At 45.5% G+C, this 60996-nt stretch overlaps 1 pseudogene; it reads left to right on the top strand.

Annotated features, from left to right (window-relative positions):
• The first annotated feature begins 12997 nt into the window (after nucleotides 1-12997).
• On the top strand, nucleotides 12998-60389 carry LOC115896145 (annotated as a pseudogene).
• The last annotated feature ends 607 nt before the right edge of the window (nucleotides 60390-60996 follow it).

Raw genomic sequence — 60996 nt, forward strand, 5'->3', positions numbered from 1 at the left:
GCAAGGCCATCCTGGCTCAAAAACCAACCAGCCACCTCTGCAAGGGTGCGCCTGGAGCAATTGCACCAGCCACCAACCTCACCCACTAAGGAAGTAGGGATGGCCAGGTCTCCAAGAGCCGGACTGGCTACCACCTGATGGCTGACGGAGCAGAGGCCTGAGGAAAAGCAGATGACACTGAGGCCTTACCTCTAGGGTAGAAGAAATGAGGTACACTGATCGTCAATGAGTGAGGTTGGAGGCTGGTCCATTGGCTCCTGGCACACCCTTGCAGAGTTGGCTGGTTGCAAGCCAGCTTGGCCTTGCCCAGCATGCACAAACCTCAGTGCAACAACTGTCTTACAAATGGAGTCGTATAGAGGAAATGAGCAGCAGGCTCAGGAGCAGGGTGTGTGCTGCCTTTAGGACTCCAGTCAATTCCTCGGGGCTCAGATGGCACTGTGGGATTCTTGGTTGCAAATAGGGACACCACAGGCCATCTTGAGGAGGACTTCATGTTCAAGTGCAGAAAGCAGCCAGGATTTCCACCCAGGGGCCTAGGCCTTCTGTGGCCCTGGCCAGAATTAGAATTTGACCCCAGGCAGGACAAGCTCACATGAAGCAGTGTTGGTTTCTGTGGTCTGTGCATGCCAGGCAAATCCAGGCTGGCGCAAAGAGCAACGAGTCACTTCTGCAAGGGTGCACCTGGAGCAGGTGGAGCAGCCACCAATTTCACCCTCTCAAGAAAGCAGGGATGGCCGGGTTCCGAGAGCCTGAGTGACTGTCACCTGATGGCTGATGGAGCAGAGGACTGAGGAAAAGCAGTTGGCACTGTGTCCCTACTTTTAGGATAGAAGAAAGGATTTACCATGTCCGGCAGCGAGTGAGGTTGGTGGCTGGCCCACCTGCTCCTGGCATAGCCTTACAGAGGTGGCTGGTTGCACTTTGAGCCAGGTTGGCCTTGCCTGGCATGAACAAGTCTCAGTGCAACAATTGTCTTACAAATGGAGCCATATAGAGGAAAGGAGTAGCAGGCTCAGGAGCAGCATGTGCGCTGCCTTTAGGGCTCCAGTCAATTCCTCAGGGCTCAGATGGCACTGTGGCCTTCTTTGTTGCCAAGAGGCAGACCACAGGCCGTCTTGAGTAGGACTTTATGTTCAAATAAAGTAAGTAGCCAGGATTTCACCCCCACAGGCCTAGGCCTTCTGTGGCCCTGGCCAGAATTAGAATTTGGCCCCAGGCAGGATAAATCTCACTCAGAGCAGCATGTGGGTAGTTGTGGTATGTGCATGCCAGGCAAGACCAAGCTGGCTGAAAGGGCAACCAGCCACCTCTGCAAGGATGCGCCTGGAGCACTTGGAACAGCCACCAGCCTCACCCTGTGAAGGAAGCAGGGATGGCCAGGTTCCCGCAGCCTGAGTGACTGCCTCCTGATGGCTGATGTAGCATAGGCTTGAGGAAAAGCAGATGGCACTGAGGCCTTACCTCTAGGGTAGAAGAAATGATATACTCTGACCTGCAGTGAGTGAGAATGGTGGCTCGTCCACTGGCTCCTGGCACACCCTTGCAGAGGTGGCTGGTTGCTCTTTGAGCCAGCTTGGCCTTGCCTGGCATGCACAAGCCTCAGTGCAACAATTGTCTTATGAATGGAGCCATATTGAGGAAAAGAGGAGTAGGCTCAGGAGCAGGGTGTGCACTGCCTTTAGGGCTCCAGTCAATTCCTCAGGGCTCAGATGGCACTGCGGGCTTCATTGGGAAGAGGTAGACCACAGGCTATCTTGAGGAGGACTTTATATTCAAGTGCAGAAAGCAGCCAGGATTTCCACCCAGGGGCCTAGGCCTTCTGAGGCCCTGGCCAGACTTAGAATTTGGCCTCAAGCAGCACAAGCTCACTCAGAACAGCACTTTGGTACCTGCGATCTGTGCATGCCAGGTAAGACCAAGCTGGCTCAAAGAGCAACCAGCCACCTCTGCAAGGGTGCTCCTGGAGCAGGTGGAGCAGCCACCAACCTCACCCACTCAAGGAAGCAGGGATGGCCAGGTTCCAACAGACTGTGTGGCTGCCACCTGATGGCTGATTTAGCAGAGGCTTGAGGAAAAACAGGTGGCACTGAGGCCCTACCTCTAGGGTAGAAGAAATGATGTATGCTGACCGGCAGTGAGTGAGGTTGGTTGCTGGTCCACCGGCTCCTGTCACAGCCTTGCAGAGGTGGTTGGTTGCTCTTTGAGCTGGCTTGGTCTTGCCTGGCATGCACAAGCTTCAGTGCAGCAATTGTCTTACAAATGGAGCCATTTAGAGGAAAGGAGCTTCAGGCTCAGGAGCAGGGTGTGCTCTGCCTTTAGGGCTCCAATCAATTCCTCAGGGCTCAGATGGCCCTGCGGGCTTCTTTGTTGCTAAGAAGCAGACTACAGGCCTTCTGCAGGAGGGCTTTACATTCAAGTGCAGAAAGCAGCCAGGATTGCAATCCAGGGGTCTAGGCTTTCTGTGGCCCTTTCCAGACTTAGAATTTGGCCTCAGGCAGGACAAGCTCACTCAGAGCAGTACGTGGGTAGCTGGGGCCTGTGCATGACAGGCAAGGCCAAACTGGCTCAAAGAGCAACCTGCCACCTTGGCAAGGGTGTACGTGTAGCAGTTGGACCAGTCACCAACCTCACCCACTGAAGGAAGCAGGGATGGTCAGATTCCCACAGCCTGAGGGCTTGCCACCTGATGGCTGCTGGAGCAGAGGCCTGAGGAAAAGCAGATGGCATTGAGGCCCTACCTTTAGGATAGAAGAAATGATGTACCCTGAACGGCAGGCAGCAAGTGAGGTTGGTGGCTGGTCCACCGGGTCCTGGCACACCCTTGCAGAGTTGGCTCATTGTTCTTTGATCCAGCTTGGCCTTGCCAGGTATGCACAAGCCTCAGTGCAACAACCGTGCTGCAAACGGAGCCACACAGAGGACATGAGCAGCAGGCTCAGTGGCAGGGTGTGTGCTTGCTTTAGGGCTCCAGTCCATGCCTCAGGGCTTGTATGGCACAGCGGGCTTCTTGGTTACCTCCACAAGCCATCTTGAGGAGGACTTTATGTTTTAAAATGCAATTCCAATTAGCATAAAACATTTACAGCCTAGGGAAAGGCTTATGGCATTAGAATCCTTATTTATATGATTATTTTGTGGTTTTTTGAGATAGGGTCTTTGTCTCTCATCCAGGCAGAAGTGCCGTGATTTTGTCATAATTCACCACCGCCATGAACTCTGAGTCCCATCCATCCTTTTGCCTTGGTCTCCCAACTAGTTGGAGCTACAAGCATGAGGCACCATGCCTGGCTAGTTTTCTGAATGTGGTTTTGTTGTTGTTGTTGCTGTTGAGAGTATGGTATCACTGTGTTGCTCTGGCTGGTCTCAAATTCCCATCCTCAAGTGATGTTTCTGCCACAGCCTCCTAAAGTGCTGGGATTACAGCCATGAGCCACCATGCCTAGCATAGAGTATTACATTATTTTCAAAGTCTTATTCTAAGGTCCATTTGTTGAATTTGGCCTCAATAACTCAATATAATATCTCTGAAACTTTTTTTTTGACAAATTTTGGGGCATGATGATGAGAGAAGGGGGTTTGAGACTTTCTAATAAGGATTAACTTGGAGCCATTTAAGGAGGAACAAACACAAATTATCAGAAAAATAAAAGAAAGATCAAGTGCAGAAGTTCTGTGGCAAAGACGATAGTAAAGAATATATGATTGTGACTCATGGTGGCTTTTACTTTATTCTTGAATTTCTGAGTAACTTAAGGGTTAACATTTAAAGAATGTGTATTATACATAACATTTTATTGCTATTATTAAATGTATTTCAAAATTTGTTATTGGTTTTGTATGAGATTATTCTCAGCCTCCATTATCAAGGTGAATTATTTTATTAATGTAGTTTGATGATCTTACAACACAGCTGGGAGCTGTATCTTCAAAATATGTCTATTTAACTAAATAAAATCAAGTTATTCAATGGGAGTTATTATCTATGAAAAAAGTACCACAGGAATGTAAAAAACTTGAGGAGGATAAAAATATGTTGGAAGAAGAAGTATTAAATCTTAAGAAGCATATGGAAACAACACACTGGTGAAGACAAATTGGTGATGATGTACAAAATTATACATTGAATCTAGAAGAAAGGGCAATGCAGGCAATAGAAAAATGAGTAGAAATCCCTTTACAGGTTAGTTTGTAAAATCAGGTAAGTTTATTTATAATGTGCTTTCATTTATTTCACTGCAAATTATATTTTGGAGATATATATATATATTTCCTCTGCCTCTCTTATAGCAATTTGCCTTGTAGAATTCTAGCAAAAAGGTGGCATCTCTTTTTACTTTCAAATATTTATATTTCCATCATTATAACAAGATTAATTTTTCAGAGTAATGAGTCTCACTGTGGAGTCATTTGATTGATAAGACCCATTGGCATAAGACTACCTCCTCTGACTATAAAAATCCTGGAAGAAAAACTAGGAAATATTCTTCTGGACATTGCACTTGGCAATGAATTTGTGGGTAAGTACTCAAAAAACAATTGCCAGCAAAATGAATACTGACAAGTGTGATTTAATTAAACTAAAGAGCTTCTTCTGCACAGCATGAGAAGCTATCAAGGGATCAAACAGACAGCCTACAGAATGGAAGAAAATATCCACACACTATGCACCTGTAATCCCAGCTACTCAGGAGGCTGAGGCAGGAAAATCATTGGAATCTGGGAGGCGAAGGTTGTAGTGAGCTGAGATCATGCCATTGTACTCCAGGTCAAGACTGCGTCTCTAAAATAAATAAATAAAATAAAATAAAATAAATAAAAACAAATAAATAAAGGTAGAAGTTCTATGAAAACATTAATGCACATATAATCTTTTTAAAATGTTCATTGTTTCTCTAGAGATTTCAATACCTATTCTACCTTATTACAGTAACCTATAATTTGTATTATATTGACTATGGTATAAAAACCTTAAAATGTATGTTTCTCTTTCCTCCCTCGTTTACACTATATATGTCATGCATTATAGTCTCAAATATTATGAATTCCATGATGTGAAGTTACTCTTTTTTTAAAAAAAAATGTAGAGAATCCATGATCTTTAGAGCAATGTAAAATAATTGGGCTACATATCTTTATATCTTCCCTGGCACTCTTTATTTCTTTGTGTAGTTTCAACTTTCATCTGCTTCCATATTCCTTTTGCCTCAAGAAATCATTTTGACATTTATTTTAGTGCAGACCTGTTAGCAAGGGAATCTTCCAGTGTTAATCTGAAAATGTCTTCATTTAATTGTTATTTTAGTTATATAGTTAATTAATATAAGATTGGGGACTGACTTTTTTCAGTTATTTAAAGATTTGTATCATTGGTTTCTGACTTGTAGAGTTGCTGACTAGCAGTTCACTGTAATGTTTGTTTCTGTTTATCTCTGTACACAATGTTCCTATTTTTCTGTGACTGAATTCAAGATTTATGCTAATCTTTGGTTTTCAGCAGTTAGACTAGTGTGATTATTCTAGCGTTCTTTAAGTTTTGTATTAATCTTTCTTGGAGCTTTTTGAGGTTACTTGGTGTCCTCAGTCATCTTTTTCAAATTTTTCTTCTCTCACACTCTGTTGTTAATCTCCTTCTGGAATTCCAATTAATTGCATTTTAGTTAATTTCATATTAACTAATTCCAGAGAATTCTTGGACGCACTATAGTATTTTATTTGCTTGGTTCATTGGATTATTTTGTTTTTCTCTTTCCTCCCTTTGTGCTGCCATTCGAGTAACTTGTGTTGACCTATTATAAAATTTACTGCTTCTTTCTTAACTCTGATGACCAGTCTGCTAATCAGCTTGAGGATGTAATTCTTCATCTCTGTTCTCAAGCTTTCACTTATTTCTAGCTTTTGCCTTTTACTGTTCCCATCTCTGCTGAAATTCCTCATTTTTCCATGCATGTCTTTTTTTTAACTAGATCCTTTAACATTTTGATCATTATTATTTTAAATTACTTGCATTTAGTTCCAACATCTGAATTATCTCTGAATTTGATTCTGTTGACTTTTTATCTTTTGAAAATATTATAACTCATAATTCAAATTTCTAACTTTTATGTGTCTCCCAATTTCTAAAAAATGCAAATCATCAGATGTACAAAAACAGTAGCTCATGAAATAATTATTTATGTCAAGATTGTTTTATGTTTCTGTTTCATTTTGGTTTGTGTCCTGCTGTTAGTGTGGGCAGGAACAAAGGTTGGTTTTTGCTGTGGTGTCTGAAACATTCAGTGAACCATGTAACTTAAATTTCTGCAGCAGTAGGCTGCCATACCATGTGTCTTGTGTGGGGCCTTACGCTCTGGAGGGCATATGCCAATGCTCCTGTTCCACAGTTACCTTCCGGTAGTCCTTACCACCTATGTCACAGAGAGGGTCTCTCTCCACTTTCTTGTTCCTCTCTAACTGTAGAACATCATTTCTTGTGTGTGTGTGTGACTAGGCAGAAAATTCAGGTTGGGGGCAGAGGGATGATTCATGTTATTTTGGAGCCAGTTTCATCATCGGACTCTCAGAGAAGGGATATTTTTAGCACTTCGTGACTCTTATTCCAGTGGGAGTCAAACTGTCACTTATCTGTGTTGGTTTTTGAGGAAGAAATAATACCTTGCCTCTTGCCACCTCAGTGGTAGAAAACCTTTGATTTATATCATTGAAGGTTTTCAAACCCACAATAAGGACAAACTCTTTTCTTTCTCCTTCCATAGGAACAATGCACCTTTGTCTGTGGTCACTGGATGGAGATTTTCCAACCCTTTACCACAGTAGCACGACTCTGCATTAGTGCAAAATCCTGGACCCCGAAACAATCCTTGTTCCTCTCCTGATGGAGAAGTATTTTTCCTCCATCCATCCCCCAGAAGCAGTGATCCTTTGCCTGGTCTCAGGTGGGGTGGAGTAGGGTGTGAGAGGTTTCTTAACCGTCTCTGAAAGCTGATGTGTTTTGCTTCTTCTCATCTCCCAGAAACAGTAGACTTTTGCATGGCTTGTGGACCCTAGATGCTTTTATGCCTCAGCAAATTAAGCGTTTTGATTCTTAGGAGAGAAGCAAATGTTCATGTAGTCAATTTTTTTCTTACTTATTTTTTGCTTTGTTTTCTTATTTCAGTCATGATGAGTTGAGTATGATCATGATTTTCCACTTAAGCTGCTTGCAACTCTAAAATTTTATCAGTCCCCCTTTGGCCTTTTAGCACTAAATCAAATGCAGATAATCATCAGTTGTGTGAATAAAGTGTTTTTATTGAGAACAGAATTATTCATATAGACAGGAATTTGGATATTATCCTACTTAGAACAATATGTCATTGTTTCAAAATGTAAAATCTGCTTTAGGCTGAACAAAGAATGGTTCTTGAAACTAATTTCCCTTTGTGATCAATTAAAAAAACTCAGTGCTTTCTATCTCATGGGTAGATTATTAAAATAATTACATACCTGATCTTCATTTTAGGTTCTCTCTCTTCAAGATGTTCCCTTCAAAACTACTTTGACTGATTAGTCTCTTTTGAATTACATTACACTCTGTATTTTCTTCACAAGCTCATCAGGGTAAATCCTGCCTTTATATTTGTTATAAAAATTCCCTCTTTTTTTTTTCAAGTCTTATTTGAGCTGAAAGCTTTCCACAAAATGTCTCCTATGCCACAAAGCCTTATTTTACTGATCTCTCCTGTCCTCCTTGCTCAAGCTCATTTAGGAATGCTTTTTTATGAAAATATTCAAGCAATACTTTTTTTTAAAAAAAAGTATGAACATATAGTATTTTCAATTTGAACACAAAATACTGCTCTACTTGAAAACAGGTTTTAGAAACAATTAAATATTTCTAGAAGGAGAATCAATGTGTCATAAATATCATAATCCAATTTTCCTGTTTGTACTAAAACATTAGCAAATATTTACTGAGAAATTGCTATCTGCCTGAAAGTATAATGCTTTTGATAGACGTTATATCATAAAAACTAGGTACTATTATTAGTAGTATTTTAAGAGTAAAAATATTGAGTCTTAGAGATGTTAAGCAATGTGCACAAATAGCATAGGGAAAGTTGGAGTTGTGAAATTCTGACTATGCTGTATGTATGACAGGAGAATCAATTCTTGTCAAATGTAACTGTCAAGTCATTGTGGGGATTCGGAGGCCTCTGATTGCTAGGATCAGTACACTTAAATCATGTCACTACTTAGTTAAATCTATTTCATTAAAGCAAAATTCCACGTATAATTTCACAAAGATTATTGGCACCAAAAACATTATTTTTCCTTCCTTCCTCCCTCCCTCCTCCTCCCTCCCTCCCTCCCTCCCTCCCTCCCTTCCTTCCTTCCTTCCTTCCTTCCTTCCTTCCTTCCTTTCTTCCTGCTTTCTTGCTTTCTTTCTCTTGTTCTTTTGTTCTCTTTCTCTTTCTTTCTTTGAGACAGGGTCTCAGTCTGTTGCCTAAGCTGGAGTGCAGTGGCACAATCATGGTACACTGCAGCCCCAGCTTCCCCAGGCTCACGTTATCCTCCCACCTCATCCTCCTGAGTATCTGGGACTACAGGCAAGCCACCATACCTGGCTTTTTTTTTTTTTTCAAGATTGGGTTTCACCATACTGCCGAACCTGGTCTGCAACTCCTCAGCTCAAACAATCCACCTGCCTTTGCCTCCCAAAGTATTGGGATTCCAGATGTAAGCCACATGCCTAGCAAATAATATTATTCAATAAGTTCATTTTAACTATTAGATTTTGGACAATGAGAGATAGAATTTTCTATATCATAATTCATCTTGTGTTCTTATTTGAAGTAATATATAAGGATTTCAATTCAACTCAAACATATTTATTAGCAAATTAAATTTCTTTTTCAGGATTCCAAACTTTTGTTCAAGACATAAATGCTAAACAATGTCACAAATTTTAATTAGATTAACAGAAAAGTATTCTGGTGTTTAATAACAGTGACAGAATGGGCTATTGATTTTATTTTCTTTCCCTTTGTCTCTTTCCCCTTTTTAAAATATTTTACTTTTTAGGCTCTTTAGAATCCTGTAGATAGAGTTTTGAGAATTAAACAAAACACTCACAGAAACTGCCGACACTAGGATGAAATATATTGTTACTGTGCTTTGGGATTAAAATAAGGAACTACAGTTTACAGAACTTTTATACTGATACACAGACACTAAAAAGGGAAAGGGTTGGGATGAGAAGTTCTGCTATGCAATCAAGAATCTCAGCCACTCATTTCTGTAGGAGCTGCAGGAGCTCCCTGTAAAGAGAGTTAGGGAGAGTGTAGCTTCAGAGTTTCTCGATTTTTCCCAGAGGTTCCCCCAAAAGGTCATGACACTTTGTAAGAATGCTTCACTTGTGAAAAACAAATATCAAAGTCTTCTTGTAAATTATATTTAAGGACAAATCTTCATTCCATGTTTAATTTATTTAGCTTACTCTGTAGCTAATATTTCATGCTGAACACATTTTAAATGCTGTAAATGTAGATAATATAATTTATGGATCATTAATGCTTCTTTAGTAGTTCAGAGAAAACTTCAAAAGAAATGGCCCCAGAATAAGCTTCTTGATTTGTAAAATTCCATGTCATTGACTCAAGTTTGTACAGCATCTCAAAATATAAATATAGACATCTCAGATAATATATCTGAAATACCAAATTCCTCTTAGAAAAGAATAGTACTTAACTAGACAGGAATAACAGGTCGCCATTATTTGAATTGTCTCCTATTAACTTTTGTTTTGTTGTGTCTCCTCACGTTTTCCTTACGGGGGAGAAATATGACGTCCGCTGTTTTCAGAACTATTGTGCGCAGTCAGTGTGAGAAAGCAATTTACGTTTCCTTGGCGCTTCTTCACACTTCTGTTACTACAAATAAGAATACAGCAATATTGGCAAAGAGAATTGACCATTCAATACAATTTCTCCAGTAAATCTGATTGAAAATAAACATTGCCTATGGCTTTCTTACATCAATATTGTTATGTCCTAGACTACCTTATCTGAAATTAAGGCTTTGAAATTCTAATTATGTGCAAATGTGTAAAATATCATCACCTAAAGCTATATAACATGTTCTATTTCTAATACTGTGATTGCAGATTTATAATTCTGGAAAGATACACAGAACATAAGATTTACCTTTTTAATCACTTTAAGTGCACGGTTTTGTGGCATTAAGTATATTTGCACTGTTGTGCAACAGTCACCACCATAGACCTCCAAAACTTGTCTTCTTCTCCAACTAAAACTCTGTACTCATTGAACACCAACTTCCCATTCCTCTCCCTCCCCCTCCCCATAGCAATCACCATTCTACTTTCTGTCTCTACAAATTTCACTAAGTAACTCACAGAAATGACATGATACAGAATGTTTGAATTTCTCGGACTGGCTTATTTCACTTGGCATATCTTCAAGTTTCATCTATTTCATAGCATGTTCAGAATATATTTTAAGGCTGAATATTATGATGTTGCCGTATATACCACATTTTGTTGAACCACTCATCCGTCAATATTCACATGGGCTGCTCCCTCCCTTTGATTATTGTGGATAATATTGCTCATGGACACGCTGCGCAAACATCTGTTTGGTCCCTGTGCTCATTTATTTTGCATATGGATTTGCATTTTAATACAAAGGAGAAATTACACAGCTTTTTACAAGTGTCCAAATGAAAAGGAGCAGAACATCAGTAAAATATTCGAAAGTAGATTAGGGGAAAAAGTAGGGAGAGAATTGAACCAAAATTTAATAAGCAGAGTAAGAGAGTTTCAAGAGGAGGGAAAAAATTGACAATATAAACCTAGAATTAAATAGCGAAAGGTCGATATTTAGAAAATTGTCACATGTACCCATATGTCGCCTGTGAGCTGATATTTACATTATTATTTTATTCCAGGTTTCCAAAAGTAAGTGCAATGTGAGAGTTTCATGATGCTAAATAAACTGAAACATGATACATATTTTGATGTATTGTCCTTGAGAGCAGGCTGGCGGTAATTAGTGCAATTTTAAATTATGATATGATAGTGGAGTCAATCTGCCAAACTGAAAAAAATATATATATACAATATGTATACGTTTCTCAAAACCTAGTTGTATCATACAATTAAATTATGATTTAAAGCTACCTGACAATTACTGGAGGAAAAAATAAAATATTTACATTAATATTACCATAATTTTGATATTATTGCAAATATCAATGCGTGTAGTACTTAGGGATAAACCTGCAAAAAAGAGAAATGTTTGAAAACTACGAAACTACAAAATATTGTTAAAATAAATAAGAGACCTCAATCAATGGAATGTATGAGTCATAAATCTCAATACTGTTAAAATGTCTACTCTTCCCACATTGATCTATAAGAATTCCAATCAAATCACAGCTGTATTCCTTATTTTAGAAATTGAGAAACTAAAATTCTGAAATGTACATCGATGGGTAGACGACCTATAAAGGCAAATTACTTTGAAAGGAAACAATTACTTTGAAACCAGGTGCTGTGGGAGAATTAATAGCATCTGGTTTCAAGACTTATCAAGTTACAGTACTTAAGATGATGTAGTACAAATATAGATATACACATGTATATCAACTTTCAGCTAGTTTTTAATAAAGTTCTTAGAGCATTCATGGACATAACATTTTCAACAAATGCTTCTAAAACAATTAGATATACCAGTGTGTGTGTGTGTGTGTGTGTGTGTGTGTGCGCGCGCGCGTGTGTGGCTCAGTACTTCACACCTGAGAGGTATGAGCGTGCATTACCAAGGGGAACTGGGAAGCTTTGAGAGTATTGGATATGCTCACTGACCCCTTCATGGTGATTGTTTAATAGGCACATGTATACATCAAATTCATCTCATTACACTTTAAATATTGGTAGTGTGTTTTATGTTCATTAGACATGAATAAAGCTGTAAATGTTATCAAAATATTCACTTACTATGCTTTTATTCATTTTACTCTCTCTCTCCACAGACCTTCAGATAGAAAATGCAGTTCAAAGATATTTCATAAAGGAAGAAAAGAAGTATGAATACAGGTGAGAGATAGTACTCAGATTTTTTTTTTTCAGTGCAATCCTGGTCTTTTGTGACTAGCAATATTTTTATGTGCAGAAGTAGCAGAAAAGATAAATATTTTATACAGTAGAGAAACGCATAATTTCTGTGCCATGGAAGAGATAACTCACAAAGATGACAGATTCTGACTATGTTGGATACTATCTAGTATTGTAACTAACCCACGATCTGACCTTAACATTGGCTGTAAAGCTACTTTAATGTTCCTTGTAATGATTTGAACCTATTACTGGAAACTTCATTGCTTACTGAGTTGAATAACACTGTTGATACGTGTTTATCTTATATTAGCACTAGAGTCATAATTTTACTTCTTAGAAAATTAAAATTAAATACTTGAAATTATATATTTTTAATGTTTCAACTGTGATATCACTCCACATGCATCTTTCAATTCTTATTTGATAAAGGCTAGCAAATACAGAAAGAATTCTTGTGATAATGGAGAACACAGAACTGTTGAACGGTGTTGAAGCTGAGCTGGAGAGAGTCACCAAAGCTGGCGGGAAAGCTGGCAAGGTCGGAGAGTTTCCTGCCTGGGCACAGCTTGAGCTCGCCCCTGCGCCTCCGCCAGTGGCGGAAACTGCAGACCCAGCTGGGACCTGAGGCCTCCGCCCCATCCTCTCACCAGCCAGGAGCTGTGCTGAGGTCGCAGGTAGGCGACCCTGGAGGGGCGCGCCTGAGGGAAGGCGGCCCATGTTCCGGATAGCAGCAGGATACCAGGGTCCAGGGACCCACCTACCGCCGCGGGAACCCCAAACCTTGCCTGGGCTCCTCGCTTGCTCCGCCTGGCCTCCAGAGGCCGGTGTGTGTCCTGGTCTCGAGGATGCACAGCAGGTGCCCGGGAGTCCCCCTCCGCCATGGCCTACGGCTCTGCCAGCCATCACGCCTGGTTCGAGGACCGCAGCCTCGCTGCCTCTGATCCCGCCAGGCCAGGACCTGTCCTCCTCCTGGGCGACCAGCAGGGGGCATACACACTGCCCGGCGCACTGCACAGCCCCTGGCCGCCCATCCCCTCTCGCCCCTCCGCCCCAGGCCAGGACCTTCCTGTGGCACAGAACCCACCTTCCTTCCCGCTGCAGAGCTGCTCCGCTTCCGCCACCCACAGGGAAAGACGCAGATCTCCAACCAAACAGAAATCCGCGTGTGACTCCTCTGGTTGGATACTGCCAGTCCCCACATTTACTTCCAGGAGTTTTCTCCGCAGAAGGTGTCCGATGTTTGATGTTTCACCAGCAGTGAGGGTGAAAGTGACAGCAATAGAGAAACACATCAGGCTTTCCGCAACAAAGATGACCTTCCCTTCTTCAAATCTCAGCACTCTCCAAGGCCCAGGAAGGACTCAGGACAAGATGACTGAGCTGGAGTACTCGGCCCAGGAAATGCAGGCCCAGAGCGGGTCACCTCCTTAGGGCAGGCCCAGGCTTGTCCTGGCTGCCCGGGTGCCTTTCTCCTCACTCCCACCCAATGCAGGGGACCCCACAAACTCGGCTGTCGGGGCTCCCTGCACCTCCCTCCACAGGAGCCACCTCCTGCCCACCAAGCTGGGGCCTTCTGGGGCATCCTGGGCTGAGAGGGCAAGGTGCCAGCACTACACACTGGGGAAGGAACACTGCCATACTGTCACACTGACACACCACCACAGGAAGACACCACCACACGGGCACACCGCCACATGGCCACATGGACAGACACACAGACACATGGAGATATCACCATACAGACACACGGACACACCACCACACTGTCACATGTACAGACACACGGAGACATTACAGCACGGACACACTGCCACACTGTGACATGGATGGACAGACAGACATACGGAGAAGTCACCACACAGGCACAGCACCAGACTGTCACACGGACACAGACACACGGAGACATCACCATAAGGACACACGACCACACTACCACAGGGACACACAGACACACAGAGACATCACCACACTGTCACAGGGACACACCATCACTCTCACACGAACAGACACACTGCCACATGGACACTGCCACACACACAGACACACCGCCACACTGTGACACGGACACACCTCCGCACTGTCAGACACCACCACACAGACACTGCCACATGGACACTGCCACACACATAGACACACCGCCACACTGTGACACGGACACACCTCCACACTGTCAGATACCACCACACAGACACTGCCACATGGACACTGCCACACACACAGACACACCGCCACACTGTGACACGGACACACCTCCGCACTGTCAGATACCACCACACAGACACTGCCACATGGACACAAGGACACACAGGCACATTGTCACACAGATGCACAAACCTGGGAAGCCACATCTGAAGGAACTGCCAGGTGACTAGGGCCATTAAGTCAATCAAAGTAGACTTTCCCTGGCTTGCATACAAGTCATTTAAACTGTGGTGAGATGATATCTTATTGTAGTTTTAATTTGCATTTCTCTGATGATCAGTGATATTGAGCACCGTTTCTTATACCTGTTTGCCATTTGTAGGTCTTCTTTTGAGAAATATCTATTCAAATCTTTTACCCCCTTTTTTAAAACAGGTTATTAGATTGTTTCTTAAAAGAGTTGTTCGAGCTTTTTATATATTCTGATTATTAATCCCTTGTTGGAGGAGTAGTTTGCAAGTATTTTTTCCCATTCTTGTGGATTGTCTCTTATTTTTGTTGATTGTATCATTTTCTGGGCAGAAGCTTTTTAACTTAGTGTGATCCATTTGTCCATTTGCGTTTTGGTTGCCTGTGCTTGTGGGTATTGCTCAAAATATTTTTGCCCAGACCAATGTCCTGGAGATTTTCCTCAAACTTTTTTTTTTTTTTTTGAGACGGAGTCTCGCTCTGTCACCCAGGCTGGAGTGCAGTGGCCGGATCTCAGCTCACGGCAAGCTCCGCCTCCCGGGTTCACGCCATTCTCCTGCCTCAGCCTCCCGAGTAGCTGGGACTACAAGCGCCCGCCACCTCGCCTGGCTAGTTTTTTGTATTTTTTAGTAGAGACGGGGTTTCACCGTGTTAGCCAGGATGGTCTCGATCTCCTGACCTCGTGATCCGCCCAGTCTCGGCCTCCCAAAGTGCTGGGATTACAGGCTTGAGCCACCGTGCCCGGCCAAACTTTTTTTGTACTAGTTTTATTGTTGGAGTTTTAATCAACTTTGATTTTACTTTCATATATTATGAGAGATACTAGTCTGTTTTCATTCCTCTGCATATGGATATCCAGTTTTTTCAACACCATTTACCACCAGTGTATGTTCTTGGCACCTTTGTCAAAAATGAGTCCACTGTAGCTATGTAGATTTGTTGCTGCGTTCTCTATTCTGTTCCATTGATCTATGGGTCTGTTTTTATGCCAGTACCATATTCTTTTGGTTACTATAATTCTGTAGTATAATATGAAGTCAGATAATAGAATTCCTCCAGCTTTATTTATGTATGTATTTATTTATTTTTTCTTAGGATAGTGTTATTTCTTGTACTGAAAGCATTCTATGTTATTTATTATTAGTCTACTTTTATAGTTTTACAATGCTATCCTCTTTTACAAAGCTATGATCAATTCAAGGTGTCCAGATCAGGGTTAATTGTAGCTATTTGCAAAAGTAGCAATATTCTGCTTGGACATGGTGGCTTATGCCTGTAATCCCAGCTCTTTGGGAGGCCAAGGTGGGCAGATCACCTGAGGTCATGGGTTCAAGACCGGCCTGGCCAATGTGGTGAAACACTGTATCTAATAAAAACAAAAATTAGTTGAGGATGATGGCAGATGCCTGTAATCCCAGCTGCTCAGGAGGCTGAGGCAGGAAAATTGCTTGAACCCGGGAGGTGGAGGTTGCAGAGAGCCCAGAATGTGCCATTGCATTCCAGCCTGGGTAACCAGGCGAGACTTCATCAAAAAACAAACAAACAAACAAAGGAGCAATATTCTGTGTAATTGTTGGCAGCTTAATTCACTATTATGTGGATCAGAGAGCAGAGGATTCTGAATGCATGAACATATCTTTAACATTTCAATACATTACTCATAATTACTAATGATCTAAAGAGAAACCAAGAAATTATGGTGATAGTGATATTGACCTGGAGAAATGTAGACATAAAAGAACCGTAAGATGAGAAATGTGTTCACACAGTCTGTAAGGGCACACAAGAATAAAAATAGGGAAGAAAACATGAGAGTTTTCAACAGATTTTTGGTCATGTAAGTCAATTTGTATCAGTTAATTTTTAAAAGGTTTATTTACATGCAATAAACTGCACATACTTCAATTGTACATTTTGATTATTCTCGGTATTTGTAGCTCTATAAAACCAACAACATATTCAAATAAAAAGCATATCCATTACCTTTACCACCAAAGTTTTCTTGTTTTTTTTCTACTCACTTTCTCTTGCCTATCCCCATCCCATCCACAGGCAACCACTGATCCACCTGCAGTCCCTGTGAGTTTTTATTTCCAAATACATGAAATCATAGGGTGGGTATACTTTTTCATCACTCAGCATCACTATTTTGGAGATTTATTCATGTTGCTACATCTATCAATTGTTCTGTTCTTACTAGGGAGTGTTATTTCATTATATACATATACCATAGTAAGTTTATCAGTCACAAATTCACCTGTCCATGGACATTTGGACTGTTTTCAGGTTTTGGCTGTTGCAAGTAAAGCTGTTATGAAGATTCATATAAAATCCATTGAATGGGCATATGTGTTAGGTTTTCATCTCCATTGGAAGTGGAATAGATAGATACATGGCTGTCATGTCTGTAACACGAAAACACAAAGCCTGACAAAACCCATTTCTAAAGTGGAAACTCCAGAGAACCTTGACTCCAGCCTGGCTTTTGAGATTGTCTTCTATGTCTTGTGCAATGACTGGTCCTGGGGTAGCCACATGACCCAAGGAGGACCATGTTTAAACTTCTGAGTTTTCACCGAGATTAATATGCATTTGTTGAAAGAGAAGCCCCTTTGCCTCCTCCCCCGGCTGCAAATGCTTTCAGGGATCACGTCATGCTGGAGCATGTGATTACAGTGTTTCCTAAACTTTGCGGGGAAAAATTGTTCAAGCAGGTAAAAATGGAGCAAATACAAAGAGAAAAGCAGTCCAGAAATATCAAATAAAAAAGAAAGGGCCTCCATAAAATCATTTGAACTCATGATTAATTCAATAGTCATTAAAACCAGTTTAGTGTACAAAGAATCATCCCCTCCACCACCCTTTATTCCTTCACCAGGTTTAAGGTACATTTTTTAACTTGCAAACAAAAGTTTTGTCATTGACTTAGACATCAAAATCCCTTGTCTCCAAGAACAATCATTCAATTCTGTCCCTCTCATTGTTAGAATAATATGTTCACTTTATTCTGCATACACCTCTCCTTTGCCCTTGTTTCCCTGTTCTATTAAAGTTATATCCAGACATTTATTTCATTTTATATCAAAGAAACTGTATACATGTTCTTAAACTTACAAAAATTTCTGAGTAATTTTTTGCCTCATATTTGATTTTAAGCTACCCAAGAAGCATTATTTTCTCATTTAGTATTTTAACTTTTCTAACCTAGGACTTTTATAGTAGATATAACGTCTTTTTCTAAATGCCTTGCTTCAATTTACATTTTAAATGTAATTTTTAAAAAGTGTATGTTTTAAATATTTGCATCCTGCAGCTCAGGCCTAAATATCTCTTAATAACAAATATTGTCTTTTTTTCTGTATAGTTTTCACATATTTCGATTGTGAGGTATATTGCCACAATAAAAGTTTTTGTGAACATAACAGAACACATAGGCAAAATATTGTTTCCAAGTGATTGATGATGTGATGCTTTCAGTCTAGCAACAATCCCTTGAAGTAATCATCATCCCAACATCTAATGAATATGAAATAAATATTTCACTGTTTCTAAAATTCAGCTGACAAATATATAGCCTGTCACATACAGCCTGTAACACCAACATATAAAAATTAAAGCAGTTCCTTCTCCACTCCCACTGCTTCACTTGACTAGCCTTAAAATGTAATAACAATAATAAAAAATAAAAGCAAAACTGTTCCTTAACTTATGTTTGAAATTTAGTGGATAGACTATCATAAAAGCATTTATATGTATGGAGGGCCTCTGTAAAATATAGACTCTTAACAGAAAAGTAGACATATATGAGAGTTAAATTAAAAACACAATTCTATGTAGTACCATCACAAATGCACGAGGACTTGTTTTAGAATGCATGATGTAATTGACTAAACCATTTAGGGCTAGACCTCTGAAACAAAAGGCATTCACACTTTGCGATTCTAGGGGGACAATATTATTCAAAATAGAAGCAAGCAGAACCTTTACCTGATCATGATAAAAACCTTTCCCACTTGTTGTTAATCCACCGCAGCTTTTACAAGGTCAGGAAAAAGAGATTATCCCACAGTATAAGCTGATGGCCAAAATTATCCGCTTTACATTAGGTAACACAATATCTATTAACTGTAAATTTATTCTGAAAGAAAACAGATACATTTTTCTCAGAAATGGCTTTAGATGAAGATCTGGCACAACTGTTTTGCTCGCTTTTTAAAATTTTGTTTTTATTGATAAATATATATGGATACAATGTGGTACAATACATGTAAATATTGTGAAATGGACAAATTAGTTTAAATAACATATCGTCCACTTCACATACTTATTACATTATGGCGAAACATTTGAAATGTAGTATTTTAGCAGTTTAAGATACGCACTTCCATTATGAGTAACTGCTGTCACTTTGCTGTGCAGCATATCACCAGAATGTATCTCTCCTTGCTGAAGCATTACCCATTGAATAGTTCCCCTTTCCCACCCCCGACTCTGCCCTGATCAGCCTGTGATAAATCGCCATTCTAATCCTAACTTCACCCCGGCCCTGCTCAGCCTCTGATAAACCATCATTCTACTCCCAACTTACATGAAACCCTGGCCCTGCTCACCCTCTGATAAACCACCATTCTACTCCCAACATCCTCCCCGGCCCGCTCAGCCTCTGATAAACCACCATTCTACTCCCAACTTCCCCCCACCCCGCTCAGCCTCTGATAAACCACCATTCTACTCCCAACTTCCCCCCACCCCCCGCTCAGCCTCTGATAAACCACCATTCTACTCCCAACTTCCCCCCACCCCGCTCAGCCTCTGATAAACCACCATTCTACTCCCACTTCCCCCCCCCCGCTCAGCCTCTGATAAACCACCATTCTACTCCCAACTCCCCCCCCCCCCCGCTCAGCCTCTGATAAACCACCATTCTACTCCCAACTTCCCCCCACCCGCTCAGCCTCTGACAAACCACCATTCTACTCCCAACTTCCCCCCAGCCGCTCAGCCTCTGATAAACCACCATTCTACTCCCAATTCCCCCCCCCCCCTCAGCCTCTGATAAACCACCATTCTACTCCCAACTTCCCCCACCCCGCTCAGCCTCTGATAAACCACCATTCTACTCCCAACTTCCCCCGCCTGCTCAGCCTCTGATAAACCACCATTCTACTCCCAACTTCCCCCCAGCCCGGCTCAGCCTCTGATAAACCACCATTCTACTCCCAACTTCCCCCCACCCGGCTCAGCCTCTGATAAACCACCATTCTACTCCCAACTTCCCCCCACCCCTCAGCCTCTGATAAACCACCATTCTACTCCCAACTTCCTCCCCACCCCACTCAGCCTCTGATAAACCACCATTCTACTCCCAACTTCCCCCCAGCCGCTCAGCCTCTGATAAACCACCATTCTACTCCCAACTTCCCCCAGCCCGCTCAGCCTCTGATAAACCATTCACTTCTACTCCCAACTTCCCCCACCCGCTAGCCTCTGATAAACCACCATTCTACTCCCACTCCTCCCACCCCAGCCCGCTCAGCCTCTGATAAACCACCATTCTACTCCCAACTTCCCCCCCACCCCCAGCCCCTCTCAGCCTCTGATAAACCACCATTCTACTCCCAACTTCCCCCCACCCCGCTCAGCCTCTGATAAACCACCATTCTACTCCCAACTTCCCCCATCCCCGCTCAGCCTCTGATAAACCACCATTCTACTCCCAACTTCCCCCCCCCCCCCGCTCAGCCTCTGATAAACCACCATTCTACTCCCAACTTCCCCTCCCCCACCCCCAGCCCCTCTCAGCCTCTGATAAACCACCATTCTACTCCAACTTCCCCCCACGCCCCCCTACTTCCTCCCCACCCCGCTCAGCCTCTGATAAACCACCATTCTACTCCCAACTTACCTCCCAGCCCCGCTCAGCCTCTGATAAACCACCATTCTACTCCCAACTTCCTCCCAGCCCCGCTCAGCCTCTGATAAACCACCATTCTACTCCCAACTTCCCCCCACCCCCGCTCAGCCTCTGATAAACCACCATTCTACTCCCAACTTTCTCCCCCACCCCGCTCAGCCTCTGATAAACCACCATTCTACTCCTAACATCTGTGAGTGCACATTTGTGGATTTCACATATAAGTGATATTATGAGATATTTGTCTTTCTGCGTCTGGCTTATTTTACTTAGTATAATATCCTCTAAATTCATCCATGTTTTTACAAATGACAGAATTTCATTCATGTATAAAGATAAGTAGGATTTTTGTATGCATCCTACATATACTTTTAACTTCCCACAGCTTTATTGAGATATTATTCATACATTGTGTAATTCACTCATTTAAAGTACAAACTTCAAATTCTTTTAGTATATTAACTGGGTGGACAAATAATCATCATAATATAATTTTAGAACATTTTAATGTGCCTTAAAGAGACTTGCGCCCATTAGCAAACTTTCCCCATTTTCTCCAGCCTTTCCTAAACCCCTCCTAATCTAGGCGACCACTCATCTACTTTCTGAATATGAATTTACCTATTCTGAACATTTCACATAAATGGAATCATCATAACACATAGTCGTTTTTTACTCACTTCCTGCACTTCACATATTTTTAATGTTCATCCATTGTGGAACAGGCATTAACACCTTTTTCCCTTTTACTGCTAAATAAGATCCTATTTTATGGATTCATTTGATTTATCCTCTCCTCAGTTGATGAACATTTCTGTTGTTTTCTAGTTTTTGTTGCTATAAACATTTGTGTACTACTGTGTGTAGCATTTGTTTTGTTTTCTTTTTGGTAAATACACAGGAGTGGAATTGCTGCGTCATGTGCTAACTCTGTGTGTAACATCTTGAAGAACTGCCAGACTGTTTTACATTTGGAAGTCTCACCAGAGGTGTAGAAGGTTCCAATTTTTCCACATATTTTTATCCATTCTTCAGTTGGTAAGCACTTAGGTTGTTTCTAATTCATGGCTATTATGAATAATGCTGCAATGAACGTGAAATTGCAGATGTCTCTTTTTGACATCCTGATTGAAATTCCTTTGGCCATATATCCAGAAGTGGGATTGATGGATCATAGGGTAAATATATTTTTAATTTCTTGAGGAAGCTTCATAGTGTTTTCCAAGATGGTTGTACTAATTTCCATTCCTACCAACAGTGTACGGGGTTTCTTTTTCTCTACATCCTCATCAACACTTATCTTCCATCTGTTTTTATAATAGCCATAGTAAAATGTGTGAGGTGATATCTCAGTGTGGCTTTGATTTGCATTTCTCTGATAATTAGGAATGCTTATGATTTTTCATGTACCTGTTAGCCTTCGTATGCCTTAGGAAATGTCTATTCAGGTTCTTTGCTTATTTTTTTAATAAGCATATTTTTTTTCTTATTTTTGAGTAGGTTGAGTTACTTATATATTATTATATGAGCCCCTTATCTGATGTACGGTTTAAAAATGTCATCCCATTTGTGGGTTCTCTTCATTCTGTTATTGCTTTTTTCCTGTGGAAAAGCTTTTTAGTTTTATGCAATCTCATTTGTGTGTTTTTGCTTTTGTTGCCTATGCTTTCAGAATAATCTACAGAAAATCATAGCTCAGGCCAAGGTCAGGCAGTCTTCTTCTCTATCTCCTTGTAGTAGTTTTACATTTAAGTTTTTAATTTTGATTTGATGCTTGTATAAAGAGAAAAATAAAAGTCAAATTTTATTCTTCTGTATGTGGATAGTCAGTTTTCTCTATACCATTTATTGAAAATAATTTTCTTTCTTCTTTGTGTATTTTTAGTTATTTTATCAAAAAATCGATTGACCACAGACATGCGGATTTATTTATAGGTTCTATATCCCTTTTCACTGTTCTACGTGTCTCTTTTTATGCCACTGCTATGCTGTTTCAATTACTACAGCTTGGTCATATAGTTTGTAATTGAGTCGTCTGATGCCTCCAGCTTTGTTCTTTTTGTTCAAGATTGCTTTGGTTAGTTGGGGTCTTTTGTGGTGCCATACAAATTTCAGGAGTAATTTTTCTATTTCTGTGAACAATGACATTGGAATTTCATAGCGGTTACATTTAATCTGTAGATTGCTTTGGGTAGCATTGACACTTTTACAATACTAATTTTTGAATTCATCAATAAAGGATGTCTCTGCATTTATTCATGCTATTTTAATTTTGTCATCAATGTGCTATGTTTTCAGTGTGCAAATCTTTCACGTTCTTGATTAAATTTACTCCTGTCTATTATATATTTATATATCTGTTTTGATTCTATTATAAATGAAATTGCCTTATCAATTAATTTTTCAAGTAATAGTTTGTCATTAGTGTATAGAAACAATAATGGTATTTGTATATCGATTTTGTAACTATTAACTTCATTGAACTTCTTTATCAGCTTTAACCATTTATTTTGGTGGAGTCTTTAAGATGTTCTCTATCTTAAGATTGTATTTTCAGAAAACAGAAACAATCTTACCTCTTCCTTCCCTATATGGATTTATTTTATTTCTTTGTCTTGTGTAATTGTTCTGGCTAGGCAATTACACACAATGGTTTCAGCATTTGTAATTTTACATCAAATCCATTCATTGTAACACATTGATTGCTACTTTTCAACTTATAAACCCGGACATTTATCACTATTCTTCCTCCAGTACAGGAGTCCATGACGTGGTATGGGCCCTACTGGGCAGGCTGGGTGGAGGTTCTCTCCTACAAGAGTCCGGGGCTCTGCGGAGGAAGAGTTCTCCAGTGCCTTAGTCCAGGGTGAGGCAGGAGTGCGGCTCCTTCAGTAGCTCAGTCCAGTGCGCTGCCCTGCAAGGGTCCTCCTGTGCAAGGAGTACACAATGCGGCCGGAGTTCTACTGTGCCTTAGTCCAGGACGCAGGGGTGCTGGGTCCTCCGGTGCCATTGTCCAGGGCGCGGGGAGCTGGGTCCTCTGATGCCATAGTCCAGGACGCGGCGGAACAGGAGTCCTGCGGCGCAGTAGTCCAGGGCGCGCTGGAGTGTGGATCCTCAGGTGCCACAGTGCAGAGCGCCACAGGGCGGAATTCTTGCCTTGCTATATCCAGGGTGCAGCGGGGCGGGGGTTCTCTTGTGCAGGAGTCCAGGACGGGACTGTGAAGGAGCGGGAGTCCTCCGTGTAGGAGTCCTGGGGTGCTGGAGTCCAGAGCGCAGTGAGGCTGGGTACTCTCGTGCCATAGAGTAGGGCATGGCAGGACAGGGATCCTGCCCTGAGATAGTCCAGTGCTTGAGTCCACAGTAATGCAATGGTCCTCCAATACTGGAGTTCACGGGGCGTGGTGGGGTCGGGGTCATTGCCTGACTTAGTTCAGGGCATACCAGGGCGGGGGTCCACAGTTGCCACAGTGAGGACCTCCAAGGAGTGTGGTTCCTGCCTTGCTGTAGTCGGGAGAGCAGGGGGCAGGAGTCCTCTCTTGTTAGAGTCTCTGGCATGGTGGGGCTGGGGGTTTTCCTATGCGATAGCCCACGGGCCGGTGAGGCTGGGTCCTCTCGTGCCTTTGTCCAGGGCGTAGGGGGGCGAGGGTCTTCAGTGGTGGAGTCCGTGGAGCCACGAGGATTGGGGTCCTCCAGTGCTGTATTCCGGGCGCGGCGGAGTGGGGGACCTGTCCTGCAGTGGTCCAGGGCATGCGCGAGTGGTGGTCCTCCTGTGCCATAGTCCAACGTGCGGAGGGGCGGGGATCACCTCATCCTGTAGTCCGCCACACACGAGGCCCCCGTCCTGCTGTGCCTCAGTCCAGTGCGCCGGGGGACAGCTGTCCTGCTGTGCTGTAGGGCAGGACGCAGTGGGGCAGGGGTAATCCAGAGAGCGCCCTGGCAGAAGGTCCTCCAGTGCTGGAATACAGCCCGTGACAGGTCAGGGGTGTTACTGTGCCGGAGTCGGTTTGCAGGGTCCTCCCCTTCCATAGTCTAGGGGGAGACGGGATAGGGTTTTCTAGTGTAGGTGTCCAGGGTGCGGCAGGACAGGAGTCCTCTGGTGCAGGAGTCCAGGACGTAGCCGAGTGGGAGTCCACCAATGCCGGAGTCCACCAATGCCAGAGTCCAGGGCTCTGCGAGGCCGGTTTTCCCCATGCCAGAGTGTAGGGCGCATTCAGGCAAGGGTCTTGGCGTGCGGTATTCCAGGGTGCGGTGGGGCAGGAGTGGCCCATATCTCCATGGCGGAGGTCCCTCTGTGCTGGAGCCCAGTGCTCAGCGAATCGGGGGTCCTTCCGAGCTGTAGTCCAGGGCACGGCAAGGTATGGGTCCTCTGGTGCCCTAGTACAGGGTGTGGCGGGTCCTCCTGGGTCTTGGTCTAGGGCCAAGGGTCAAGGGTCAAGGTCTAGACCCTTGGTCTAGGGGTCCTGGAGTCCACGAGGTAGCCCAAGTTGCCGCAGGACCAGGTCCTCTGGAAACAAAGTCCAGCGCGCTGAGGGGCAGGAGTAGTTCAGGTAGAGCCAGGGACGGAGTCCTCCAGAGCCAGAGTCCAGGGTGTGGAGGGGCGGAGGTTCTGCAGTGGCACAGTCCAGGACACCGAGGGGTGGGCCAGGGCGGGGATCCTCCGGTGCCTTAGTCCAGGGCGGAGAGGTCCTTCAGCAGCATAACCTAGCTCTTGGCATTGCAGGGATCCATGGAGCCACCGGTCGGGGTCCTCCCATGTTTTAGCCCAGGGCTGGGAGAGGACGGGGTCCTCCTTTACCCTAGTCCACGGCATTGTGAGGCTTGACTCCTGAACACTTACTGTCTGTGCCTTTACCGCGGCGGGGGAGAACTACACCATCTCAGGCAAGCCTAACAGAGCAGCTGTCCTTAAAACATTCCCAGTTGAGCGTGGCTTGGAGCAGGCCTGAGACGTGTGCCCTTAGATGGCTTCAAGGGCTCTGAGCAGTGTTTAAGGAATCCAGCTGACCTCAGTTACTCCAAGCCCTTTTCCACTCAGCAGAACTTCTGGCCACGGGGTCCCCCATCTGCGGAGCCCTTTCATCATCCCAGATCCCCACAGGTGGACTCCCTCTCATCCTCACGATCTCAGCTCAGGCCTTATTCATCACCACATTCTAGGCACTAGGCCTGTCCCAGAAGAAATGGGTCAGATTAAGAGCTAAATGTGTTTTCATGGTCACTTTTCTTCAGCCCTCCTTTCTTTGTGCCAACATCTTTGGGTTTCTGAATAAAGTTTTCAGCAGCTGCATGCAGCTCCATTTTTCTTACCAGGTAAGAGACTGTGCTTGAGTCCACAGTAAGGCAATGCTCCTCCAATGCTGGGGGACTCCAAAAGTCTTCATGAAAACAAAGGCACAATGCTTGTGACCAGAGAACTCCCAGTCCTCTCCCTGCATAGGAAAACTGGACTTCTCCAGAAGGCTCTAGTTCCTGGCAAATCTCTAGGGCCACTCAATTGCGCTGTCCCCCACCTTTGCTTCTGGTTCTGAAGGGACTGAAGTTGGGAATCCTTTCTAAGTCTCTACACACGGAGCCCTTCTTTTGTGGGAATGTTTTGCCATACACTAGGATTCTCATTTACCTTTCAGGGCCTTCAAGAATCCTGATGTGCTTAGGCTTCTGTTCCTGGCAGGGAGGCCACTGAACTGCTCTGGAGCTGAAGTTCAAATATTCATCACTGTTATTAAACCTTTACATAGCATGTTCTTTCTTTCTGGCAGGCTCGTGGTTTGCTTGTATGTAGATGGGCTTGTATGTAGATGGAGTGGTTTACTGTCCTCATTAGGTAACACCCTCAGTCTTTCATGCTGAGATTGACCATTTTATTTGTAACTCACTGTACAATCCATTTGCTCTTCCAGTGTCCCTTAGAAGGATGCAGAGTGTTCTATAGAATGCCATAGAGACCTGGGCTTAGGGAAAATATTTGACCAAAAGTCCGCCAACTCCCATGAGTATCTCCCCACAACTTGTACAGGGCTAGTCTCTGGGTATATGGTAAATGAAACCGTGACTGAGCAGACTGTTACAAACACCCTCCCCTGAGAGACTCCAGGGCTGCTTTATTCAAGCAAAACAGTGTGCTCTAATAAGCTCAGAATTGAGAGAAACAAGTTTTCATTCCATCTTTCTCAAAAACTCCCTTTGTGACTTTAGACATAATAATAACACTGCCTAGGTAGTGAACACCTCCGTGCCAAGAAGTATCATGATCGTTGCCTGAGCTGTAATTTTCACCATAGTCCTGCAGGAGAGCTGCTATTACTGCTTATTACACAGATGGGCAGTCCTGAGGCTCAGATGGAGTTAAGTGGCTTAATTGGTAGCAATAGAGGCAGGATTTGAACCCAGGGCTGCCTGATCACCAAACAAAATTGTATTCAACATAATGCACTTAACACTGTCTGGCCCTCCCTTGAAGATGGTGGCTTGTCTCTCTTTCTGTAGGCAAATGTCATGTCATAACAATATTAAACGATTACAAGTAATGTCCCTATCTGCTTCTACACTGCCTTTGAAATATTATTTTAGATCTGCCAAAATAAAATGCAAACTCATTAACAAGAAAGGAGGTTGCACGCATCCCTGCCTTCCTGAGTAGCCTATTCACCCAAAGACAAAAGGGTGACCAGCCTCCAGCCGCGATATTCAAAGACACAGTCACCCTGCCATGGAGTCTGAGGCTGGTGAACGTCCAATCCCCTTTTTAAGAAGCTTGTGTCATCCTGGCTAACACGGTGAAACCCCTTCTCTACTAAAAAATATATAAAAACCCAGCCGGGTGAGATGGCGGGCGCCTGCAGTCCCAGCTACTCGGGAGGCTGAGACAGGAGAATGGCTTAAACCTGGAAGGCAGAGCTTGCAGTGAGCTGAGATCCGGCCACTGCACTCCAGCCTGGGCGACAGAGCGAGACTCCATCTCAAAAAACAAGAAAACCACAAAAAAACAAAAAAAAAAAAAGAAGCTTGTGGCATGAGCTCTTCAAACGTACAACCACAAAGGAAAGGCACAGCCGGTGTGAGCGAGGCTGATAAGATGGGCATTTTGTCTGCTTCAAGGTTAGAATCCAACCTGTCTATCAAATGTGGTTATCTGACCTTCACAATACTGTAGTCCAGCTAAGGCCTGCAAATATTCCTCCACCATTTACTATGGATGAAACAATAATGTGCTGTGGGGAATCCAGTTACACACACACATGCGTGCACACACACTGCTCCTGCTGTCTCAGAGCTTCTAGGCTGGCAAGGAGGAGGTGCAAACACTAGTAGGTAAGTCCACTACCAGTAGGAAGTTATCATCTAGTTATTAACTAGATCCAACAAGGTAGAACACAGTACGATAGAAGCAAACAAGGTGGAGATGAGATCTGACTCCCTTTCCCTTATGAAACTGATGATGGAATAGTGTATGAAAGACTTGCCTGAATGAATCTCATATTTTCCAGTGTTTTCTATCCCCGTGATTGGAACTTTTATTCATCTATATCATTATCCAAAAGGAAAAAACAGGAGAATTTCCTAAGACCATCCTCTGTCTTATCCCTCATATCCCCAAACATCACCAAGCCCTGCCCACTTTTACCTCCTCGGTTTCTCTCCAGTTGCTCTGTTTTCTCCATATGCACTAGTGATACCATGGCTACATGAAGACCACCAGCAGCAGCTGGGGCAACCAGCACCCTGTGGACCTGCATAGGGTGCATAGACTATGTCCAAATGATAGAATAATCCAAATCTCTTTGCATGGGGCATGTTGTGGCTATCTGAGAAAAACCTGGCTTTTATAGGAAGGAGAAAGGAGAATGCTTCTTGAGGGGAAGAAACCAACAGGAATGTGCCTCAGGGAAAACTCTCCAGAGGGGAGTGAGTTGTAAAGAGTATTTTGGTAGTTTGCATGTTTCTTGTGTTTCTTGGGTTCCTTGGCCCTGCAGAGCTACCATTTACTCATTTGACAAATATTTGGGTGGTCGACTCCAGGGTTCAATAGTGAGCAATATGCACAGAATTTCTTCCCTAGTGGAGCTTTGAGTCTAACAGAAAGAGGTGACGTTATTCACGGAATTATGTAATAAGGGGAAGTGCAGCAGATGCAGGTTGCTGCCAGAGCCTGGGAAGATGGACTGACCCCAAGAGGGAGGCAGGAAAGGCTGGCCCCAGGAAGGAAGCAGCACTTGAGCTAAAATCAGGGAGAAAAGAACGGAAAGACACAGCATTCAGGAGGAAGTAGAAGCTGGCCCATGAGGATGGTGGTGTGGAGAGGTGGAGAGGTGCACCAATACCCAGGTCCTTGGATTTATTGTTGAGCTGCTGAACTAACCAATGCTGGCTCTCGCCCAACCTCTGCACTTCTTGTTTTGCAAGATTATACATTTTTTTATTTAAAAGCTAGTATGAGTTGGGATCTGTTGCTTTTCTGAGACCCCGTCCTGTGAGGTAGACAGGGGGCCTCATGGTACTCTGCGGAAGCTAAAGATGGAGAAGAGGTTTGGAGTGCCTGCAGAAGAGAAGCTTTTTTTTTTTTTTTTTTTATTATACTTTAAGTTCTAGGGTACATGTGCATAACGTGCAGGTTTGTTACATATGTATACTTATGCCATGTTGGTGTGCTGCACCCATCAACTCGTCAGCACCCATCAATTCATCAATTATATCATGTATAACTCCCCAATGCAATCCCTCCCTCCTCCCCCCTCCCCCCTCCCCATGATAGGCCCCAGTGCATGATGTTCCCCTTCCCGAGTCCAAGTGATCTCATTGTTCAGTTCCCACCTATGAGTGAGAACATGCGGTGTTTGGTTTTCTGTTCTTGTGATAGTTTGCTAAGAATGATGGTTTCCAGCTGCATCCATGTCCCTACAAAGGACGCAAACTCATCCTTTTTTATGGCTGCATAGTATTCCATGGTGTATATGTGCCACATTTTCTTAATCCAGTCTGTCACTGATGGACATTTGGGTTGATTCCAAGTCTTTGCTATTGTGAATAGTGCCGCAATAAACATACGTGTACATGTGTCTTTGTAGTAGAATAATTTATAATCCTTTGGGTATATACCCAGTAGTGGGATGGCTGGGTCATATGGTACATCTAGTTCTAGATCCTTGAGGAATTGCCATACTGTTTTCCATAATGGTTGAACTAGTTTACAATCCCACCAACAGTGTAAAAGTGTTCCTATTTCTCCACATCCTCTCCAACACCTGTTGTTTCCTGACTTCTTAATGATTGCCATTCTAACTGGTGTGAGATGGTATCTCATTGTGGTTTTGATTTGCATTTCTCTGATGGCGAGTGATGATGAGCATTTTTTCATGTGTCTGTTGGCTGTATGAATATCTTCTTTTGAGAAATGTCTGTTCATATCCTTTCCCCACTTTTTGATGGGGTTGTTTGTTTTTTTCTCATATATTTGTTTGAGTTCTTTGTAGATTCTGGATATTAGCCCTTTGTCAGATGAGTAGGTTGCAAAAATTTTCTCCCATTCTGTAGGTTGCCTGTTCACTCTGATGGTAGTTTTTTTTGCTGTGCAAAAGCTCTTTAGTTTAATTAGATCCCATTTGTCAATTTTTGCTTTTGTTGCCGTTGCTTTTGGTGTTTTAGACATGAAGTCCTTGCCCATGCCTATGTCCTGAATGGTACTACCTAGATTTTCTTCTAGGGTTTTGATGGTATTAGGTCTAACATTTAAGTCTCTAATCCATCTTGAATTAATCTTCGTATAAGGGGTAAGGAAAGGATCCAGTTTCAGCTTTCTACTTATGGCTAGCCAATTTTCCCAGCACCATTTATTAAATAGGGAATCCTTTCCCCATTTCTTGTTTCTCTCAGGTTTGTCAAAGATCAGATGGCTGTAGATGTGCGGTATTATTTCTGAGGACTCTGTTCTGTTCCATTGGTCTATATCTCTGTTTTGGTACCAGTACCATGCTGTTTTGGTTACTGTAGCCTTGTAGTATAGTTTGAAGTCAGGTAGAGTGACGCCTCCAGCTTTGTCCTTTTGACTTAGGATTGTCTTGGCAATGCGGGCTCTTTTTTGGTTCCATATGAATTTTAAAGCATTTTTTTCCAATTCTGTGAAGAAAGTCATTGGTAGCTTGATGGGGATGGCATTGAATCTATAAATAACCTTGGGGAGTATGGCCATTTTCACGATATTGATTCTTCCTATCCATGAGCATGGTATGTTCTTCCATTTGTTTGTGTCCTCTTTTGTTTCACTGAGCAGTGGTTTGTAGTTCTCCTTGAAGAGGTCCTTTACATCCCTTGTAAGCTGGATTCCTAGGTATTTTATTCTCTTTGAAGCAATTGTGAATGGAAGTTCATTCCTGATTTGGCTCTCTGCTTGTCTGTTACTGGTGTATAAGAATGCTTGTGATTTTTGCACATTAATTTTGTATCCTGAGACTTTGCTGAAGTTGCTTATCAGCTTAAGGAGATTTTGGGCTGAGACGATGGGGTTTTCTAAATATACAATCATGTCATCTGCAAACAGGGACAATTTGACTTCTTCTTTTCCTAACTGGATACCCTTGATTTCTTTCTCTTGCCTGATTGCCCTAGCCAGAACTTGCAACACTATGTTGAATAGGAGTGGTGAGAGAGGGCATCCCTGTCTTGTGCCAGTTTTCAAAGGGAATTTTTCCAGTTTTTGCCCATTCAGTATGATATTAGCTGTGGGTTTGTCATAAATAGCTCTTATTATTTTGAGGTACGTTCCATCAATACCGAATTTATTGAGCATTTTTAGCATGAAGGGCTGTTGAATTTTGTCAAAAGCCTTTTCTGCATCTATTGAGACAATCATGTGGTTCTTGTCTTTGGTTCTGTTTATATGCTGGATTACGTTTATTGATTTGCGAATGTTGAACCAGCCTTGCATACCAGGGATGAAGCCCACTTGATCATGGTGGATAAGCTTTTTGATGTGCTGCTGAATCCGGTTTGCCAGTATTTTATTGAGAATTTTTGCATCAATGTTCATCAGGGATATTGGTCTAAAATTCTCTTTTTTTGTTGTGTCTCTGCCAGGCTTTGGTATCAGGATGATGTTGGCCTCATAAAATGAGTTAGGGAGGATTCCCTCTTTTTCTATTGATTGGAATAGTTTCAGAAGGAATGGTACCAGCTCCTCCTTGTACCTCTGGTAGAATTCAGCTGTGAATCCATCTGGTCCTGGACTTTTTTTGGTGGGTAGGCTATTAATTGTTGCCTCAATTTCAGAGCCTGCTATTGGTCTATTCAGGGATTCAACTTCTTCCTGGTTTAGCCTTGGGAGAGTGTAAGTGTCCAGGAAATTATCCATTTCTTCTAGATTTTCTAGTTGATTTGCTGTAGAGGCGTTTATAGTATTCTCTGATGGTAGTTTGTATTTCTGTGGGGTCAGTGGTGATATCCCCTTTATCATTTTTATTGCATCTATTTGATTCCTCTCTCTTTTCTTCTTTATTAGCCTTGCTAGCGGTCTGTCAATTTTGTTGATCTTTTCAAAAAACCAACTCCTGGATTCATTGATTTTTTGGAGGGTTTTTTGTGTCTCTATCTCCTTCAGTTCGGCTCTGATCTTAGTTATTTCTTGCCTTCTGCTAGCTTTTGAATGTGTTTGCTCTTGCCTCTCTAGTTCTTTTAATTGTGATGTGAGAGTGTCAATTTTAGATCTTTCCTGCTTTCTCTTGTGGGCATTTAGTGCTATAAATTTCCCTCTACACACTGCTTTAAATGTGTCCCAGAGATTCTGGTATGTTGTATCTTTGTTCTCATTGGTTTCAAAGAACATCTTTATTTCCGCTTTCATTTCGTTATGTACCCAGTAGTCATTCAGGAGCAGGTTGTTCAGTTTCCATGTAGTTGAGCGGTTTTGATTGAGTTTCTTAGTCCTGAGTTCTAGTTTGATTGCACTGTGGTCTGAGAGACAGTTTGTTATAATTTCTGTTCTTTTACATTTGCTGAGGAGTGCTTTACTTCCAATTATGTGGTCAATTTTGGAATAAGTGCGATGTGGTGCTGAGAAGAATGTATATTCTGTTGATTTGGGGTGGAGAGTTCTATTGATGTCTATTAGGTCTGCTTGGTGCAGAGATGAGTTCAATTCCTGGATATCCTTGTTAACTTTCTGTCTCGTTGATCTGTCTAATGTTGATAGCGGAGTGTTGAAGTCTCCCATTATTATTGTATGGGAGTCTAAGTCTCTTTGTAAGTCTCTAAGGACTTGCTTTATGAATCTGGGTGCTCCTGTATTGGGTGCATATATATTTAGGAGAGTTAGCTCTTCCTGTTGAATTGATCCCTTTACCATTATGTAATGGCCTTCTTTGTCTCTTTTGATCTTTGATGGTTTAAAGTCTGTTTTATCAGAGACAAGGATTGCAACCCCTGCTTTTTTTTGTTCTCCATTTGCTTGGTAGATCTTCCTCCATCCCTTTATTTTGAGCCTATGTATGTCTCTGCATGTGAGATGGGTCTCCTGAATACAGCAGACTGATGGGTCTTGACTCTTTATCCAGTTTGCCAGTCTGTGTCTTTTAATTGGAGCATTTAGTCCATTAACATTTAAGGTTAATATTGTTATGTGTGAACTTGATCCTGCCATTATGATATTAACTGGTTATTTTGCTCGTTAGTTGATGCAGTTTCTTCCTAGCCTCGATGGTCTTTACATTTTGGCATGTTTTTGCGATGGCTGGTACCGGTTGTTCCTTTCCATGTTTAGGGCTTCCTTCAGGGTCTCTTGTAAGTCAGGCCTGGTGGTGACAAAATCTCTAAGCATTTGCTTATCTGTAAAGGATTTTATTTCTCCTTCACTTATGAAACTTAGTTTGGCTGGATATGAAATTCTGGGTTGAAAATTCTTTTCTTTAAGAACGTTGAATATTGGCCCCCACTCTCTTCTGGCTTGTAGAGTTTCTGCCGAGAGATCTGCTGTTAGTCTGATGGGCTTCCCTTTGTGGGTAACCCGACCTTTCTCTCTGGCTGCCCTTAAGATTTTTTCCTTCATTTCAACTTTGGTGAATCTGGCAATTATGTGTCTTGGAGTTGCTCTTCTCGAGGAGTATCTTTGTGGTGTTCTCTGTATTTCCTGAATTTGAATGTTGGCCTGCCCTACTAGGTTGGGGAAGTTCTCCTGGATGATATCCTGAAGAGTGTTTTCCAGCTTGGTTCCATTTTCCCCCTCACTTTCAGGCACCCCAATCAGACGTAGATTTGGTCTTTTTACGTAATCCCATACTTCTTGCAGGCTTTGCTCATTTCTTTTTCTTCTTTTTTCTTTTGGTTTCTCTTCTCGCTTCATTTCATTCATTTGATCTTCAATCGCTGATACTCTTTCTTCCAGTTGATCGAGTCGGTTACTGAAGCTTGTGCATTTGTCACGTATTTCTCGTGTCATGGTTTTCATCTCTGTCATTTCGTTTATGATCTTCTCTGCATTAATGAGTCTAGCTGTCAATTCTTCCACTCTTTTTTCAAGATTTTTAGTTTCTTTGCGCTGGGTACGTAATTCCTCCTTTAGCTCTGAGAAGTTTGATGGACTGAAGCCTTCTTCTCTCCTCTCGTCCAAGTCATTCTCTGACCAGCTTTGATCCGTTGCTGGCGATGGGCTGCGCTCCTTTGCAGGGGGAGATGCGCTCTTATTTTTTGAATTTCCAGCTTTTCTGCCCTGCTTCTTCCCCATCTTTGTGGTTTTATCTGTCTCTGGTCTTTGATGGTGGTGACGTACTGATAGGGTTTTGGTATAGGTGTCCTTCCTGTTTGATAGTTTTCCTTCTGACAGTCAGAAGGACTGTCTGTTGGTCTGTTGGAGATTGCTTGAGGTCCACTCCAGACCCTGTTTGCCTGGGTATGAGCAGCAGAGGTTGCCAAAGATAGAATATTGCTGAACAGCGAGTGTACCTGTCTGATTCTTCCTTTGGAAGTTTCCTCTCAGGGGTGTACTCCACCCTGTGAGGTGTAGGGTGTCAGACTGCCCCTAGTGGGGGATTTCTCCCAGCTAGGCTACTCAGGGGTCAGGGACACACCTGAGCAGGCAGTCTGTCCGTTCTCAGATCTCAACCTCCGCGTTGGGAGATCCACGGCTCTCCCCAAAGCTGTCAGACAGAGTCGTTCGCGTCTGCACCGGCTCCCGCTACTTCCCCTGTTGGTCTTCAGCTGTGCGCTGTCCCCAGGGGTCGAGAAGCTTTAATGGATCATTTAAGAAAAGGGTGCTACCCCTAGACTGCCCAGATTCGCTTCCCGGCTTTGTGACCTTGGACTCTCTGTGTCTGTTTTCCAATCTGAAAAATGGAATAATGATAGTATCTGCCTCTGCCTGCAAGACCCTGACCTATCAGACCAACTACCTTTTCACTTGGAACTCTCTTCCTGCACCGCACCCCAACCGGACCGCTCATTAACACTTAACATGGGCCTGTTTTTCTTTTTGAGATTTTGCTCAAGACACTCTCAATTCAGGGTCTGTGCAGAGTATACACACCAATTAGGAGGATGAGATGGGGATGAGTTCAAGAACTATACTCACAGCACTTTCAGTGTTGTGGCTCAACTGAAGCCTTTAAAAGGATTAGTTCATTCTCACACAGCTCTGAGCAGGCCTTTAAGAAGATGACTCAGGGCCAGACGTGGTGGCTCACGCCTGTAATCTCAGCACTTTGGGGGGCTGAAGCGAGTGGATCTCTTGAGGTCAGGAGTTCGAGACTAGCCTGGCCAACATGGTGAAACCCCATCTCTACTAAAAATACAAAAAAATTTAGCTGGGCATGGTGGCAGGTGCCTGTAATCCCAGCTACTTGGGAGGCTGAGGTGCGAGAATCACTTGAACCTGGGAGGTGGAGGTTGCAGTGAGTTGAGATCACGCCATATGCCTCCTTTTTTTAATTGAGACTTTAATTGAGAATTCTTGTCACAATGTTCCAACAGAGAGAGACTCCGTCTCAAAAAAGTAAATTATAAAGAAGATGACTCTAGTTACACATTATCAAAGCAACTCCATATTTGCTAGAGAGGTAGGTGGCCTGGAAGAAGCTGTGGGTTTTCTTCTGTGCTTCTTCAGTGTGGCATAAAATACTGAGTATTTGTTCCAACCCATTTTACTCTTTCTCAACTTTTTCTGGCCTGTTTCTTCTCATATGGAAGGGCTATAATAATTACATCATGCATCTGTGAGAATGAGAGGAGCCTATGGACTGGAAAGCACTTAGTAACCCACAAGTCACCATACAAATGGAGAGTGTTTCCTTCTGTTTCACTTTTAGTTACTCAGAGATGGTGCTAGTCATTTAGAACACCTGCTGTTTTTTTAGTGTGTGTGTGTGTTTTAAGAGACAGGACATCTCTATGTTGCCCAAGCTGGAGTACAATGGCTACTCACAGGTGCCATCAGAATGCACTACATCTTTGAACTCCCCACATCAGCCTTCCACTTTGCTGAAACTACAGGCATGTGCCACTGTACACGCCTTTGGATCATTGTTTTTGTTTGGGGAACTACAGCAGGAGAGTGTGGTCAGGACCATGGGATTGACTGTGAAACCGGTGTGTGGTTGCTGGATTCCACAGAGAGGAATAAGGCACACATGAAGAGACCTTGCTGCAGTCCCCGAGGTGGAGATGCTACTGAGCCTGGGACAGTGACTTAGGTAGACGGGCACACACACTCTCTGAGTATTTCTGTAAACATGGGACTCCCAGCCAGTAAATCACACTTAATTGTTTACATATGTTCTACAAGCATTCCGTTTATGGCAGTGCGCGGCAGCAGAAGGTGCTTCACAATGCTAATCTGTAAATAACATAGTATGTACAGGCCTGTTTGGCAATTAACTAAAATGAACAAATCAGTCATTGTGCTGGAGATCCCCCTGTGAGTCCTGCAGAAACTATCCCCACATTAGAGCTGTTTCTCTCTGCATCCCAAGGTTCATTAGGACTTCAGATAAGGACCCCACTGTCCAATACTTGGAGACGTCTCCTCCACTGCTACTCTGTCTTTCTGAAAAAGTAGGTTTCTCAGCAGCGGCACTATAGACATTTTGAGCTATATGGTTCTTTGTGGTGGGGGCTGTCCTGGGCATCGTGGAAATGGCACCAGCCTCCAGCCAGAGAACAGCCATTTCCAGGAAAGTTGTAAACAACTGTGCTTTGCACTGAGGCTCCAGCCTCCCCTCTACACACATAACCACCAGCTATGTCACAGGAAGTGGGTGAGGAAGCAGAAGAACAGCAAGTGATGGATTCATTCTGCAATGAGTAGCACAGTGTTACAGCCTACACAATATACTCCAGCTTTTTCCAGTTAAAAAGGAAATGTACTCAAGTGTTAGCTCCTCATCATCATCTGAAAGCATGACATTTTTCTAGTGCTGTTTTTATTTATGACAGTATTTAGCACTTCCATGGTACCATGGAAGCTAGTGCCAGCTTATCTCAGTGCCATCGTCTTTGGTCTTCTATGTGTGAACACGCTCCCCTAACACACGATTACACACGTGCCAGGTTTTTTCAGGGCCCTGCCTGCCCTCTGTGCCCCTGTGTAATCCCACACCACTGACTTCCCAGCTGACCGACTATGATAAGATGACCTGCTTCACTGACATCCTCTGCAGGGCTGGGAGTGGGGGCTGTTTTAGTCCCCAGGAAGGCCAACCTTGAATGACTCAGATGCAACACTATTTCCCAGTAATAAAAGCCCAGCTCCAGCTGTTGGCCTGAGGGTGGGAGCCTGTCATTTCTCAATAGAGCTTTGAAAAGACATAGCCCTGTGAAGCTCCAACAGAAATGTGCTGCAGGTGTCCCGCAGACCTCTGAGGCCGCCCACCCCGGCTTGGCTTGTCACAGCTCACCACCTTCCCCTCTTCATTCTCTCGGGGGAAAAAACCCAGGTAATGAAATACCTTCCTTTTAGGATGCCTTGATCTCTAAGGTGCTGGGGATAATATCCCCAATCTAGTGGAATTCTAAGTCAGACTTTGTTTTCTACATTGAGAATCATTTCAGTAATGGAACAGCAGGAAGCACCCCATTGTCTCATTTTCTCTGAAAATAGAAATGACAGGGAAAATATCCATTGTTGGTGGCCTTCGATGGAACTCAAGCCTCTTAGAAAGGCAGCCTGTGGAGGCTGCCGTTCTTCTGCTGCTGAGTGAGCAGTTGATGGCTGCTGGGCACATGCAGCTGGGCAAGCACTAGGCTGATGCCTGCCCTTCCTGGCTCTTCTCTTTTGTCTGTGGATGTTGCTCTGGGTGTCTGGGTGTTAATCTTCCTTTTCCACTATCGCCATCTCTACATCTGGAGAAAGCTTTTTCTCTTATGTGTATGCAAGGCCATTCTGAGCAAGTATCATGCCCCTCCGAATCCTTTCCTGAATAAATGCCACTCATTTTTCAGGAGTTAGCGCTCTCATTTTAGCACGTAGCTCCCATCTGATGCTGGGAGCATTTCCAAATGTTTTCTATTGGGAGCAGGTAGTGGTCGTTATTCACGTTTAGAAGCCTCCATTCTCAGCATCAGCCTACCTGCAGCCTGACTCTGCTGTTGTAAAACAGTCTTCTTGGTGCCTCTTAGGCAGTGGCTAAAGCTCACGGCCCCAGGAAGCTTTTGATAGCTTCTTGGATCCTTTTCTGGAAGATTCCAGGCTCCTCTAGGCCACAGCACCCCGAACCCCACCTGACCAGCCCCTGGCTGTTCCCGGTTCCCACAGTCTGCTCTGAAGCCGTGAAGCCTTGGCAGCTTCTTTCTCAAGGGAGTCCTAGATATGAATGATAGTGGTACATTTCACATTGAAATGCTAAAATAGCAATCAGTGGAACTATTTCCCTGATGTGCAGGTCTAATGCGCTGTGTTGAATCAGAAGCCTTGCTCAGTGAGCAAACTCATTAAATCCTTAGGAGGAGCCGTCCTCAGAGACTGCCTTCACACACATGCCCTGCTCATCCTGTCCCAGGCCAGCCCTGTCAGGGACGCTGTTTCTTGTACTTGCCTCGTAAGTTCACTACCTCTTGGGGATGTGAGAGGCCAGGGTTGTAAGAGGCGGCTGCGATAGAGAATACTTACAGAAAGAAAACACAGGAAAAAAAGGAGAAACTGTTCTTCCTCTCCTAGGAATGCAGGATGAGTTGCTTTCCCAAACCTACTCCCCAGGTTCATCCAAAATTTAAAGGCCCCAGGCTCTGAGAGATTTCCCTTGGGTGATACCCCTGTTCTTCATCCTGGCAACTCTCAGTGATGTGTGGGAAATGGAAGCGAGGCAGGAAAAACCTAGGAACCTGAACACCCAAATAATCTTGAAAGATCCGTCTTTTTAAAAATATATGTAAGTGTGTGGAGCTATAATTTTTATATAATTGAGTGTTGACCAAATATGAAAGACAATTGAATTGAATTCTTTTTTTATTAGTTTTATACTTTAAGTTCTGGGATACATGTGCAGAATGTGCAGGTTTGTTACATAGTATACACATGCCATGGTGGTTTGCTGCACCCATCAACCCGTCATCTACATTAGGTATTTCTCCTAATGCTATCCCTCCCCTAGTCCCCCGCCCTCCAACAGGCCCTGGTGTGTGATGTTCCCCTCCCTGGGTCCATGTGTTCTCATTGTTCTACTCCCACTTATGAGTGAGAACATGCAGTGTTTGGTTTTCCGTTCCTGTGTTAGTTTGTTGAGAATGATGGTTTCCAGCTTTATCTAGGTCCCTGCAAAGGACATGAACTCATTCTTTTTTATGGCTGCATAGTATTCCATGGCATATATATGCCACATTTTCTTTATCCAGTCTACCATTGATGGACATTTGGGTTGGTTCCAAGTCTTTGCTATTGTGAATAGTGCTGCAGTAAACATACGTGTGCATGTGTCTTTATAGTAGAATGATTTATCATCCTTTGGGTATATACCCAGTAATGGGATTGCTGGGTCAAATGGTATTTCTGGTTCTAGATCCTTGAGGAATCGCCATACTGTCTTCCACAATGGTTGAACTAATTTACACTCCCACCAACAGTGTAAAAGCATCCTTATTTCTCCATATCCTCTCCAGCATCTGTTGTTTCCTGACTTTTTAATGACTGCCATTCTAACTGGCATGAGATGGTATCTAATTGTAGTTTTGATTTGCATTTCTCTGATGACCAGTGATGATGAGCTGTTTTTCATATGTTTGTTGGCCGCATAAATGTCTTCTTTTGAGAAGCGTCTGTTCATATCCTTTGGCCACTTTTCGATGGGGATTTTTCTTGTAAATTTGTTTAAGTTCATTGTAGATTCTGGATTGTACTCCTTTGTCAGATGAATAGATGGCAAAAATTTTCTCCCATTCTGTAGGTTGCCTGTTCATTCTGATGATAGTTTCTTTTGCTGGGCAGAAGCTCTTTAGTTTAATTAGATCCCATTTGTCAATTTTGGCTTTTGTTGCCACTGCTTTTCGTGCTTTAGTCATGAAGTCTTTGCCCATGCCTATGTCCTGAATGGTATTGCCTAGGTTTTCTTCTAAGGTTTTTATGGTTTCAGGTCTAACATTTAAGTCTTTAATCCATCTTGAGTTAATTTTTGTATAAGGTGTAAGGAAGGGGTCCAGTTTCAGTTTTCTGCATATGGCTAGCCAGTTTTCTCAACACCATTTATTAAATAGGGAGTCATTTCCCCATTGCTTGTTTTTGTCAGATTTGTCAAAGATCAGATGGTTGTAAATGTGTGGCATTATTTCTGAGGCCTCTGTTCTGTTCCATTGGTCTATGTATCTGTTTTTGTACCAGTACCATGCTGTTTTGGTTACTGTGGCCTTGTAGTATGGTTTGAAGTCAGGTAGCATGATGCCTCCAGCTTTGTTCTTTTTGCTTAGGATTGTATTGGCTATATGGGCTCTTTTCTGGTTCCATATGAAATTAAATTTTTTTTTTTTTTTTTTTTTTTTGAGATGGAGTCTCGCTCTGTCACCCAGGCTGGAGTGCAGTGGCCGGATCTCGGCTCACTGCAAGCTCTGCCTCCCGAGTTCACACCATTCTCCTGCCTCAGCCTCCTGAGGAGCTGGAACTACAGGCACCCACCACCACGCCTGGCTAGTTTTTTTTTTTTTTGTATTTTTTAGTAGAGATGGGGTTTCACCATGTTAGCCAGGATGGTCTTGATCTCCTGACCTCGTGATCCACCCGTCTCGGCCTCCCAAAGTGCTGGGATTACAGGCTTGAGCCACTGCGCCCGGCCCTAAAATATTTTTTTCTAATTCTATGAAGAAAGTCAATGGAAGCTTGATGGGGATAGCATTGAATCTATAAATTACTTTGGGCAGTATGGCCATTTTCATGATACTGATTCTCCTATCCATGAGCATGGAATGTTTTTCCATTTGTTTGTGTCCTCTCTTATTTCCTTAAGCAGTGGTTTGTAGTTCTCCTTGATGAGGTCCTTCACATCTCTTGTAAGGTGTATTCCTAGGTATTTTACTCTCTTTGTGGCAACTGTGAATGGGAGTTCACTCATTATTTGACTCTGTTTGTCTATTATTGGTGTATATGAATGCTTGTGATTTTTGCACATTGATTTTTGTATCCTGGGACTTTGCTGAAGTTGCTTAATCTTTCGTTTTAAGCTTCACTCTTTTGCCTCTTCCTCTCATCATTAAAAAAAATGGTGGGATTGGGAAATGCATGTTCTCTGAGAACCTAAACGACCCATTTGATGTTTCGTTTAGTTTTATTTCCTCTCTCCATATTGTGGTTGAATCCAGTAACATAGCCCCAAAATGATATACAGAAATGCAAAGAAGAAGAATAAAGGCTCCTGCATTATTCTGCAATTAGCATCATTATCTCTGGGGAGCTGGTAGTCTCTAGGGGATTATTGGGATAGAAGAACCTGTGTTTTAGCACTCTAACTTTGAGTGGACGTGTGAGGCCAGTTCTGACCTGAAATCCTAGTGTCACATTCAGCGATCAAGTACTTTGGTGACTCCTAAAATGACTGAAGACAATGCCCACGCCATGACACTAGCACTTATGAGGGCCCAAACATGGGCTATAGGGGTAGACACTTGGTGCATTGGGGTGAGTCCTGTTATCTTCCTTTTCTTTCTATATCAGCCTAAATGTTAAGATAATTCTTGGACAAATGGGAGACTCAAACCTTGCTCACAATGACAGGATTCTGAACAATCGTTCCATGTGAATTAATAGTAGTTAGGACTTTGTTTTGCAGCCTGGATTCTTTCCTATATAGGCCTCCATGCCCTCTTCAAAGGTGACTTCAGAATAACAGCATGTGACGAGTGGGTATTTGCTGACATGGACCTACTGCATAAAGTTGTAGCTCCAGCTATCAGGATGTCCCTGAAACTTCACCAGGTAAAAACCTATTTATTTATTTATTTATTTATTTATTTATTTATTTATTTATTTTATTTTTGAGATGGAGTTTCGCTCTTGTTGCCCAGGCTGGGGTGCAATGGCATGATCTCGGCTCACCACAACCTCCACCTCCCAGGTTCAAGCGATTCTCCTGCCTCAGCCTCCCAAGTAGCTGGGATTACAGGCATGTGCCACCATGCCCAGCTAATTTTGTGTTTTTAATAGAGATGGGGGTTTCTCCATGTTGGTCAGGCTGATCTCGAACTCCCGACCTTAGGTGATCTGCCTGCCTTGGCCTCCCAAAGTGCTGGGATTATAGGCGTGAGCCACCGTGCCTGGCCAAACCTATTTTTTTTTTTAAAGTATCACTCAGCTACTCAGGAGGTTAAGGTGGAAGGATTGCTTGAGCCCAGGAGTTTCAGGCTGCAGTGAGGTATGCCTGTACCACTGCACTCCAGCCTGGGTGACAGAGCAAGACCCTGTTTCTTGGGGAAAAAAAAGAAAAAGGATCAGCCTGAAACTTTAAGGGAAAAAATGGCCTTTGAAAAATATGGTCTCCTTTCTCTGCACAGCACTGTAAGTGGGTTTATCACTTAGGTAACTAAGCATTGAAGCCATCCAGATATTCTTGACTTTAGCCAATGGTGATTTGCCCTCAGGAGCAGCTAGGATGTGGTGATATTCCACTAGAAGAAAGACGGGTATTGTGCAGAGACAATGACTTAGCAAAAGTGCCCAACCTATATCTAAAACTATATCCAAAAGTCAGAGGAACCTAAGCCATGAAGCTCTTTTCTAGGCATATTCCATTGGTTAGTGCAATGAGATAAAGAGGGGTCCTCTGTGCCGAGCTCAGGATTTGGAAAAAGAACAGGAGAGAGGAAGATGAGGAAAGGGCTTAGCTTTGGAGGTCACTGGACAGTTGCCACCTGCATGCTTCCCGGGGGTGAGTTCCTCTGATCCTTGCCCAGTCCACACCCACACTTCTTCCCACCAGGACCAGTTCACTTGCCCTGAAGAGTATGAAGACCCAGCAGTCCTCTATGAGGCCATCCAGTCCTTCGAGAAGAAGGTAGTCATCTGCCACGAGGGCGACCCAGCCTGGCGGGGGCATGTGCTGTCCAATAAGGAAGAGCTGCTCACCCTGCGGCACGTGGTGGATGAGGGCGCCTGACGAGTACGAGGTCATCATGCTCCACAGAAGCTTCCTGAGCTTCAAGGTGATCAAGGTATGGCGGCCACGCTTTCTGGGTCCCCCATTGGCTCACGTCTCTCCATCTGAGAAGAAATAGAATGGTGGTGGGCAGGGGGCCACTGACACAGGATTCCCTGTGCCAGCATCCTCTGTTCAGAGGAATGTTCTGGAAGGAGCGCTGGCTGGCAAGTGGGGCAGGGCATGGCATCGGGCTGGGTGCTGCGTTCCCCTGGCAGGATCACCCTCCACCTCACAGAGCCAGCATACAGGCACAGACTTTGCCAAGAAGACCCAGTAGACACACATGTAGGTGAGAGTCAGGATATAGCTTATTTGTAGAGACTTTTTAATTCTCTAGAACCCACACCTGTCTCTCATAACCCGTTCCTGGATCCAAACGCCTTATTCCCAATGGCTCTTCTTTTCGTATAGCTTCAAATCACTAAGTGAAAACAAAAACTACTTTCTTTGCATTCTCTCTCAGTTTCCCCATGAAGATGGCATCATATCTGTCTTGCAGGACGGCTCTTCTGGCTTGACTGTGAAAAGAGCCTTACACCAAACTTTTGTAGTCACAGATATTCAGTCCCAGAGTCCTGCTCTCTCATCGTAGTTTAAAACCAATAGATTGGCCAAGGCGGGTGGATCACCTGAGGTCAGGAGTTCGAGACCAGCCTGACCAACATGGAGAAACCCTGTCTCTACTAAAAAATACAAAATTAGCCAGGTGTGTTGGTGCATGCCTGTAAGCCCATCTACTTGGGAGGCTGAGGCAGGAGAATTGCTTGAATCCAGGAGGCGGAGGTTGCGGTGAGCCAAGATTGCGCCATTGCACTCCAGCCTGGGCAACAAGAGCGAAACTCCATCTAAAAAAAAAAGAAAAGAAAAGAAACCAATAGACTGGAAAACACAGGCCATCTGCCTTTCTTCCCATTCCCTCTCTGACCTGCAGGTTAACAAAGAATGCGTCCGAGGACTTTTGGCTGGACAGCAGCAGGAGCTCATATTTCTTGGCAACTGCAATCCAGAGCGCGGCAGCATCCAGAACAATAAGCAGGTCCTGTGGAACTTGATTAACTCCACCTGTGATCAGCCCCTGGGGTACCCCATGTATGTCTCCCCACTAACCACATCCTACCTAGGGACCCACAAGCAGCTGAAGAACATCTGGGGTGGACCCATCACTTTGGACAGAATTAGGACCTGGTTCTGGACCAAGTGGGTAAGTTAAGTTTTTACAACAAATGCCTCTATCCAGATATTGGGGAAAGGCATGGGGGATGCAGGGAGCTCTGTACTCCTGGTTCAGATTTCAGTGTCAGCCACCATTTTCTCATATGATTAAAACTGCTACCCCCAAGTGGCATTGAACAGATCATTTGTTTCAGCAAGCAGTCTCAGATTATGAATCCATGGGAAATCTCATACGGGTGAGAATCTCTTTCCCCCACATTTGCACAGGCTGAGAACCTGCTTGAGTTCTTGCAGAGCTGCCAAGGTCATGAGTCTTTAGTAGTAACCGTTCCACATCTGTTAGCAAGAACTGGAAGAATATCCCAGCACACAGTTCTCATCCAATAAGTCTTCTTACTTGGACATAGTAATCAGTTGGGATGAATTCTAAGAAGTTTTGTGCAAAGATGCAGAGCTCCCCATCGAGCCTCGGCACCAAGGGTTCCTATGGAAGGTTGAGACTGAAGCTCATTCATCCTGGTGCAGTCTGTTCATTTATTAGGTGCCGAGGTTTGCGAACAACAGCCCGTCTTCCCACCAGCATGCCAGGTGGGCTGCTCACCTGGAGAGCATGGTCTTTAATCCTGATTTAGGCAAGGCCATGGTGGAGCATTTAGGGGGATTAGAAACGTGTTGGTGAGAATCCTCAAATGATTTCTCCCTCCCACAGGATGTGGAAGGATTGCAATGCCCGCCAGCAGAGTGGCGGCAACATTGAAGACGTGGACGGAGGAGGGGCCCCGATGACAGGTGGCAACAATGCCCCGAGTGGTGGCAGCCAGGAGAGCAGCACAGAACAGCCCAGAAAAGGTGGTGCTCAGCACAGGGTGTCATCCTGTGAAGGGACACAGAGAACAGGTGGGTGCAGTGGGGGCCTCCGAACTACTGATGAAGTCCTATTTGGTCCCAGTGAGCAATGCCCTGAGTTATGATGTTGTTTTGACCTCTGAGAGAACCTTCTTGCATTGGGACAATAGATGCTGGAAATTTGCAAACTCTTGTAATTTCTGCTCAGAAAAACAACTCTCCATCTGTTAGATTCAGCTTTTACCATTTATCTATCTGTCCATGACCTTGGCCAGCCATTCATCTGTCTGTCCACCTGTCCAGGGGTCACTCCATTCCATTGCATCTCTCACTCTATGACTGTGTGATGGTGTGCCTTCTGCATCTGGCCATGTTGTAGCTATTGACCCATGTAGTGTCTTCCTGTTCTGCAAGTGTTTGTGGGGTACACAAACAGGCCTCCTGCCTTCCCTCTCCTGCTTCTCACTGATTCTCACCTTCCTCCACTTAGACCTGACATTTCAGAGCAGAAGAAAAGAGGGGAGGAAGGGTACTTACAGATAGGAACCTAGGAGGTAGCTGCAGCCAAGCCTGGCTGAATCTAAAGTTTAAAATCATGTTTAAACTAACACCCAAATAGTTATGCTCCACCAGATGGGTGAAGTTCCAAAACTCCACTGGTGGTCTCTGCTGGGGAGGAGGTGGCTGGACTAGAAAAGGAGATCCTGAGGGTTGGCAGAGGATGAGAGTCCTGCGAACATGAGAGAGATGGATGCTCTGCCCTGGTTCCTCCTGGCCCTTGGCTTTACCCTCTGAAGCATGTTAGTGGTTTTACCTTTTGGCCTCAGTTCTTTCTCACCGTCCAGAAGCATTTAATAAGTACCTCTGTGCATGCTTCTCCTGCCAGCTCTGCACCAAACAAGACAGGGGTTATAGTCCCTGCCTCCTGGGAGTGCCCAGAGCAAGGCAGAGGAGTGAACAGAGACAGTAGGATGTGTGCAAACATGGACAAGATATGAGAGAGAGAGAGAGAGAGAGAGAGAGAGAGAGAGAGAGAGAGAGAGAGAGAGAGATATGTAAACCAGAAAGTATCTGAGACAGCTTTCAATTAATTTAGAGGCTTATTTTGCCAAGGCTAAAGATGTGCTCAGGAAAAAGGGACACGAGTGACAGACCCAACTGTGGCTACTTTTTCCAAAGAGGGTTTGGGGACTTCATTATTTAAAGGGGAAAGAATGGGCAATAGGGGAAAAGGCGGGTCAGGGGATAGGGGGAAAAGGGGCATTTTGCAACCACCTGCAACCAGCCTTTGAGGCTTTTGATCAACCTTCGCTGAATCCACATTTTACATGTAAAAAGAGTGGGTAGAGAAATAGTCAATTGTACATTCATCTCCAGCTCTGCAGATCTGCATTTTTACATACAGTAAACATAGAGTTGAAGAAGGAGTCATGAGTGCCTTTGTCTCAGGTGAGCAGATGGAGGACTCCTAGTCCTGTCTTTGTCCCGCATTTGTAAAGATAAGCTGTTCATTTACACTGTCAGGGTGAAATTTAACAGAACTGTTTTAGAGTAAAGATCTTGGGGCCCACACGGAATTTCTCTGCAAGCAAATTAGAAGGGAGGCAGTTTTGCATGTCTCAGTTCCCAGGCTTGACTTTTTTGTTTGGCATATGAGTTTGGGGAGATTTTATTTTCCTTTCACGGATGCTAGATAGGTAGATAGGGACTGATTGATAGAGGACAGAAAGAAAGGTAGGTAGGTAGATAGATAGGTAAATAGACAGCATAGGTAGTATCAGCTGCTCAAAAGAAAGGAAAAAAGATCTCCCCCTGCCCCACCCACCCCATGCTGTTTACTCTGAGGCCCTGCAGGACGCCTGCTGGAGGCCTCCTGTGCAGCTCCCAGGCCTCCGGTATCTCATTGTTTAGTTAACATTTCTTATCACATGAAAAATGTGTTTCAGGATCACGGGAGTGACTTTCCAGATGGGGAAATGCAGAGTAGCTTCCAAACGGTGAAATGCCTAAGCATCTGTCATTTGCCAGTGCTTCCAGGTGACTTGTATGGACCAGAGAAAGTCTGGAGTCAGGGGGGTCTGGCTACGGGGTGGGCAGGGTCCGAGACAGGAGTCAGAGGTGGGGGTTCCAGAAGCGCTTCAGACCTGGTTTCTTGAGGCTTGGCAGAAAAGAAATTGGAGGCTGGGTGCTGTGGTGCATGCCTATAATCCCAGCACTTTGGGAGGCTGAAGTGGGAGGATCACTTGAGGTCAGGAGTTCCAGACCAGCCTGGCCAACATGGTGAAACCCCATCTCTACTAAAATTACAAAAAACATTTAGCCGTGTGTGGTGGTGGGCACTTGTAATCCCAGCTACTTGGGAGGTTGAGGCAGGAGAATCCCTTGAACCCAGGAGGCGGAGGTCGCAGTGAACCGAGATCATGCCACAGCACTCCAGCCTGGGTGGGGAAAAAAAAAAATTGGAAACACCTTCTTCTCTTTCTTCCTAGTAAAACAGTGCCTGCAACTGGCCTTGCCTGGAAGAGCTGGTGTTCCTTCCACTCCCTGGAGTCCAAACACCATAGGCAGTGAGCATTCCTCACATTTACAGGAGCAATCACAGCTTCCTGTTTGTGGAAGATGTCAGAGCAAGATCTTTTTTTTTTTAATTGGATTTTTAACTTAAAATTTAATAATCAAACTATACAATCAGCATAGTTTAAAACTCAAACAGAACTGCCTGGATTAAAACAAAAATCCTGGGTTTCCCCACTTCACCCCCCAGGAACATTCCTAATTCCCAGAGGTTACTGCTTCCAACTCTTGCAGCTGCTTTGTATTTTTTGGGTATCTACCTCCACATATTTAAATGACACGCTTACTCTGGAGCAGGATCTACTAAAGCCCAGACCAACTATTAAATTTCTCATGAATGCTTCGTAAAACTGCTCCTGCCAAGGCCACCGCTGACTTTCTACATTTTACAAGTAAAGGTGCATGCCTGGCAAAATATCCCACACCCCACATGCCTTGGCCACACCTGCAGCCTGACTTTGTCCCAGGCTCTGAGACCCGTTGTTGTCCTGCTAGGGGGATGGAGGACTGGGAAGATTTATGAAGCCCTGGGCCAAGCATCAGCTGCTTTGAACTCACCTGCCTTGCTGCCACTCTGCTCTTTCTTTGCTCCCACAGCTATTCACGGCATCCTTGCTGCAGGAGATAAAATTTGGTAACAGTAACAGTTCTCAGGTGCTAGTCTACCAACACCATCCTGATTATTTTCATGTGCAAATTCACTGGATCTTCACCATGGCTCTTAGAGATGCAGGCGGTTTCACCCTCCTTATCTTACAGATAAAGAAACTGAGTGTATTAGTCCGTTTTCACACTGCTATAAAGATACTACCTGAGACTGGGTAATTTACAAAGGAAGAAGGTTTAATTGACTCACAGTTCTGCATGGCTGGGGAGACCTCAAGAAACTTACAATTATGGTGGAAGGCAAAGGGGAAGCAAGGCACATCTTACATGGTGGCAGGAGAGAGCAAGAGTGAGGAAGTGCCACACTTTAAAACCACCAGCTCTCATGAGAACTCACTCACTATGACAAAAACAGCCTGGGGGAAACCACCCCCATGATTCAATCACCTCCCACCAGGTCCCTCCCTCGTCACATGGGGATTTTTTTTGGGTGGGGATACAGAGCTAAACCATATTATTCTGCCTCTAGTCCCTCCTAAATCTCATGCCCTTTCACATTTCAAAACCAATCATGCCTTCCCAACCATCCCCCAAAGTCTTAACTCATTCCAACATTAACTCAAAAGTCCAAATCCAAAATCTCATCTGAGACAAGACAAGTCCCTTCCACTTGTGAGCCTGTAAAATCAAAAACAAGTTAGTTACTTCAAAGATACAATGGGGGAGCAAGCATTGGGTAAATGTTCCCCTTCCAAATGGAAGGAATTGGCCAAAGCAAAGGTGCCACAGGCCCCATGCAAGTCCAAAAGCCAGCTGGGCAGTCATTAAATCTTAAAGCTCCAAAATCTCCTTCAATGCCATGTCGCACATCCAGGTCACACTGGTGCAAGAGGTGGGCTTCTAATGCCTTGGGCAGCTCTGCATGGGTACAGTCCCCGTAGCTGTTTTCATGGGCTGGGGTTGAGTGTTTGCAGCTTTTCCAGGTGCATGGTGCAAGCTGTTGGTGTATCTGCCTTTCTGGGATCTGGAGGATGGTGGCCCTCTTCTCACAGCTCTACTAGGCAGTAACCCAGTGGGACTCTGGGGGCTCCAACCACATATTTCCCTTCCACACTGCCCTAGCAGAGGTTCTCCATGAGAGCTCTGCCCCTGCAGCAGACTTTTGCCTGGACACCAGGCATTTCTATACCTCCTCTGAAATCTAAGCAGAGGTTCCCAAAGTTCCACTCTTGTCTTCTGCACACCCTCAGGCCCAACACCACATGAAAGCAGCAAAAGCTTGGAGTTTGCACCCTCTGAAGCAATGACCCAAGCTGTACCTTGGCCCCTTTTAGCCACGTTGGAGTTGGAGTGGTTAGGATGCAGGGCACCAAATCCAGAGGCTGCACAGAATAGTAGTGTCCGTGGCCCAACCCATGAAACCATTTTTCCCTCCTAGGCCTCCAGGCTTGTGACGGGAGAGGCTTCTGTGAAGATCTCTGAAATGCCCTGGAGACATTTCTTGGCTATTAACATTCTGCTCCTTGTTACTTATGCAAATTTCTGCAGTGGGCTTGAATTCCTCCCCAGAAAATGGGCTTTTCTTTTCTACTCCATCGTCAGGCTGCAAATTTTCCAAACCTTTATATTCTGCTTCCTTTTTAAACGTAAGTTCTACTTCCAAACCATCTCTTCATGAACAAATATGACTGAAAGCTTTCAGAATAAGTCAGGTCACCTCATGAATCCTTTGCTGCTTAGACCTTTCTTCCACCAGATACCCTAAATCATCTCTCTCAAGTTCAAAGTTCCACAGATCTCGAGGGCAGGGGTAAAATGCCGCCAGTGTCTTTGCTAAAGCACAGCAAGAGTGACCTTTGTTCTAGTTCCCAAAAAGTTTCTCATCTCCATCTGAGACCACCTCAGCCTGGACTTCATTGTCCATATCACTATCAACATTTTGCTCAAAACCACTGAGCAAGTCTCTCGGAAGTTCCAAACTTTCACTCATCTGCCTGTTTTCTTCTGAGCCCCCCAAACTATTCCAATCTCTGCCTATCACCCAGTTCCAAAGTTGCTTCCACATTTTCAGGTATCTTTATAGCAATACCCTACTGTGCTGGTACCAATTCTCCATATAAGTCCATTTTCACATTGCTATAAAGATACAACCTGAGACTGGGTAATTTATAAAGAAAGATTTAAATGACTCACAGGTCCACATGGCTGGGGAGGCCTCAGGAAACTTACAATCATGGCAGAAGGTGAAGGGGAAGCAAGATGTGTCTTACATGGCAGCAGAAGAGAGTGAGACCAAGGAAGTGCCACACTTTAAAACTATCAGCTGTCGTGAGAACTCACCCGAGAACAGCCTGGGGAAACCACCCCCATGATCCATTTACTTCCCAGCAGGTCTGTCCCTCAAAACATGGGATTACAATTCAAGATGAAATTTGGGTGGAGACCAGAGGCCTAGAAAACTTAAGTCACTGCCCAGTGTCACCCAGCCAGGGAGTGGCCAGTCTGAGAGTCATGCCTAGGCGAGCTGGCCGCAGAACTTGTGACCCCAACCACTTTGCACCATCCCATTGTCCTGGCCCCAGGGATACTGCTTCAAGTGTCCTTGTCCCCAGCCCTGGGAATGAGCTGATGGAAGCAAGCATTACTGAATACTGAGTGTGCCGCCCTTGCTTCCTGCCCTCCCCCTGTGCAGCTGGCATGTCCCTGCCCAGCATGACTTTGTCTTGTCCCCTGGCTGGCAAGGGTTCCACTTATAAGTGATCTTCCTTCTGGCCTCACGAGCAGGCAAAGCTGACACCCAGTTCTTTCTGAAGCAGCCAGCAGGGGTGCCTTTACTTTCTCACTGTGGTCAGGGAGGGACAGGAGCAGAGCAAGGGACTGTCTCAAGTCCCTTTCTAACTCAAGGAGCTGACACGCTGAGGAAAGAAGGCACTGCAGCCTAGGAAGCTATGCCAAGGTTTTTATCCCCAGCAGAGGGTCAGAGAGCTAGAAGGGGACAGGAGAGATTGAACAAGGCCTGCCACCCCTTTTTCCTACTTAAAAGAAGGAAAAACCTCTCTCTTGCTATTGTCTCTCTTGCTTTTTCTCTCTGGTCTTTCATGCAGCTCTGAAACTCACAAAATCGCAAATCTCCACAAAGCAAGTCAGAGTGATTTTATTTAAACTTAAATTAGTTCACATTGTTCTTCTGTTGAATGATGGCTTCAGCTCAGAATTTGTGAGTCTGCTTGGGCTGCCATAACAAAGTACCATGGCTCAGGTGGCTTAAACAGCATGAACCTACTGTCTGCCAGTTCTGGAGGCTGCAAGTCTGAGATCCAGGTGTGGGGCAGGCTTGGTTCCCCCTGAAGGCTGGAGAGGAGTGGGGTCCAGGGCCCTTCCCTAGCTTGCGGTGGTTCTTCGGCATCCCCGGGCCTCGAGAAGCACCACTGAGCTCTGGCTTCGTCTTCACGTCGTGTTCTCCCTGTGTGCTTGTCTGTGTCCACACGTCCCCTTTTTATAAGGACACTGGTCATCTTGGACTCAGGGCCCATCCTACGCCAGTATGATCTTATCTTAATGAACTACATTTGCAATGACCCTGTATCAAAGTAAGGCCCCACCCTGAGGTCCTGGGGGTTAGGGCTTCAACAGAGGAATCTGGGGAGGGAACATGATTCAGCCCGGAACACCCACGAACATCCCATGCGCACCCCTCCCCTGCAGACCCCCATCTGACCTGCTGTCTCTCTGATGCCTTCTCTCAGCCCTCTCCTACAAGCCCATATCCCCAGCACACGGCCTCTTGCTGGCCCTTACCAGTGTCAAGCATTCTCCTCCTCAGGACCCCTCAGCTGCTGCCTCCTCTGTGTCGAATGTGCCTCTCCCAGGCTTGCAGCTCCTTCATTCACTCACGCAGCCTCCCATCAAATCCCAGCTTATCCAAGAGACCCCGGCCAGCCTTCCATACAGCACTGCCGTCCCCCTGCCCCACTTTCTCTTCCCCTCCAATCCCTGCCTGATGCATGTCCCTTGTCTGTGGTCAGAATTCCCCATGAGCTGCTCACTGCCTGGCACCTAAGACAGTGCAGCCCACACTGGATGCTCAGTTGGGCAGCCGTAACTTCTGCAGAGCCTGTGACAGGAGCACACGTGAAGACCACGCCACCCTCTTCCCTGCTCTCCCCACATCCTGCCAGGTGAGGGGCTGCCTGCATACACTGGAGCCATCCCATTCGCATGCCTGTCTGGGGGTGCACATGCCTGCAAGTAGGCCCAAAGTCCGCCCTGGGAGGGGACCCTGGGGAAGAGGCCTGTGCAGGCCCCTATTTGGGGCAGCAAATTCTGGAGTCCTCGGAACCCAGCACATGGCCAAGCAGGAGTGGGTGGAAGCTGGTTGACATGCTCCCGCTCCACAGCTTTCTGGCCCTGTGGGGACAGAGATGGCTGCAGGGGCCACCAAGGGAAACCTCTGGGAGGTGCTGAGCTGGGTAGTAAGCATGGTCTGGGCTCAGCAGACAAAGGTTGAATGAATGAGTGGATGGTTACCCCTCCTGGCCTCAGCCACTTACACTACGGCTTCCCTAGAGGGCAAGAGTGTAAGGCCCTCGGGTCTCAGACTTGCAGCTGTAGCCAGGTTCTATCACAGCCAAGAGCAGTGGAGCCAAGAGCTGCCAATCTTGTTGGCTGTCCTGAAATGTACCATCATGTCCTTGGTGCCCCAATCCCCCTGCCAGAATCCCTCCAGGATGTGACTCAACTATCCAGAAGGCTCTCCAGGAGACCCAAGACTGAAGGCTCCTGGTGATACTTGGTGATAGGGCTCTGAAAAGAGGGGCCCTAAAGACAGCTGATAGGCTGAGGGGAGGACTGCACCCATGGTCCCCTTCAGGGTACTTCCCCAGCCCCAGAGCAGCCAGGCTGCCTTCAGATGCAGCTGAGATCCTCAAGCAGTCCCTATAAGGAACTCAAGCACCGAGGGCAGCCGCCTGTTCAGACCATTTGGACTGGAGTCCCCGAGGGGGCCCAGTGAGCTACAGGCAGGTGCGGGGCATGAGGCCCAGTGGGGAGGATATCAGGGGACAGCCCTGCCACCCGCCCTGCCACGCTGCAGCCCTGCCTCAGCTGCGCGGGCATTTCCGCACTCGGCCTCTGCTATGGCAGCTGCCTTCAGTGAGGCCTCCTGGGGCAACTCCTTTAAAGCTCATGACGGGGCCCTGAGGCCGGCCGGCGACATAAGCAAAATGCCCACTCTGGGGATGCCAGTGGGAACAGGGCTGGAGGCCAAACTCGAATTCAAGAGGCTGGAATGTATGTACATGTTTGTTTCAAACCAGCATCCGGGGCCCCCAGGAAGCCTGCAGGCAGCAGGGAATTCTGGAGACACCATGGGCACAGCAGGTCTCCTGGAAGAAATCTAGAGCCGCTAAAAATAGGCACAAAGGGATAACTTGCTGACCCCACACTCAAGACATGGATATCTCTCCTTCTTGTCCCCTGGAAAAATTAAACGTCACCTTCTTTCTACTCCCACTGTGGTTACAGCCACAGTGGGGCACGGGCCACCTTCCACCGTGGTTCACTATACTTGCTCCCTCTCCATGGGCGGTAGAAGGTCAGGAGCCATTGTCTTGTCTCAGCAGTTAGCAGCTCCCCCAACACATACACTCCTGGGCCTCATGTTGGAGCCCTTGGTCTTGGAAAAGAAGAGTACGAGTAGGTGTGAACTTCCTGAGGGCTCCCACACCCACACCATGGCACCCTCAGCACTCGATACACGGCAGATGCTAGAAGATGCCCATGGTGTCAGTAAGAGAGAAGTTGCACCCACAGGCTCTTACCTCCTGCACCTGGCCATGCCCCTGATTCTGACCTCCTTCTTCACGGATGCAGATGGTGCCCTGACTGGGACCGGGAGCGCAAAGCTTTCATTCACCTCAAGACACTGCACCTGAGACCCAATGTGCGGTAGCCCCTGGGGTTCCAAGGAGAGCAAGTCCAAGAAGGAGGCTCCCACAGTGGGAGGGGCGGCTCTGCCTGGCCCTGCCCGGGACACTTTGCAGAAACCACCTGCCTGCCATTCCCAGCAGGCCATCATTCCCTTCGGGGATGTGAACATAACTGGATTTGATTTCAGTCTCTGGCCTCCTTCTCACCCTCCTCCCAGTTAAGTAAAACAACCATGTCCATCCGAGTTGAGACACACAGCTCCCAGAAAGGAAGCCAGAGACCTGCTTGGCCAGTGCAGGGGGCTAGAGGCCAGTCTCCAGCTATGGGGAGGACATTCCTGATCCTGGATCTTTGTACTTGACCCTGGAACAATGGAGGAATCACCTTCCTATTTTCCTAACCTTTAGCTTGCCCTCCAGTCTGCAGTGGCAGCCCCTTGGGTCTCAGCCTCTAGTCAAGATACTGATTAATTTTTTGAAATGCTTCTAATGGCCAAGTCTAAGAAACACTGTACCCACCCCGAACTTTCTGAGACTCACTGGATTTCTAATCAGGGTTTTGGCATCTGGTCTGTTTTGCAGGTTTGTCCCGTGTATCCTTTACTTACATGTTAGTGTGCCGGGTGCTGAGCTCATAGCAGTGATACAGGGGTCCTTTGCTGCAGAAAGGACATATAGCAGAGAGGGCCATGCATCAGACAGTGACAACACAGTGTGCTGAGTGCCATTCGAGAGGTGGTCAGGGGCCTCTCAGACTGGAGGACCTGCCTCTCTGGGAAGGGCATGACAGAGACACTTAGCCAAGTAGCAAAAAGTGAGCAGTTTTGAAGGGTGAATTTGAACCAAATTCTAACAAGGGTCTTATTTTACTCACCAAGTCGCCAAGACTCAACTCGCATAACTGGGGACCCAACTGCCCCCAGCCCTCATTGGTCCCTGCCTCAGTTCTGGCCAGGTATCCCAATCCTGAGCCCTTGCTAGAGGCTGAGTGGACTGGGGTCCCTCCTGCCTGAGATCCCACAAGCAGAACTCCTCTCCCCAGGCTGGCCACGCTGTGCATCTGCTGCTGCTGGTGCACACAGCACTTTGCACCCAGCTGCCAGGCGCTCATTATGCCAGCCTCATCTAGGGCCTGACAACCTACAATCGGCTTGCTGGGGTAAAAACTATATGTCACAGCTGGAAGAGGAGTTGGCCTAGCAGTGGAGGCTGGTGACCTACTTACTGGTGAGCAGTTAGGAATTCGTAACTAATCCAAGTCCCAGATTGGAGAGGGAGGCTGTGTTCTCATATCACTAAGGAGCAACACCACCACTTTTCCCATAACATCAAAGACAAAGGAATTAAGTGCCACGATAATAAACCAAGGAGGGTGATTTATATATGAGGTATTTCCATTCAGGTTCTAAAAAGGTTTCCCTAGAAACATTCATAACTTGGTAATACAGTAATTTGCAAAATAAGTTAAATTGTAAAATAATGATCCTGAGTAGCACAAATGCATTTAGCACGGTTTGCTTCCTTAGTGCTGCTCCATTTGCAAAATTAATTTTGAAAAAAAAAAGAGCAATGAGAAAATCTGAAGCAGTGAAATCAGGTGGTGGGGGAGTCCTTGCCTTGCACAGACTACAGCAGGCCGCTGCCCTTTGACACACAGGGGGTTATTTGTCCCCGTGTTCCTGGAATTCTCTGGGAAGTTCCCCACCAAGTGTGGGTGGTCTTCTTTTGAGCGTCACGATCATTGACTTTTGGATGAATGTGGAGTATTTTTGGACAGTGATCAGCTTTACAGTAGAAATCACAAACAGACGTCCGGCCTTGCCAGACACTGAATAAACTAACAAATCGCCCCCCTTGTTTTTCATTCTGATTCGTCAGGGTCCCTTTCCTCCTCTCCTTTTTCTCTGTAAGAGGAACATATTCAGCAACTCAGCCGGGACCTTTCAGGCTGGCCCGGATGCAGCCCTCCTGCAGCAGAGGCGGATGGGCCCCATGCTAGGGGCTGAGCACACTCGTCCTGGGGAGGGCAACCCCGTTATGTGGAAGCCCACAGCACTGTGGGGTGAGCACTCCACACCGTCACCACACGGGCCGGAGAAAGTGAGATGGGAGCACCAGTGCCCTCTGCAAATGGGCACTCGACCATCATAGCATCCAAACTGGCACTGTAGTCAACATGAGGCAAAAAGGCCCCTTCAGCCTAGGCCACGGTGGGGTGAGGCAGGGCTGGAAGGATCCCTGGAATCCCCTTCGTAACGTGTATCCCTAAGGAATTGCCTCTCACATGATGTGTCAGTTCTTGGGTTCTAGGGGCAGCCACACCCGCTTCAGAATCACCAGATGCACAATGAATAATGGGCATTTGGGGTTAGGTAGAACACAAGGCAATGCATAGGACGTCCTTTCCGATACTCATGCCTCTGCCCCCTCTGTTTGTCTTGATTTAATGCCTAACTGTAGCAGCTGCAGAAGACATGCCCATGAGGCCGTTCATAGAACTGTGATGTCACTAGCTGCTCCCATCCAAATGACATTTTGCAGTTAGCCTCTGGTGATCATGGATGCTCAAGTCAAGCAACCCGGTGTTCTAGCCAGCACCCATTTCCTCAGACTGCTTAGACTGCAAAGCTGAACCACAGGCTGCACAGGTCCATCATGCACAGAAGACCCCATGACATTATCCTGCTTCCAGAAGCTTGGACACAACCACATCTTTATGGGCAGTCCAGTCCCTTTTGCCAAAAATGGCCTTGTCTAGACAAGTCTCAGCAAAGGCTGGGGTGGCAGGGCCCCTGAGGGGCGAGGTGGTGGGCAAAGGGGTGGGTGAGAAGAGCATGGAACCAAGGCCCGGGCCTGGCCAGTAGTGTGCGGGCCTGTAAGGAGAGCTGTTCTGGAAAAGAGGCCACAGCATGGGCTTTCAGCTCTCCTCCCCTTTTGTCTTTTTCCACGGCAAATAAAAATGACAGAACCCTGCATGTTTTCCTTGATCGCTGCTGATCAGATGAGCATAGGAACCAAGGTCCTGAGCCAGGATCACATTTGGGTTTACTTTATGAGCCCAAGTTCCGCTCCTGGCGTCGTCCTGGTTTGCCTGAACCGAGCAGCTTCCAGGGATGTGGGAGTTTTCAGTGCTCAACCAGGAATGTCCTGGCAAACGGGGCAGATCTGTCACCCTGGCTGCAGCTTCTCACAATGTACCCCCAGCCCCAGCCCCACCCTTGGATGCCCTTCGGTTGGCCCTTCAGTTCTCAGGAACTGGACTTGGCAGGAGGGAGTGGGTGAGGCAGTGGTCAGGCTTCCAGCTCTTGTTCCAGCCTTGCACGTGGTGCACTGAGGAGGGGTCATTGGGCCCAGGCAGAGCAGGCCACCTGCTTCACCACACAGGTATCGATGTTCATGACCACCCGCTACAACTCTGTGTTCTGCTTTCTTTTAAAGGCAGGAGAAAAGGCAGGAGCCAGTCCGTGCAGACACACTCGGCACTAAGCCAAAGGCCGCCCATGCTGAGCTAATCTGGCCCCATCTTAGAGAGCCGCCAAACATTCCTGCAGACGTCCACCTCAGTGCACGAGCTGGCCCAGAGACTCTCAGAAAGCCGGCTCTCCTTGCACACCTCAGCCACGTCCCTGCACTCTCAGCCCCCGCCTGTCACCACCACAGGCCACCTGGGTGTCTGCGAGCAGGCCGAGGCACTCATCAGGTCCAGCCTGGGCTCTGCCACCAGCTCCACCCTGAGCTTCCTCTTCAGCAAGAGGAGCTTTCCCAGCGCGCTCGTCATTTCCGGACTCTCTGCTGCGGAGGGGGCAATACCAGTGACACCCAGTCATCCAGCAGCGTCAACATCGTGATGGGCCCCTCGGCCAGGGCTGCCAGCCAGGCCACTTGGGTAAGGGGCTGGGCAGGGCTCACCAGGACGGGCTGGGGTGGTGGCATGGGCTCCTGGCCTGAGCATGGTACCTGCCTTGCATTCCCACCCTTCTGCCTGCAGAACCCCATCCCCTCCTCTATGGGGTTCCCAGAGTGACAAACGACAGTGATTAGACATGAAGTGGCTTGGCTGCTCTTGGAAGCAGGCAAGATACAGAGCACATGTCCTGTAAATGATCATGCCCAGGCAGACACCGAAAGGAGTCACCGGATACAGAGGTTCTGCAGAACCGTGGCCATCTACCCTACACTGGAGCATGAGGGAGAATGCCCTCCACCCATTCACACAGTGGGACTCTTCTCATGATTCTGGCCTGAGGGAGAGGAAAGGGCACCTGTCAAGGCTGGAGTTAGAGTATCATTGCTTCTTATCCAATGGAGTTAGAGTATCATTGATTCTCAGCCAACAGATTTAACTTTAAAGCTGCTGAGACGGCCCGCTGCTTTTAGGTATTTAAATACTAGACAAGGAGCGTTTTAAGGACTTCACCCAAATAAGCTCTTACTTGTCCAGAATCCTGAGCCAGCTGAGATGAAATGAATACTTGAGCTTCATCAGTGAGAAAAACGTAAATAAATACCCTGCAGTTCTCCTTCGTCACCTGGTAGACAGGGAAAATCCATGGTGTCAAGGCTAAAAGGGGTCAGATTTGGAGAGTTGCCCCACTCCTTTTGAGTGTTCAGGTTTTCCTGACCATGGCTCATGCTTTCCATCAAGCACCAGAGTTGCAGCAGCTTGGCCTCTGGTTCTGGGTGTGGTTATTTGCAGGTGGCGAGAAGGGGCCACACCGCAGCTTGCTCTGGTTCTGGGTGAGGTTATTTGCAGGGGGAGAGGGGGCCGTACCTGAACATTCCTAGTGTCACCCTCCCTCTCCTTCATGGGAAACAGCTCTCCAGGCAAGTACCTTCCTGCCAGGGGAAGCCGAGGCTGGGCCAGCCGCCCTACAAGGAGCCACAGGATTGCAGCTGTGGGTGCCATCTTTCACGGAGGGGGAGATTTATGGGCTGTCCTGGAACCCCCAGGCTGTCCTGGCGAAGAAGAAAGAGCTGGTTACTTCAGGAGTTTGACCTTAGTTAGATAACTAAAAGAATACATTTCCCCTCCCTTTATTTTCTCAATAAAAATGCACAAAGTATCACCCTTCTCCCTGCCCCAATCTGTGTTCAAGTCACAGTCTGTGGGTGTAGTTCTGCCATTCTGTCAAATTCTCCTTCTGGCTCTCCAAAACAGACACCTGTCTTGAGACCACATGCCCCCAGAATAGAATGCCCTCCGTGTTCTCCTGGGGTCAAGCCTGCTAGAACTCAGCATTCATGACAGGCTAAGTGTGCATGACGGGACACTAACCACAGCTGGAAAGCCAGGCGCACCCATGCCCTTTCCCCCCAGGGCCGCTCTTTCCAGTGCAGTCATCCAGAGGCCCACGGGCAGAGCCCGTGCCTCAGAGGTTGCCCGTCCTTTCCTCAGAGACCACCGTGCTGGCCCTCCATCATTTGACCTGACTTTAGAACCTGACGTCAAGGATATGGCAGCACTAGCCTTTATCCCACAGCACGGGTGGGGTGATGCGAGTTACAAGTGGGTAGTGCACACTTGCTGAGCTGTTCACTGCTTCTCTGTCTCTTTGGAAGCGCGGCTCCGAGCCATGGGAGCCCACCGACGCCACCAGCAGGGGCAGCTTCGTGACCGACGTCTGGCGGAGGCTGTGGCAGAGACTCTCGGGGTTGTCTGCAGGAGAGCAAACCAGGAGGACATGGGCCTGGACGACACGGCCTCGCAGCAGGGTGTGTCGGATGAGCTGTGACGGGCGTGCAGCCGGGCGGGGAGGCCGGGTCCCCCACCGCTCCCACCTGCATGGCTCTCCTTCGTGCTCCCCAAATCACAACCAACCAACACTGCGATCCACGAGGGGCTCCTCCTGTGGAAAAGGAGAGCTGTTCCAGAACACAGACCTTATCTCAGGTTTTTGAAAAAAACAAACAATCAAATAAAAAACAAACAACAACAACAACAAAAAAGCTCACACGATGGGGAAACAGAAAAACAACAAAGAAGCCACAGCACACCTTCCCCGCCAGGCACGGCGCCGCCCAGAACGGCGCCCCACGGACAGCACCACCCAGAACGACGCCTCACGGACAGCACCGCCCAGAACGGCCGGCCCCAACGGACCAGCACCAAGCCCAAGAACGACGCCCCACGGACATCAACCGCCCAGAACGGCGGCCCCACGAACAGCACCACCAGATACGACGCCCAACGAACACAGCCCGTAATGCCGCACCACGGACAGCCCAACGGCGCCCCACGGAAGCAGCCGCCCTAATGGCGCACCACTGACAGCACCACACAATTGTTCCAGAATCTGAAATTGCTAACAAAAGCCAATTAACCTATTTAAAACAACTAAGCAGAGCATGAAACAAAATGCCCTGATGAAAATAAGAACAACTGGCATGTACATCACTGGCACTTTATAACGTTACTGTTACCAATGAAAAAGAAAATGAACAGTAAAGCACGTCTGATACCATCAGCTGGTTAGATGCATTAAGGTTAAATCTAAGTGTCAGGAAAACCCTATTTCTTTATAATATTTATGCAGCTGTTAAGCGTACCATGGTGGCAGCTTCACTACAAGAACCGTGATCATGCATGCAGTCATGTCTCCAGTATTCTGTGAAAAGCCAGGATACATTAGGATGTGAGTTTAGAAACTGAGTCCACTCGGTGCATGGAAAGCCCCCTTGGAGTCACACAATGCCCCTCACTGTAGTCCAAGCGATTTGCGGGCTGCCAGCACCCTGCAGACTTCCCAGGGACGCGTGCTTGTTTCTCCAAGCCCCGCAACCCTTACTATGTCACACAACACTCGCACACCCTTTGTTTTTGAAATTAAAATGTTTATAGTTATTGCTGTATCCAGTGTTTTG

This window comes from Rhinopithecus roxellana, unplaced genomic scaffold (assembly GCF_007565055.1).
Source record: "Rhinopithecus roxellana isolate Shanxi Qingling unplaced genomic scaffold, ASM756505v1 contig5433, whole genome shotgun sequence".
NCBI lineage: Eukaryota > Metazoa > Chordata > Mammalia > Primates > Cercopithecidae > Rhinopithecus > Rhinopithecus roxellana.